At 37.5% G+C, this 72,089-nt stretch overlaps 1 protein-coding gene across 1 annotated transcript; it reads right to left on the bottom strand.

Annotated features, from left to right (window-relative positions):
* Positions 1 to 59,002: 59,002 nt before the first annotated feature.
* LOC128295407 (uncharacterized) lies at positions 59,003 to 62,031 on the bottom strand (the record flags this gene model as incomplete). The annotated part of the gene is made up of 4 exons (XM_053030968.1): positions 60,886 to 62,031; positions 60,043 to 60,640; positions 59,800 to 59,880; positions 59,003 to 59,370 (listed from the first exon to the last, which is right to left on the bottom strand). Coding segments are annotated over exons 1-4 (2,193 nt in total), but the record flags the coding sequence as incomplete, so codon positions are not given.
* Between the last annotated feature and the right edge of the window lie 10,058 nt (positions 62,032 to 72,089).

The following is a 72,089-nucleotide window of genomic DNA, read 5'->3' as shown; positions in this document are numbered from 1 at the left end:
TGGCATCCATGTTAAAAGATCTTCACATGATATGTGCAATTGTGTTCTTCATGAACAATCTTTGAGTTTTTGTGCGAAATTTCCATGTAGTGATTTGCATTCCCGATTAATACTCTTGAAGTATAAACCTTTGCATTTTGGTATGCTCGGTTCTGTCAAATCAACATGTGTGTTTAAACTAGTGAAATATAATTTGTGTGGTGAGTTGATTATATCTTTTTCTAATATGTTGCTTGTTGGAATTCCTAAACAAGTTCGTGTGTTCAAGCCTGGTATTTGCTACATGAATTCATTTTATGGAAACATTAAGCACGTTGCATCATTTGTAATCAAAATATGTTTGCTTGATGTTCAGACTTTTGATAAGAAGGTGAAATTCAATGATTTGGGTTTCAATTTTGATTCATTTATTAATCACCTTGTTTGTTGGCCACATCTGAAATTTTCATTTTATTTCGAGAAGGTAAGGCCAACCTATGTTTTTGGAATTGAATCAAATTTCCATGGTAACTTTCCTTTTCCATTTAAGTCCATAGTTTTCGATAATACTAACCAGTCTTATTTTTGTGAATTCCACCCCTCAAGGAGCAAGACATGTCATGGTGTGTCACCACCTATTCAAATTTATCGGAGTAATAGGTTTGTCTTACGTTATCTATCCAAAGAGAGAAGATTCATTTTGACAGAGAAAGGTAAACCCAATCCTCAATTGTCTTCTCTTTATATTCGTCAAGGTAAGTCATCTGAAAATTTTCAAATATCTTTGCTCAATTCGATTGAAGTTGAAAATTCCATTGATTGGTTGTTTGGAAATTATTTATACTTTGATGTGATGGAATTTTCCTTTTGGCATTGTGATGATGTGATTATTACTTTGGAATTTGGAGACTCCCCACATGTTGTTCAAAAACGAAAGAAAGAGTTAGCATACCTTTGGCCATGGCATACCTTGCATGAGCAAGACAAAGGACCAAATGAGTTACTATATTCGATTAAAGAAATTAAAATGTTTTGGATGAGGAATAATGTGTTTAAGTGCCTACCATCATTTTCAACCAATTATCCCTTGATCCAACTTAGTTTTCATGTTTGTAACGATGGTCTAACGAAACTCTTTAATAAATTTACGTATGCTTGCTTTGTCCAATTGAGATTTTTGGCATATGTTCGATTGAATGAATATTTTATGAACTATCGAACACATTTGAATTTGACTCCTTTGAGTTTCTTTTTACCGGCTATGGTAAGAATTTTTCAGGTTTGTGTGACATCTTCCATCCCATTTGACCGAGGAAAACCATGCATGAGTCAAAGTTCTCCCATAGACAAACGGCTCGACTTGAGGACAAGTCACCTAAAAGAGGGGGGGAATGATACGAGCACGCCCATGAACTTCATCGAACAAGTCTGTCAAGCCGAGCATTGACATGTTGGCAAGCTGATCCCACTCGTTTCAGCTCCACGAGCTCCGTCCAGCTCAAATCCAGCTTATTCAAGCTCGATCCAACTTGCTCGAGCTAAACCGAGCTCACTCCTAGCTCATATTCAGCTCATGAGCTAAACCTTAGCTCAACTTCACTTAGGAGTTTAGCCTCACTCAACTTTAGCTCACGAGCTAAAGCTTAGCTCATTTTAGTTTAAACTCGATTTTGTCTTTAATACATTAAATAAAAATTTGCACATATTCATTTAAGCATTAAACTTGTCTTATATTAATATTTGTTATTAATATGTCATTGTCATTATATAAATTGATTATGTTCACATAGCCGAATTAATGCATGACATTAATGTGTTCACATCATGCCAATTTATGAGTGTTCATGAGATGTCTTAATGACTTGTTTATTTCATGTAGGTACATTCCTTTGGGCGGTACAATGTATGGATGAAGAAACATCTCTTTGGGCATTCCACACTCATGAATGAAGAAGTATTAAATGCTGGTGCATGTACGGCTAGATGCAATGTTTCTACAAATTCATGCATGTGTCGAATGCATGTATGGACATTAAAGGCTAGTCCATGAATGGATCAAATGCATGGGATGATAGAATGCATGAATGGCTTAAGTGCATGTATGGTGGCTGTCTCTTAACTTTCCAAGGCACTTATTCGGCCAAGAAGTAGCTGCTAACTAATTCTATGTTGACCATAGAGCTCCTTGAACATGTTCACACTTTGAATTGACCTATAGGCTACTACACATGCATGGATGGGTTCAAGAACGTCCAAGGTAAGGAATTAACTCAATAATTCAACACATTGATTGAATTAAGTGCATGCACAAAGGGGAGAACGAATTTACTAGGTTCATGCTGCCATTTTTGAACTTACATGCCATTAAAGTGTTTAATTATGAAGATACACGTTCCATACAAGTGCATGAACGTCCCAAGGAGATGAATGCAACCTTTTGGTGCACATACAAGTCACTTGAAGCCTTTCTTTATGACTAAGCATTCATGCACAAACCAAGGGGGAAGAAAGTGTCCATTCAGCTAGTGCATGAATCTGCCGAATTTATGAACTATTTTAATACATTAGTGTGAACGTTTTTATTATTGTGTGAACACCTAGATGCCGAATTTGAATGGTCATCTATGTGCCTATAAATATTTGTTTTCTTTCATTTGTAAAGGACTTTTTGCCAAAATTTTTATTGAATTTAATCTTATGAGAATTTTCTTCTCTAAACTTTGTTTGAGACTTTGTTGACTTATCTACCTAGTAGTGGCGTCAACCATGTTTCGTTCACCCATATACTGAGGTTCCTACTTTGTTAAGTGGTGGGTCGAGGTTCTATCATTTTCATTTTCGCCTTGAAAGCCTATAAGCATTTGGGTCGATATTTTCTAATATTGGTTCATGCTTGCTTTTGAGTTCCTTCTTTCCATTCTTTCATTTACTTTAAATCGAACCTTAATATTCATATTTTAACCCCTTGAATAGCTTCCGCATAATTTATTTAGAAACATCTTTTTTGAACAAACCGAACGATACTTTCTCGTAGACGATCAGGCAAACTCACATACGACTCGACTCTTCCCGAGTCGGTTCGTATCAGCGATGAATGGAAAACAGCATTCAAGACCAAATACGGGTTATACGAGTGGTTGGTTATGCCTTTTGGTTTTACCAACGCGCCTAGCACGTTTATGAGGTTAATGAATTACGTATTAAGGTCCTTTATCGGTAAGTTTTGTGTTGTATATTTTGACGATATATTGATCTATAGCAAATCCGTTGACGAGCATGTAAGACATCTGAAATCTGTTTTAGAAGTTTTGCAAAAAGAGACATTATATGCTAACTTAAAAAAATGTTCATTTTGTTCTGATAAAGTTGTCTTTCTAGGTTTTGTGGTTAGTGTGAATGGTCTCGAGGTAGATCAAGAGAAGATTAAGGCCATTCAAGATTGGCCAAGACCTACGAGTGTCACTCAAGTTAGGAGTTTTCATGGACTTGTGAGTTTTTACTGACTCTTCGTACCAAACTTTAGCACTATCGCTGCTCCTCTTACGAGCGTCATCAAAAAGAATTTCTCTTTCCGTTGGAGTGATGAACAAGAAACTTTATTTAATAAAATTAAAGTTTGCTTAACTAACGCTCCTTTACTTGTTCTTCCAGATTTTGCGAAGACTTTCGAGATCGAGTGTGATGCCTTAAGTGTTGGAATCGGCGCTGTTTTGACACAAGAGGGCCGACCTGTGGCTTACTTTAGCGAGAAACTCAGCGGAGCCGTACTCAACTATCCGGTATACAGCAAAGAGATGTACGCACTCATAAGGGCACTTGAGACGTGGCAACATTATTTGTGGCCAAAGGAGTTCATCATACACTCCGATCATGAATCCTTGAAGCATATCAAAGGCCAACATAAATTGAACCATCGCCAAGCGAAGTGGGTTGAATATCTCGAGTCGTTCCCATATGTCATCAAGCACAAGAAAGGTAAAGATAATATAGTGGCTGATGCGCTCTCGAGAAGGTATACCTTGTTATCATATTTAGATTCCAAAATTCTAGGTTTTGCTTTATTGAAAGATTCTTATGCTAATGACTCTGATTTTGGTGAGATCTATGTTACTTGCGAAAACGGTGTTTTTGACACTTTTTATAGGTACGAGGGCTTCCTTTTCAAGGAAGGTAAATTATGCATTCCCTGCGATCTGTTCGAGACTTACTAGTGCACGAGGCACATAGTGGTGGGCTTATGGGCCATTTAGAGTCAATAAGATGCTTGCCACTCTCCACGAACACTTCTATTGGCCACGGATGCGAAAGGACGTGGAGCGGGTTTGTGAGAGGTGTATAGCATGTAAGCAAGCTAAATCGAAGGTTCAACCCCATGGCTTATACACACCACTGCCCATCCCTAAAGCACCGTGGGTCGACATTTCTATGGACTTTGTTCTTGGACTACCGCGCACAAAAACAAGGAAGGACTCTATCTTTGTAGTTGTTGATAGATTCTCTAAAATGTCTTATTTTATTGCCTGTCTGTACATGTTGCAAACTTGTTTTTCAGGGGCATAGTACGACTCCATGGCATCCCTCATACCATTGTGTCGGATCGAGATGCTAAATTTTTAAGTCACTTTTGGAGATCCTTGTGGGGGAAATTAGGAACCAAACTTCTATTTTCGACTACCTGCCATCCCCAAACTGATGGCCAAACGGAGGTCATCAACTGAGTCTTATCCACTTTCTCCGGGTCATCGTGCGTAAAAATTTGAAGTCGTGGGAGGATTGTCTTCCACATATTGAGTTTGCGTATAATCGTTCCGTCTATTCCGCGACAAAACTTTCACCTTTTGAGATTGTATATGGATTTAACCCTTTGACACATTTAGACTTATTGCCTTTGCCTACTGATACGAACTGTCTCGAGAAGAGTCGAGTCGTATGTAGATTGCCCGATCGTCTACGAGAAGTTACGTTAGGATTAGTTGAGTTGAAGGTATAGTCAGAGTAGAAAGAGGGGTACGAATGGAATGGTAGGAACGAAAGGGTCAGAGCAAAATGGTATGAACAAATTGGTCGGTTTAGGTTCGATTAGGTAAGAATAAAGAATGGGTTTGAACTACTAAAGGTACTTTCAAGAACCAAATACCGAAATGGTATCGACCCGTTGATTTAGCCTTTTGAGTTCGGTTATAGGTTTGGTAAGGGAAACCTCGACCCACTATCTAACAAGATAGGAACCTCGGTATGTTGAACGCCACACTACATATAGTGATAAGTTCGGGTTCGACAAAGAACACGGTTGACACAACTAGAACGCTAGGAACGCCAAACGAATCTTTGAACGAAATATAAGAAAAGTTTGCCTCACGATTTTGGCAGCATAACATTAACAAAAGTTTCAAAAGTCCTTTACATGGAAATTGAACATGTATTTATAAGCCTAAGTCTAGGTAGCCGAATGGCCTTTCATACTTACATATTAATCAAAAGAAAATTCTAGAAAAATAACTCTTAATATGCATGACCAGATTCAGTTTTGGGAATGGTGGATGAATGCATCTTCATGCTTAAGAAAACTCAAAGTGAATGCATGATATCCAATGGTCACTTGTAGATTCGCCCAACCTTGTTAAATGAAGCAATGTTTGGCCAAAAAGTATGAATTAATTGTGGACACTCCAAAGGCCATCATGTGTGTGAAACCGAATGTTGAAGAGTCTTCTAGTGTGAACAAGGTGAACCAAATGGTCTTGCCATGTGAACATAGGTGTGAACGAATTAAGGAGAGTCATGGGGAAGCTAATTGGCCAAACTTTCTTCATGCATGTGTGAGTGCCCTTTGGCCGAATGGTCACCTTGGAGAATGAAGAGATAGCACACCTTACATGAATGGAGCCTTAAAGACATTGAATATGGTCATACATGCACTTGGCCGAACATGCACCTAAGAGATTCAAGCCCCCCAACCGTCCATGCACCTTCAAGATTCATGCTTGCTTTTTAATCTCCTTATGTCCTTTGCGTTCTTACAAGAAATGTGAACATAATTAATTCAAACTAATGTGAACACAAATATCAACATTAAATTCGGTTATGAAAAATTTAATTATCATCAATAAACACTTTTAAGACATACTTAATATAACTAATGTGAACTAAATTTAATATGTAGGATATTAATTAACTAATTATTGAACTTATTAATTAAAAAGTCAATAGTAGTCAAATGAATTCAAAGTGAACTCCATGAGCTGATGGTTAATTCATGAGCTAAACCCGAGTTGGGCCTAAACTCATGAGCTGATAATGAGCTGGTTCCGAGCTAATGAGCTGGTGTGGAGCTACATGGGAGCTAACTTGAACTGAAGGTGAGCTTTGTGAGCTGAAATGAACTTGTAGAAAAATTCGGCATGGATTTCCAAAATGGCCACTAACTGGTTCGATAGGTCTAGCATTGACATCATCCCACACATGCTGAACTAAAGCTATAACAGCTTCTTTAAATTATTTTGCACGAGCCCTTGTGATCGGCCCTTGAGGTAGCACCATCGGATCTCGGCTTGGACTTGGCTTATGGGAAGTCGTGATCGTATCACCTACTGATCAGTTTGTTCATGCAGATGCTAAGAAAAAGGCAGATTTTGTCAAAGATTTACACCAAAAGGTGAGAGCAAATATCGAGTCTAGGACTGAGTCCTATGTGCAAAATGTGAACAAAGGCCGAAAACGGATGGTCTCTGAACCCGAAGATTGGGTTTGGGTTTGGGTTCACTTGCGCAAGCAACGCTTTCTAGTCCAACGTAAATCTAAGCTACTACCTTGCGGAGACGGACCTTTTCAAATACTTGAACGAATAAATGAAAATTCTTATAAAGTTGATTTGCCAGGTGACTATAATGTTAGCGCTACTTTCAATGTTTCAGATTTATCCCTTTTTGATACAGATTCTGACTTGAGGACAAGTCGTTATGAAGAGGGGGGAATCATGCGAGCGCGCCCAATGGTTCAGCTAGTTCGAGTAAAGATCATTTGACGCTATCACAAGGCCCTATCACCCGAGCTTGAGCTAAGGCTTTCAAAGATTCTATTTCAGCTCTTGTAGCTCGAATTTGGGATGAAACTCAGCCCAGCCACAGCGAGGAAGCTTATATTAACTCTTCCAGTTCACCTCGCAACTTGCTACTAGTTCAGATTCAGCTCATGCCCAGCTCCCTAGCTCATCTCTAGCTTACGAGTCCGAACCTAGCTTGGATTTAGCTCATGAGCTTACCCCCAGCTCATCACTAGCTCATGCACCTATATCGAGCTCAATAAGTCTATTCGTCCCTAGCTATTAAATAAGATTGATGCATTAAATAAATTTGAACATATTTATTTAAATAATTAATTTGTTTAATTCTAGACATTTTAAATAGGTGTGCTGAATTTAATTAGGTTATTACATGTTATTAATATGTCTTGGTTGAACTAGGATTTAATGTGTCCAAATTACTACAATTATTTATTGTGTTACCCGAATTTATGAGTGTGTTTAATATGTTCATATTTGCTGCCACCTTAATGTGTTCACATTGGTGATTAATGCTTCATTTTAATGTTGCAGGTACATCACTCCTTGGACGGCAAGATGCATGGATGAATTAAGTTGGTTTGATGATTTTTAGATTTTCCAAAGCAACCATTCGGCCAAGAGTCACTTTGTCCTTCAATTCTCTAAAGTGGTCGAATCTCTTCCCCATGGTAACATCAAAGCATTCACTCTAGGAGTTCACACATGCAACCATTAGACTACTTGTGTTCACACCTCTGATACGAGCATGCTCCACAAACTTTATCGAACAAGTCTTCCAAGCCGAGCATTGACATGTTGGCAAGCTGATCCCAGCTCGTTTCCAGCTCCACGAGCTCCGTCCTACTCAAATCCAGCTTATTCGAGCTCAATCCAACTTGTCTGAGCTAAACCAAGCTCACTCCTAGCTTATATTCAGCTCACGAGCTAAACCTTAGCTCAACTTCAGCTTAGGAGTATAATCTCAGCTCAACTTTAGCTTAAGGGCTAAAGCTTAGCTCATTTTAGCTCAAACCCGGTTTTAGACTTTAATGCATTAAATAAAATCTTAACATAATTATTTAAGCATCAAATTTGACTTGTATTAATATTTGTTTTAATATGTCATAGTTATTACATATTTTAATTATGTTCACATTTTAGCCGATTTAATGCATGACATTAATGTGTTCACATGATGTCTCATAATTTGATTTTTTTTTTGTAGATACAATGATCAAGGATGGTACAATGTATGGATGAAGAAACATCTCTTTTGGGCATTCCACACTCATGAATGAAGAAGTATTAAATGCTGGTGCATGTTCGGCAAGATGCAAGGTTTCTACAAATCCATGCATGTGTCGAATGCATGTATGGACATTAAAGGTTAGTCCATGAATGGATCAAATGCATGGGATGATAGAATGCATGAATGGCTTAAGTGCATGTATGGTGGCTGTCTCCTAACTTTCCAAGGCACTTATTCAGCCAAGAAGTAACTGTTAATTAATTCTATGTTGACCATAGAGCTCCTTGAACATGTTCACACGTTGAATTGACCTATAAGCTACTACACATGCATGGATGGGTTCAAGAACGTCCAAAGGAAGGAATTAACTTAATAATTCAACACATTGATTGAATTAAGTGCATGCACAAAGGGGAGAACGAATTTACTAGGTTCATGCTGCCATTTATGAACCTACATGCCATTAAAGTGTTTATTTATGAAGATACATGTTCCATACAAGTGCATGAACGTCCCAAGGAGATGAATGCAACCTTTGGTGCACGTACAAGTCACTTGAAGCCTTTCTTTATGACTAAGCATTCATGCACACACTTAGGGGGAAGAAAGTGTCCATTCAACTAGTGCATGAATCTGCCGAATTTATGAACTATTTTAATACATTAGTGTGAACATTTTTATTATTGTGTGAACACCTAGATGCTGAATTTGAATGGTCATCTATGTGCCTATAAATATTTGTTTTCTTTCATTTCTATAGGGGTTTTTGAACTTTGTTTATTGTTTCTTTGTTAATGAAACTATTTAGAGAGGATCTTTCTCCCATATTTCGTTGAAGACTTGTTGGCCTATCTAGTTCTTAGTTGGTGTCAACCTTGTTCTTCTTTTGAACTTATCACTCAACCGAGTGTGGCGTTCACCCTTATACCGAGGTTCCTACTTTGCTAAGTAGCGGGTCGAGGATTATCACTTTCATCCTCCACCTTGAAAGCCTATAAGCATTTGGGTCAATATTTTCTAATATTGGTTCGTGCTTGCTTTTAAGAACCCTTTCTTCCATTTCCATCATTAAACCATTATACATAGCTTCCGTCCTATTTTCCTATCAACTTCATTCCAAAAGTGAATTGAACGATACTTTCTCGTAGACGATCAGGCAACTCAGCATACGACTCGAGTCTCACTGAGGCGGTTCGTATCATTTGGTATCAGAGCTACCTAAAACGAGAAGCTTAGAAGTTTGAAGCAGAGCATTCCCGAGGTAGATTCAAAAAATATATATATATAAAAAAAACTACTTCATGAGATTCGAGTATTGTGTTGTAATTATCATTTTAAGTAGTTATAAAAAAAGTATATAAAAAAAAGGTGTTTTATGCAATTCGATTGTTGTTCGAATGTCAAAGCCCTTGATTTGATATCGTTCCCGATCCATCTTCTGTTCTAACCTCATACATGCCACACCTTTTTTTACCCAATTCCCTATTCTTTCAGCCAACCCTAAACCTATACGCATCTCCCTTGTTACCCTATTGAAACTGACCTCTAAGCTTATGATAAGGCCTTGGCAAGTCCGACTACGAAGTTGAGAGAGAAAAGATTGAGAGGTAAAAGGCACGAGCGAGTGAGATCATTTGAGTGGAGGTAAAAGCCAAACGAGTGTAAACACGAGCGAGAGTGACACCTTTTCCTTCTTCTTTCCAAGCGAAATTGTGAGGTTTGTGGTGAGGTACTTAATTTTTTTTATTTTGTTTTGTGATCTAACATTTTCTTTTCAGCAACAAAAATCATGTCACGTGAAGAGTTCACCGAATCGGAATACCAATACTTGGTACAAGAAATGCAAAGAATGGTGAAGTCCAAATTTGATAAGTTGCATGAGAGATTAGATCGATTGGAACAAAGAGATCCACGAGAACAAGTTTCATCAAGGCGAAACATAGAGTCGAGAACCCCATGAAGATATACACCCAATTATTACTTGCGAAAAAAGTCCCATTGTGATTCCTATTCGACATCGACTTCAAGACCAAAGATTACTATCGAGATTCTTTTTCGTCAAGGAATTCGAGAAGTCAAGAAGCAGACTATGATTTTTACTCCGTTCGAGAAGACGTCCAAAATGAAATCTGAAGAGATAGATATACCTCTTCTCGAACTTTAAAAAAATCATTCAAGGAGTGTTCTACACGAAGTTTTTCACATGCAAATAGTTCTTGGCCTTTCGAACATGATCTCTATTCTCATGACTCTTTTGTACATTCTTGTAAAGAGAAAACAAAGAAAAGGAAAGAAAAAGAAAAAGAAGAAAAAGAAAATGAAATAAAAAGAAAAGAGAGGCAAGAGGAAAGTAAGAGAGAAAATGATATGAACCGTCTCGGGAAGAGTCGAGTCGTATGCAGATTGCCCGATCGTCTACGAGAAGTTACGTTAGGTTTAGTTGAGTTGAAGGTATGGTCAAAGTAGAAAGAGGGGTACGAATGGAATGGTAGGAACGAAAGGGTAGGAACAAAAGGATATGAACAAATTGATCGGTTTAGGTTCGACTAAGTAAAGAAGAGAACAGGTTTGGAACTACTAAAGGTACTTTCAAGAACCAATATCGAAATGGTATCGACCCGTTGATTAAGCCTTTTGAGTTCGGTTATAGGTTTGGTAAGGGAAACCTCGACCCACTATCTAACAAGATAGGAACCTTAGTATGTTGAACGCCACACTAGAATAGTGATAAGTTCGGGTATGACAAAGAACACGGTTGACACAACTAGAACACTAGGAACGCCAAACAAATCTTTGAACGAAATATAAGAAAAGTTTGCCTCACAATTTCGGCAGCATAACATTAACAAAAGTTTCAAAAGTCCTTTACATGGAAATTGAACAAGAATTTATAGGCCTAAGTCTAGGTAGCCGGTTGGCCTTTCATGCTTACACATTAATTAAAGAAAATTCTAGAAAAATGACCCTTAATGTGCATGTCTAGATTCGGCTATGGTAATAGGAAATGAATGAATCTTCATGCTTAAGAAAACACTAAGTGAATGCATGATGTCCAATGGTCACTTGTGAGGTTCGGCCAACCTTGTTAAATGAATCAATGTTTGGCCAAAAAGTATGAATTAATTGTGGACACTCCAAGGGCCATCATGTGTGTGAAACCGAATGTTGAAGAGTCTTCTAGTGTGAACAAGGTGAACCGAATAGTCTTGCCATGTGAACATAGGTGTGAACGAATTAATGAGAGTCATGGGGAAGCTAATTGGCCAAGCTATCTTCATGCATGTGTGAGTGTCCTTTGGCCGAATGGTCACCTTGGAGAATGAAGAGATAGCACACCATACATGAATGGAAACATTCATGAACCTTAAAGACATTGAATATGGTCATACATGCACTTGGCCGAACATGCACCTAAGAGATTCAAGTCCCCCAACCGTCCATGCACCTTCAAAATTCATACTTGCTTTTAATCTCCATATGTCCATTGCGTTTCTACAAGAAATGTGAACAGAATTAATTCAAACTAATGTGAACACAAATATCAACATTAAATTCGGTTATGACAAATTTAATTATCATCAATAAACACTTTTAAGACATACTTAATATAACTAATGTGAACTAAATTTAATATGTAGGATATAAATTAACTAATTATTGAACTTATTAATTAAAAAGTCAACAGTAGTCAAATGAATTCAAAGTGAACTCCACGAGCTGATGGTTAATTCATGAGCTAAACCCGAGCTGGGCTTAAACTCGTGAGCTAATAATGAGCTGGTCCCGAGCTAATGAGCTGGTGTGGAGCTACATGGGAGCTAACTTGAACTAAAGGTGAGCTCGATGAGCTGAACTGAACTTGTAGAAAAGTTCGGCATGGATTTCCAAAATGGCCACTAACTGGTTTGATAGGTCTAGCATTGACATCATCCCACACTTGCTGAACTAAAGCTATAACAGCTTCTTTAAATTGTTTTGCACGAGCCCTTGTGATCGGCCCTTGAGGTAGCACCATCGGATCTCGGCTTGGACTTGACTTATGGGAAGCCGTGATCGTATCAGAAAATGAGTGAATCTTGAAAGAACTTGAAAATCCTTTGAAAAGTAAAAAGAAAATGAAAAAGAAAATGAGATTGAAAAAGAGAACGAAAAGAAATTTGAGAGTGAAAAAGAAGTTGAAAAAGAAATTGAAAAAGAGATTAAAGAGAAAGAAATTGAAACAAAAGAATCGAGTGAGAAAACAAGTGAGCAAGTGAGGATTATTTCTACTAACCCACCTGTTCGATCTTCTTGTGAGGTAACTTTTTAGGTTCCTAGAAGTTTGTGCGACCAATTCCATCTACATTACCTTCCAAACGAGAGGTGTTTTAGGGTGTTCGAAAAAGGTAAGTTCACGAATGACAGCCACCCACTTGCAATTGAAGGTAAGAAAGGTAAGGATTCCTTATTTATTGATTCGAGGCCGTTTGAATACAAAGTTGCTCATATAGATTTTTATGGCCATATTTTTGAAAATCTTCCATCTTTTGATTTGGTTAATTACTGTTCACATATTAATGTTAATGATGTTGTTTCAAAAGATGTCATGAAGATTCCTTCTTATGACATGTTTTATAACGACAATTCTGTTGATTCTGTTGGATTGGTTCATCCTGTGCAAATTGTGAATGTGTGTGATAGTAGTTTTTCACGTTTTGATTTGTTTGATTATAAAAATTCTTTGAATTCATCTTTCTGTTTAAACGTGCCTATTCAAATGATTTGTGATGGATTTGAATTTTTGAAAGGTTGCATGATCACAACTTCTTTGCTTGATATATGAGTTAAAAGATTTTTGCATGAAATAATTGATCTATTTGACTTTGTTTGATATGAGCACGCCCCGCGAACTTTATCGAACAAGTCTGTCAAGCCGAGCATTGACATGTTGGCAAGCTGATCCTAGCTCGTTTCTAGCTCCACGAGCTCCGTCCAGCTCAAATCCAGCTTATTCGAGCTCAATCCAACTTGCCTGAGCTAAACTGAGCTCACTCCTAGCTCATATTCAGCTCACGAGCTAAACCTTAGCTCAACTTCAGCTTAGGAGTTTAATCTCAGCTCAACTTTAGCTCACGAGCTAAAGCTTAGCTCATTTTAGTTTAACTCGGTTTTGTCTTTAATGCATTAAATAAAATTTGCACATATTTATTTAAGCATTAAACTTGTCTTATATTAATATTTGTTATTAATATGTCATAGATATCACATAACTTAAATGTGTTCACATTGTGCTGAATTTATGTGTGTTCACATGATGTCTTATGAATTGTTTTATTTCTTGTAGGTACAATGCTCATCGATCACAAGAATGAATGCTTGAAGAAACATCTTTTTTGGACATCCCACATGCATGAATGAACAACATTTAATTAGGTGCATGTATGGCCAGATTCAAGGTGTTTACAAGTTCATGTATTTGTCAAATACATGAATGCACAAAATACATGAATGTTTGGGTTCAAATGCACATTCAGTTACATGAATGATGAAGATTCATGCATGAATGTATTAAGAAGATCCAATCCCTTTGGACGGCACACATGCATGCATGGAAGGAAATTAATGCAAGTTCATGTAGGGCTTGGTGCAATGTATGAAGAGGTGCATGTAGAATTGAGGTTCAATGGACGACATTTAAGGGAGTACATGTATTGGAGACGTTCATGCAAGTAGGGGCTATTTAATGTTCATGTTTTTGAAGGTTCATGGACCGAATTTATGGAGAAACATACATTGGGACGTTTGATGCATGATCCATGCATTTTCAAGCTAACCATTCAAGTATTCAAGGTGCATTAAAGCTTCATTCGGCCAAGGGGGATGATGGAACATTAAAGGGATGTACATTCATGGATATTCATGATTTTTCTTCTAGAATTATCTAGGTGTTTATGGCCGAATTTCTTAGCTTCTAAGCTTGTCCATTCAGCTACTTTTATTTAGGCTATAAATATATGTTATTTCATTTGTAAGAGGTTAGACTTTTCACTTAATGAAACTTTGTTAAACTTTTATGGAATTTGTGAGATTTCTTTCTCTCATATTTCGTTGAGGACTTCGTTGGCTTATCTAGGAAGCCTAGTGGCGTCAACCCTGTTCTTCACATCCCGAACTTATCACTATCAAATTGTGACACCCCTAATTTGACCCCAGTCAAAAAGTGGTTTCGGGACCACAAAATCGAGTCATAAAAATAATTAGCATCATATTTTATGACTACTATATGTGAATACGAATGTGTGAAAGTTTTAAGCTTTGATTTAGTAAATTGCATGTGAATTTAGTCAATAGGACTTATGTGTGACACTTTTGAAATGTGATAGGTCAAAACATAAGGATCTATTAGTGCATGAAATAAAAAGGGTGGACTTGCATGTCAATTTCCCCCCTAATTAGTAGTGGCCGGCCATGAGCATGAGAGTGGACAAAATGTTATGGGGTGAAACATGTTGGAAACATGTTGTGTTAGTGTGTTATGGGAGAAAGAATAAAATAAAGGGTTAGTAATAAAGAAATGAAAAGGGAGGGGTGATGAGAATAAAGTTGTCTCATCCATGTTCCCCCCCCCAATTGCCGTGACTTGAGAAGGAAAGAAAAGAAGAAATCGGTTCTTCTTGGCCGAAATGAAAAGAGGAAGAAAGGAATGAAGCTAGAAAGGAGAGGGCAGCTGCATGTAGTGGAAAACTATGAAATTTGTTTGCTTAGAAGTTAAAATTTTCAAGTAGAAGGGTTAAAGTTTTTGTATCTGATGCTTCAATCCAAGCTGAGTGATGGTGTTCGAAAGTGCTCTGCGGCTTTAGCTTAAGAGCAAAGAGGATCAAAGTCGGATAGGGGAAAAAGAGAATGTAAACGAATAGCCGTGGATACCTAATCGTCGACCACTTCCGAGGTAAGTTTTAAGTGATCAAACATTGAGTAAATTCAATCAAAATAGGACATAATGAGTTGAGTTAATAAGATATGATGTGGCCATGATATGTCTTAAACTCAAAAGGTAAGTTCATAAGTGTTTGGACTTGGAAATTTAAGAGCAATTTGTAATAATTTGCTTTGGACAGCAGCAGTAACGTGATTTTAAAAAATCACTATAAATTGTTGGCATGGAATTATAGGCTGAATAAAATATGTAATCAAAGCTTAGTTAGTCTAGTTTCTTATAAAAGAGACCGTGGAAGCAAAGAAATTTCCTATAAAGAGATATTTAAAGTTGTGTGGGACTGTGTCGAATGACTCAAAATCCCTGTTCTATTTTTAGAAAATCATTATAATTTGTAAAAAATGGTTATAAGATAAAATTTATATTCTTAGACTCCTTAATGAGTCTAGTTTCAAATGAAATCAAATAGAACACATTTTGAATTCCGTACAATGAGAAATTTGATTCGTAGTGAAGAGTGGTCAGATTAGTCAAACAGTGAAACAGGGGAAACTTTAAGAAAAATCTGGTATTGATTGGCCAAACCAAAAATTCTGAAAATTCGTTGGATAAGATATGTATGAGTCTATTTTCAGGTAGAATTAACGGCACTTCATTTAGAGTTTCGTAGCTCTATTTACGAATAATTTAATGACTGTTGCTCAGGAAAAATAGCTTGTGCTGAATTTGGGATTTTGTTGTAAACCTTAATAAAACCATTTGAGTTGCTTATAAGCTATCGATTAAACATTGGTAATCAAAGTACCAAATCCGTATTAAAGTGAAGCTATAAGCCACAAATGACTAGTATACCTAGTCAATTTTGTTATGATGAAATTGATGTACAAGATATGTATATGTGATAAGGCCGAATGGCCAATGTGATGAATGTGAAAGTGTATATATGTGATAAGGCCGAATGGCCAATGTGATGAATGTGAAAGTATATATATGTGATAAGGCTGAGTGGCCAATGTGATGAATGTGAAAGTATATATATGTGATAGGTGAGTACAACGTGATGAATGTGAAAGTGTATATATGTGATAGGGTCGAGTGACCAACGTGATGAATGTGAAAGTGTATATATATGTGATAAGGCCGAATGGCCAATGTGATGAATGTGAAAGTGTATATATGAGATAAGACCTAATGGCCAATGTGATGAATGTGAAAGTGTATATATGTGATAAGGCCGAATGGCCAATGTGATGGATGTGAAAGTGTATAAATGTGATAAGTCCCGAAGGGCATTTGTGTCAGTACTATATCCGGGTTAAAACCCCGCAGGCTTTATGCGAGAATATTATCCTGATTAATGTCCGTAGGCTTCATGCTCGTACTATATCCGAGCTTTAAAGACCCGACGGCTAAATGCTAGGATTCAAGTAAGACTTTGATATTGAGTATCTGCATTAAGTTACCATCAAATAAGTATTATGTATTTAAGATGTTCAGGTACGTATTACTTACTCATCGGTGGAGTGATTTCGAGGTGAATTATCAGTATCAAAGAGGTAGGTAAATGTGATTAATATTATAACTCCAAATATGAGAATGATCTAATTGGTAATGGTATGTTTGTATAATAAAGTATGCGATGAAATATTCTTATGTATTAGTGCGTATTCTGCCCAAAAGCCTTATGATTTGAGTATGGGTTGGGTTGAGCTAGATGTGCCAGTACAAGGTAAGGAATATGATTTGTAAGCTTACGTATATGTGATAAGGAATATGTTTGGTTCTTTATGTGCCTATGGTAATTTAGTACTTGTCATGTTGAAATACTTAAAAGTATGGATGTGATTATGAACAAGTGGAAAGGATTATTGAAAGTTGAAAATCGATGAAGAATGTGCTTTGGAAATATATGACCATCTAGGTCATTATTATTCGAAAGTATATATGTGGCAGCCAAGTGTTGCGTTTAATGATATTATAGATCGAGATGAAGCTCTAGATTAACTTCATCGAACAGTTGAAATGAATGACCAATGATAGTGATTGAGAACACTTTGTTTTGCTTAAAACTTACTAAGCATTAAATGCTTACTCCGTTCTTTGAATCTCTGTTTTATAGATTTTGGTTCGTCACCATCGGACTCGGGATTATTGAAGTCGAAGTCGCCCACACTATCAAAGCCCTTTTGGTACACTTTTGGTTGAACTCGAAAATGGCATGTATAGGACTACCCTTTTGTTGTTGGTCATGTACCCTTCGGTTTTGTGTAAATTTGGATAGCCATGCGAAAATGGCTTAAATATACTTTGATCATAGCATTAAAATCGTTTTGTATGTTGTTTGTCGAGAGGTATGGAAATGTTGGTAACGGTTAGCCATGGAATGGTCATTCATGATCACTTTTGGTATATGTATGACAAACTCTAGTTGATCCATGGAGGATCATGAAATAGGTAAAGTTTACCTTAAAAATAGATGCTAATAGCAGCAGTGACGTGAATGTGAAAAATCACTAAAAATAGTAGGAATGGAATTAAATAGTGAATAAATTATGTAATCGAACCTTGATGAATCTATTTTCATAAGAAAGTAACGAAACAATCATATGAACAGTATGTTAAGAGATATTTAAGTTTTTGTGAGACAGGGCCAAAACGGTTTCTGGATTCCCTGTTCCGACTTTGGAAATTCATTATAAATTAACCAGAGATAATTAGAAGTCATTCCATATATGTATAGATTCCTTTTCGAGTCTAGTTTCTATAAAAACAAACGGCATCAGTATTGAAGCCCAGTACAGGGAGATATCCAAGTCGTAATGCGCAAAGGTCAGTGTAGTTGAACCCTGAAATAGGGGAGACTTTAACTAATAAACTGTACTAATTGGCTCAACCAAAAATTCTAGAAAAAAATCTGTAGATGTACATGTGAGTCTAGTTTCAGGAAAAAAATAACGGAACTGATTTTTGAGCTTTGGAACTCAAGATATGATTTTTAAGGTGACAGTGACGCAGTTAGCCAACTGCCTGGAAATTTTTAAAAGTGCACTATGTAAGTAAATTAATTAAGTCAGTTAGCACCTTGTGTTCGACTCCGACAATGGTATCAGGTATAGGGTGTTACAATTTTATTGGTATCAGAGCTACGGTTTAGTCGATTCTAGGACTACCGTAATACGTTTGGGTCTAGCTATACATGCCATTATGTGATTATTTGATAGTGTGGTGATTTCTGACAATTGAAAATGTGTTTATTTATTGTAATGAATCCCGATCCCGATCGAGCTGTAGCAGATGGTATTGAGAGGACTGAGACATGCTTATGATGTGTCAATATTGAGAAGGGTATAACATAAGTAAGTTTTGAGTAATTGAATTTGGTATTTAATTTAAAATGCCATGATATACATGTATGATAGATGAATGATGTCCCATTGTCCTTATCATAATAAGGTTATTAGAGAAATGAACAAAGGAAGAGATTGGGGATATATGCTTTTGTGTGATTGCTTATTGAGCTGAAAGTTTAGTAAAAGAAGCATACATGTATTAGATTTGAATGATATTTACGACTTAAAGTCAAGAATCATGTTATATGTTTACATGTGAATGAATTGATTAAATTATAAATGTGATTTGTGCCATGTGAATATATGTTATTTCATTTGTAAGTATCTCTTTGGGGTCCTACTTTGCTAAGTAGCGGGTCGAGGTTTATCACTTTCATCCTCCACCTTGAAAGCCTTATGCATTTGGGTCAATATTTTCTAATATTGGTTCGTGCTTGCTTTTAAGAACCCTTTTCTTCCATATGCATCATCTATTTACTTCTTTCACTTTCCCTTCCAATTTAGTCGAACCTATACATATTATTCTTATCCATAAACCATCATAGAACCATTATACATAGCTTCCGTCCTATTTTTCCATCAGCTTCATTTCAAAAGTGAATTGAACGATACTTTCTCGTAGACGATCGGGCAACTCAGCATACGACTCGACTCTCCCCGAGGTGGTTCGTATCATTGTTCTTCAAGATAAATCTCTGAAATTTTGTGTGAGATTTCCATGCTTTGATCTATCTGTTCGAGTAGAAATTACGATGCAAGATTGTTCGAGTATTTGCATGTTTAAGTTTCCTTTGATTTACTGGCATGATAACATGTTGCATCGATTCTTTGGTGATAAAATGAATATGCTTGGTTGTGCCAATTTTTCAAGTCTAATTGAATGAGTGAAATTTGAATCATGCGATGAGTTGATTATATTTTCCTTATTTAACATGTTGCCTGCTAAATCAAATGACCAAGTTCGTGTGTTCAAGCCTGGTATTTGCTACATGAATTCATTTTATGGAAAAATTAAGCACTTTGCATCATTTGCATTCAAATTATGTTTTCTTGATGTTCGAACTTTTGATAAGAAGGTGAAATTCAATGATTTGGGTTTCAATCTTGATTCATTTACTAATCACCTTGTTTGGCCACATCTGAAATTTTCGTTCCATTTTGAGAAGGTAAGATCGACTTATGCTTTGGGACTTGAATCAAATTTCAACGATGATTTATTTTTTCTTTTCAGTCCATACCTCCTATTGAAACTAACCTTTTACATTTTTGTGAATGTAACCCTTTAAAAAGCACGAGCTGTCATGGTGCTTCGTCACCCACCCAAGTTGATCGAGATAAAAGGTTTGTTTTACATTATCTGTCTGAAGAGAGAAGATTCATCTTGTTTGAAAAAGGTAAAAGCGATCACAAATTTTCTTCTCTTCAAGATCGACAACGTAAAGTTTACGAAAATTTTCAAATACCTTTACTCTATTCAAATGTTGTTGAAAATCCTTTTGATAGTTTGATGTTTGGAAATTGTTTGTACCTTGTTGTGATTGATTGTTGTCTTTGGCCTAGTAGTGATCCGTTTGTGTTGGAAAGTGATTACACAAATCATGTTGTTAATAGGCGAAAGAGTGAGTTAGTTTCCAATTGGCCATGGTACACTTTGTGTGTACATTCCCATGAATTGTTATTTTTGAATAAACATATTGAAAAGTTTTGGTTGTGGATTAACGTATTTGAATCTTTACAAATGTTCATGACTAATTACCCCTTGATTTAGCTAAGTTCACATGTTTGTAAAGATGGCTTAACAAGACTTTTTGATAAATTTACATATGCTTGTTTTGCACAATTAAGATTCTGGGCATATGATCAGTTGAATGCATTTTCCTTGAATTTTGATTATCATGTGTCTCTAACTTCTTTGAGTTCCTCTTGTCCAAAAGTGGTGAGACTTTTTCAGGTTTGTGTGACATATTCCATCCCATTTGATCAAGGAAAACCATGCACGAGTCAAAGTTCTCCCATGGACAAACAACTTGACTTGAGGACAAGTCGCCTAAAAGAGGAGGATGATACGAGCACGCTCCGCGAACTTTATCAAACAAGTCTGTCAAGCCGAGCATTGACATGTTGGCAAGCTGATCCCAGCTCGTTTCTAGCTCCACGAGCTTCTTCCAGCTCAAATCCAGCTTATTTGAGCTCAATCCAACTTGTCTGAGCTAAACCGAGCTCACTCCTAGCTTATATTCAGCTCACAAGCTAAACCTTAGCTCAACTTCAGCTTAGGAGTATAATCTTAGCTCAACTTTAGCTTAAGGGCTAAAGCTTAGCTCATTTTAGCTCAAACCTAGTTTTAGACTTTAATGCATTAAATAAAATCTTAACATAATTATTTAAGCATCAAATTTGACTTGTATTAATATTTGTTTTAATATGTCATAGTTATTACATATTTTAATTATGTTTACATTTTAGCTGATTTAATGCATGACATTAATGTGTTCACATGATGTCTTATAATTTGATTTTTTTTTTGCAAATACAATGATCAAGGACGGCACAATGTATGGATGAAGAAACATCTCTTTTGGGCATTCCACACTCATGAATGAAGAAGTATTAAATGCTGGTGCATGTTCGGCTAGATGCAAGGTTTCTACAAATTCATGCATGTGTCGAATGCATGTATGGACATTAAAGGCTAGTCCATGAATGGATCAAATGCATGGGATGATAGAATGCATGAATGGCTTAAGTGCATGTATGGTGGCTGTCTCCTAACTTTCCAAGGCACTTATTCGGCCAAGAAGTAACTGTTAATTAATTCTATGTTGACCATAGAGCTCCTTGAACATGTTCACACGTTGAATTGGCCTATAAGCTACTACACATGCATGGATGGGTTCAAGAACGTCCAAAGGAAGGAATTAACTCAATAATTCAACACATTGATTGAATTAAGTGCATGCACAAAGGGGAGAACGAATTTACTAGGTTTATGCTGCCATTTATGAACCTACATGCCATTAAAGTGTTTACTTATGAAGATACATGTTCCATACAAGTGCATGAACGTCCCAAGGAGATGAATGCAACCTTTGGTGCACGTACAAGTCACTTGAAGCCTTTCTTTATGACTAAGCATTCATGCACACACTTAGGGGGAAGAAAGTGTCCATTCAACTAGTGCATGAATCTGCCGAATTTATGAACTATTTTAATACATTAGTGTGAACGTTGTTATTATTGTGTGAACACCTAGATGCCGAATTTGAATGGTCATCTATGTGCCTATAAATATTTGTTTTCTTTTATTTCTATAGGGGTTTTTGAACTTTGTTTATTGTTTCTTTGTTAATGAAACTATTTGGAGAGGATCTTTCTCCCATATTTCGTTGAAGACTTGTTGGCCTATCTAGTTCTTAGTTGGTGTCAACCTTGTTCTTCTTTTGAACTTATCGCTCAACCGAGTGTGGCATTCACCTTATACCGAGGTTCCTACTTTGCTAAGTAGCGGGTCAAGGTTTATCACTTTCATCCTCCACCTTGAAAGCCTATAAGCATTTGGGTCTATATTTTTTAATATTGGTTCGTGCTTGCTGTTAAGAACCCTTTCTTCCATATCCATTATTAAACCATTATACATGGCTTCCGTCCTAATTTCCTATCAACTTCATTCCAAAAGTGAATTGAATGATACTTTCTCGTAGACGATCGGGCAACTCAGCATACGACTCGACTCTCCCTGAGGCGGTTCGTATCAACCTAAAAAGGCTATTCATGCTCCTATGTTCACATCTATTTTTGTCTCTTCATGAAGCCCATTTAAGACATCACCTTTGGATGAAACCACATGAACTTAATGCTTCAATTAAAGTGTTGGCTGAACCTACCCAAGCATGCATGAAGACCATTTATACAAGTGCATCAATGCTTAGCCATGAAGTCTTCCATCCACCTCCCATCCGGCCGAACATGGACATGCACATTGAAAGATCATTTCTAGAATTTTCATAGCCATTATTAGTTACATTGCTTAGTTGTTAAGCCTATGAACTTGACTATTCGGCTATCATAGGCTACTAGTATAAATAGTTGTTCACTTTCATTGTAAAAGGACTTTTTTTCGATTGTCACTGTTATGCTGCTAAAATTATAAGGCAACTTTTCTCTATTTCATACAAAGATTCGATTGGCTTTCCTAGAGTCCTAGTTGCGACAACCGCTTTCTTTACCGAAACTGAACTTATCACTACTCGTAGTGTGGTGTTCACCATACCGAGGTTCCTATCTTGATAGATAGCAGGTCGAGGTCAACTTCACCAAACCTAAACCAAACTCAAAGGGCCTATAAACAACGGGTCGATACCATATCGATATTGGTTCTTGTTTGCACTTTTTGTTTAATCCATATTTCTTTCGAAACCAGTTCGTACCAAATCGACAAAATTGTCCATTTCTTACCATACCGACCTTTTTTTACTCAATCCATCTTACCTATTTGAACCTTTCTTAACCTTTCTTTCTTAGCCTTTCTTCAACTATCCAACTCCTTCAACTAAACTTTACGTAACTTCTTGTCGATGATCGGGCAACTACGAATACGACTCGACTCTCCCGAGATGGATCGTATCAAAAAGAGAGGGCTGTTACAAAGAGGCTTTAAATATCATTAAGAAGTTGTTTTATAAATTAAAGGAGAGCATAGTTCTTCTTTAAATTGGGCAGCAACTTTGTTTCATCTTCCATAATCGTTTGCTTCATGAGTAATCACTACATGCATTCAATTCTCCATCAAAGAAGCTGGTGTCTTTTCGGTTGCTCATGGAGACTTCAAAAGACTTTGAAAGCAACTTAATTGAAGAAGTAAATCACATTGAAGGCTGGAGTTACTTGGAATGGAATTTCTATAGTTGCGACTTTTCATTAGGCCTCATTATTAGCTTCATTAAAAGTGACCATTCAGCTAGGTTTCCTTTTGACACTATAAATTCATGTAACCAGCCTTTTGAGAAGAACATTTAGAACTTTTTGGACATTTTGTTAATGTTATGCTGCCAAATTTGTGAGGCAAACCTTTCTCTATTTTCGTTCAAGGATTCGTTGGCTACCTAGTGTTCTAGTTTTCTCATCTGTTTTCTTTGTCGAAAACTGAACTTATCACTACTCGTAGTGTGGCGTTCACCCTTATACCAAGGTTCCTACTTTGCTAAGTAGTGGGTCGAGGTTCTCCTATTCTCCATCCGACCACCTTGAAAACTTATAAACATTTGGGTCAATATTTTCTAATATTAGTTTGTGTTTGTTCTTGAGATCATTTTCATTCCATTCCATTCCATCTTTTCGTTTCATCATAACTGAACCATCAATTCATTTCACATCCATTGTTGGTTATCCAATTACTATATTTATTTCCATCTTTTATTAATTTTCTATAACTGAATCTACATAAACTTCATAACCATAAACCCATCCTTGAACCCTTTTTACATAGCTTCTGCCATTATTCATTTAAAACATCCTTTGAACAAACCGAATGATACTTCTTCGTAGACGATCGGGCAAACTCACATACAACTCGACTCACCCCGAGGCAGATCGTATCATTTAGTATCAGAGCTGTTTAACGAGGAGTACGAGCATTCAAAATTACTCTCGGGATAGTCCGTGACTCATCAAGTAAGTGAAAAAAAAGTTTCAAAAAAAATTCAAAAAAATCGAAAAAAAGTTCAAAAAAATTCAAAAAAACTTCGAAAAAAATCAAAAAAATTCAAAAAAATTGAAAAAAATTCGAAAAAAATTAAAAAAAATTGAAATTAGAATATTGTTTTTATTTCTCCATTTTCGATCCTGAAACTCTTACTCTCTCATCTACTTCCATCTTTGACCTTTTCGCCACACTATACCCAAATTATTTTTTTTCTTGTAAGCCTACCCTGTATTAAATCACATCATCCCTTGTTATCCATTTGAAACCGACCACCTAGACTAAGGTTAAGCCTTGGCAAATCTGCTTACGAAATCACGAGAAAGGTAAAGAGAGTAAAAGGCACGAGTGTTGTGAGAGCATTAGAGTGTTGAAAAAGCTGATTTTGAGTGCAAACACGAGTGTGAGTGCCATTCAAATTTTCTTGTGAGTGACTAGTGAGGTTTGTAGTGAGGTATTCATTTTCTGTTTTGTTTTATTCACTTTTCTTTTCATCTATTAATCATGTCTCGAGAAGAGTTTTCAGCCTTTGAATTTCAATATTTGCTGAAAGAGATGGAGTGCATGCTCGATCGAAAAATCAAGCCTATCCAAGAAAAGCTAAACCATCAAGCAAGAGCTCAACGGAAGCAAAATTCATCAAGTCAGAAAATGGAGTCAAGAACATCACGGAGACACACATCTGATGACTACTCGAGAAGAGATTTCTATCGTGATACCTATTCGACAAGAAATTCGAGTAGAAAGAAAGAAAGCTTCGAGTCTAACGTCTTTCGAGATAATGAATTAGGGAGCCCAAGTAACTCTTCATATGCATCCATGAAGACTTATTCATGAAGAATTGATCGTGAACTCTATCTAAATAATTTCACATCTTTCAAACAAAATACTTATCATGCTGATTCACTTGTATTATCTTCAAGTTGTAAAGAAAAAATGAGAGAAAAAGAAATAAATGAGAGGCAAGAGGCGAGTAAGAGAGAAAATGAGAGATTCTTGAAAGAGATCTAGAAAGTCATTGAAAAAGCCGTTGAAAAAGAAAAAGAACAAAAAGAGAGTGAAAGAAAAGAGAGGCAAAAGATGATCATGAGAGAAAACGAGTGGATTCTAAAAGAAATCGAGAGAAGCAAAAAAGAATTCGAAAAAGAAAAAGAGTGTGTGTAAGAAAGTAAAGTTGAAAAAGAGAGTGAGCAAAAAGAAAGTGTGGAAGAAACGATTGTTCTTGAAGAAAAAGAAATGAAAGAAAAAGTTGATAGAGAGCAAGAAAAAGAGAGTGTTGTTTCCACTAACCAATCTGTGAATTCTTCTTGTCTTACCTCTTCTTTTCAGGTTTCTAACAATCCGTGTGACGAACTTCAACTTCAATACTTTCTCGATGAGAGATGCTTTCGTATGATCAGAAAAGGAAAGGTTGAAGATAAAATCCAACCGCAAGTATTCAAAGATAAGGAATTTTTATAAATCAAGCCACGACAAACATGTTTGAAAGTTGTCAGTAAAATTTTTGATGGCTTAATTTATAAAAGATTCCCTCATATTGATTTAATTAGCCCTTATTCTTTGTTTGTGGTTGATAAGTCCATTTTAAGTGGAAGTATGAGGCGATGTTCTCCTGATTTGTTTTGTGGTGTAAAACTTGTTGATAACTTTTGATTAAATTGGCAAGCACAAAATATCATCTTACATGGTAACAGTTCTTCACGAAAGATATTTAAGTTTGATTGTGGTGATTATGTGAATCAACTACTACCTTGTGCAAAATCTTTAAATTTTGCCCATTTGTCCTGATGAATGTAAGGAATTTTGATTGTTTGTTTTCGTATATGCATAAATTCTTTTGGATCAGCATGTTTGAAATCATGACACGCATGAAACCTTTGTTGCATTTTTTAGCAAGTGAACAAACTTATGTGTTTAAACTTGGAATTTGCTATTTTGGTTCGATATGTGAAAAATGCAAGCATTCCAAATTTTGTGCGACCAATTTTTGTTTGATTGATGCTTGGCTTTTGACTAAGGGAGTGAAATTTAAAAATTCTGAATACAATAAAAAATCGTTCCTTGATCATTTTATTGGCTATCCATAAATTTCTTGTGTCATTTTAAAAAGGTAAGGCCAACTCATATTTTTGATCCTGGCATCGATTCAGCATGTCCCTTAAAGTTGGACGTCTACAGTGTCACTAACCCTTTTACTTTTCGTGATGGTGATACTTTGAGAAACGCGAGTTGTCCTTGTATTTCTCCTACATTTCAAGTTAGTTCGAGTAAAGAGCTACGACTTTACTATCTTTTCAAAGAGAGGAGGTTTACATTGATTGAAAAAGGTACTACTCAAACTGATCCACATTCATCCATTCATATGGGAAAACAAGGTGAGTTTTCTGAATCTTTTGAGATTCAACCACCCCCTTTGAACATTGATGGAAACATTGTTGATGTTTTGATTTCTGAAACGCATTCGTACCTTGTTGAGGTTTATTGTTCTTTTTTGATTAGTAATGGATGGTTTGAAAATGATGAGAACATTACTAACAAAGGTTGTGTCGTTGATGTGCATTCTTTGATCTATGGAAAAACCACATGTTTAAACAAGGCTGTGCACATAAAACTTGTGATGTATGAGTGTTTTATTTATATACATGCCCTATTACCGAATTTGGATATCCAACTTGCACAGGTAAAACTTGTCAATTATTTTGAATTCGGCAATCGATCAAGTGCTCAAGTATGCACCAAGACTTCGAAAAGGAATTGTTCATTCTTGACTCATCATTTTATTACTCGTCTTTATGATGATAACAATATTTTCTTGTGTCAAGCTGTGAATAAAATCTCGAAATGTTCCTCCTGGTTTAACCTTCATTGTATCACTAACTTGTTTTATTCTTTTGTAGGTGACAATGTGAGGTGGTACCCTCTTAAAGAGGGAGGGCTGATTTGTGATCCTGAGAAATTTTTTTCGAGCAAATGGCCCAATTTGAGGACAAATCATCTTCAAGAGGGGGTATGATGTGATCCTGGTCGCCTCATGTTTCGGTACATCTCGACGACATTGAGATTGGCCTAAACTTGAAGGGCCCAAATGCAAAATGAGACCTTTAAATTCATTTATGCTGTTGGAATAAGGACTTGATTTATTTTAGTACTTTAGTCTTTAATTATGTCTTATTTATTAAATACATATTTTAATTGTGACATGCATTATGTGTTCTGGATTTAATAAAGTCATGCATTATGTGACTCCCACGTTAGTTTAAGTCAACTTCATTAAATTAAGTCTTGCATTAAGTAACTCATTTGTTCATTTAGTTTGCATTTTAAACCATGCATTTAAGCATCTTAGTTTAATAATGAGTTGATGGTCATTAATTCAATTCATCTTAGTTTAATTAATTGAGTTTTTTATGAACTTGATTTAATAATGCTTCTATTAATTAAACTAGTTGCTGGATTAAATGATGCATAAGTGTTAGTTCATTTATTTAAGTTAGTTGTTAATTTGTTTTACGCTTAATAAATGAATAAATGTGACAGTTACATGTGTTAATTGCAGGTGACTTTTCTGCTCCCATCTATTTTTATTAAAGGCTGTTATGCATTCAATAAGGTGACTTTTCAAGAGATTTCGGTTACAAAAGAGAGGGCTGTTACAAAGAGGCTTTAAATATCATTAAGAAGTTGTTTTATAAATTAAAGGAGAGCATAGTTCTTCTTTAAATTGGGCAGCAACTTTGTTTCATCTTCAATAATCGTTTGCTTCATGAGTAATCACTACATGCATTCAATTCTCCATCAAAGAAGCTGGTGTCTTTTCGGTTGCTCATGGAGACTTCAAAAGACTTTGAAAGCAACTTAATTGAAGAAGTAAATCACATTGAAGGCTGGAGTTACTTGGAATGGAATTTCTATAGTTGCGACTTTTCATTAGGCCTCATTATTAGCTTCCTTAAAAGTGACCATTCAGCTAGCTTTCCTTTTGACACTATAAATTCATGTAACCAGCCTTTTGAGAAGAACACTTTAGAACTTTTTGGACATTTTGTTAATGTTATGCTGCCAAATTTGTGAGGCAAACCTTTCTCTATTTTCGTTCAAGGATTCGTTGGCTACCTAGTGTTCTAGTTGTATCATATGTTTTCTTTGTCGAAAACTGAACTTATCACTACTCGTAGTGTGGCGTTCACCCTTATACCAAGGTTCCTACTTTGCTAAGTAGCGGGTCGAGGTTCTCCTATTCTCCATCCGACCACCTTGAAAACTTATAAACATTTGGGTCAATATTTTCTAATATTGGTTTGTGTTTGTTTTTGAGATCATTTTCATTCCATTCTATTCCATCTTTTCATTTCATCATAACCGAACCATCAATTCATTTCACATCCATTGTTGGTTATCCAATTACTATATTTATTTCCATCATTTATTAATTTTCTATAATCGAACCTACATAAACTTCATAACCATAAACCCATCTTTGAACCCTTTTTACATAGCTTCTGCCATTATTCATTTAAAACATCCTTGGAACAAACTGAACGATACTTCTTCGTAGACGATTGGGTAAACTCACATACGACTCGACTCACCACGAGGCAGATCGTATCAACTTAGAATGCCACACTTTGGGAATCAAAGTGATAAGTTTGAAAACAAAGATAGAATGACGCCACAAGGGTTCTTGATGAGTCAAACTAGTCTTTGGAGAATATTGAGAGTTGAAAACAAACTCACAAAGTAGAAAAAATTCATAAAATGTTCATTAGCCTTCAACAAGTGAAATACAAGCCATATTTATAGCCTAAACTATAGCTAGCCGAATAGTCATATGGGCATTCAAGGGGACGGCTATCTTAAGCCTTAAGGCTTTAGGAAATTTCCTAGCAATTTCTTGAACATATTTTAAAGTCTTCTTGGCTTAGGAAACCGAATGAGAAGCTACTAGAAGGGGTTGATTCAGCTAGCCATTAATGAGAAGCTTTATGGACTAGTCCACATTGGGCCAAGGTGCTTGAAAGTAGCTTGAATGCTTCTTAAATGTGGTGCCTAGATAAGCTTGAAAGCCTTGGATTAATTGATCATTATGGAGGACTCCAATGGCCATTCAAGTGTGAAAGGCCGAATATGTATAGTCCTAGTGTGTGAAAACATGGAACCGAACAGCCTTTAGTGTGAAAAGAACATTCAGCAAGATGTGAACACAAAGATGTTGCTTGGGAGAGTTGACCGGTCATTCTTGGAAAATAAATCGCCACCACCTTTGGCCCTTGATGTCCACAAAGGGGTGCATTTGATGGTTGCACATTCCCATGCCGTCCCATGCATGCTCTTAGACAAATTAATTGGCAGCAAATTAAATGAGTTAGGACACCATAAATTCGGCTAAGGCAAATTTAATTAGCAACACCAATTAAATTTGCCTCTAAGCTAGACACATTAAATTGATGTCCTAAACTAGACACATTTAAGCTTTGTATTAATATAAGACATATTTAATAATGTAAATTAAAAATGTCCAGATTTAAGACACATTAAATTAATTAATTATTTAAGCATAAATTTAACTAATTAACTAACACAACTAATTAATTTATTCTAGCCACATAAATGCATCAAATAAATAAATAGACATTTAGCTCAATGAGCTAGCTAAGTGCCGAATTGAGCTCCCTTGAGCTAGCACAAGCTAAGTCAGCTTGTAACACATTGCACAACGAGCTACTCGACTAGACTCTTGATGTTCGGCCATGCCTTCCATCCAAACTCGAGCAATGTAACTTGCTACGGCTTCTTGGAACCTCTTGGCACGGGCTCAAGTGATTGGCCCCGATGGCAATTCCATGGTCTTCATGGGCGAGCTCGCATCACAAGGTACCAAAAGCGTCGAAGACTACTACAAGGAAATGGAAATTGCGATGATTCGGGCGAATGTCCAAGAGGATCATGAAGCAACAATGGCACGATTTCTAGCTAGATTAAACTGAGGCATAGCGAATGTCATCGAGCTTTAACAATACCTTGAAGTGGTGGACATGGTTCATATAGCAATCAAGGTAGAAAAGCAACTTAAGCGTAAAGGCCCAAGCCGAGGTTTTACCACTTCTAATACATCCAAGTGGGGCCAAAGTTCGAGTAAAGGTTGATACGAGCACGCCCCGTGAACTTTATCGAGCAAGTCTGTCAAGCCGAGCAATGACATGTTGGCAAGCTGATCCAAGCTCGTTTCCAGCTCCACGAGCTCCGTCCAGCTCAAATCCAGCTTATTCGAGCTAATCCATCTTGCTTGAGCTAAACCGAGCTCACTCCTAGCTCACTTTCAACTTACGAGCTAAACCTAAGCTCAACTTCAGCTTTGGAGTTTAGCCTCAGCTCAACTTTAGCTCACGAGCTAAAGCTTAGCTCATTTTAGTTTAAACTCGGTTTTGTCTTTAATGCATTAAATAAAAATTTGCACATATTTGTTTAAGCATTTAAACTTGTCTTATATTAATATTTGTTATTAATATGCCATAGTCATTACATAAATTGATTATGTTCACATAGTTGAATTCGCCTCAGAAGAGTCGAGTCGTATTAGTGTGCCCGATCGTCAACAAGAAGTTAGGTTGGGTTTAATTGAAAAGGTCGGATGAAGGAAGGAAGGATATTGGTTTTGGGTTCGGATTAGAATAGGTAAGAAGAATTTGAAAGTTCGGGTTTGGAGTCCGAATAGGTATGGATGAAGGAATTGATTCAATTAGGTAAGGGGGAATTGAAGAAATGGAATAGTCGGTTTAGGTACAATTGGTAAATGGAGAAATGGGGTTGAACAAAAAGTGCAAACAAGAACCAATACCGATTTGTTATCGACCCGTTGTTTATAAGCTCTTTTAGTTCGGTTTGGAATTGGTAAATAAAAACCTCGACCCACTATCTAACAAGATAGGAACCTCGGTATGTTTGAACGCCATACTATGAGTAGTGATAAGTTCGGTTTCGACAAAGAACAACGGTTGACACACTAGACACTAGGAAGCCAATCGAATCTTTGAATGAAATTTGAGAAAAAGTTTTGCCTAACAAATTCGGCAGCATAACATTAACAAAAGTCTCAAAAGTTCTTTACATGAAAAAAATAACAAGTATTTATAGGCCTAAAGTCTAGGTAGCCGAATGGCTTTTCATGCTTACAAATTAAGTAAAAGAAAATTCTAGAAAATTAATCCTTAATGTGCATGACTAGATTCTGCTATGGAACATGAATTGTGAATGCTTCATGTTTAAGAAATGACAAGTGAATGAATGAAGCTCCAAGGGACACTTGCTAGGTTTGGCCTCCCTTGTTTAATGAAGCAATTAAGTGGCAACCTTTAGCCAAAAATCATGAATTAAATCGTGTAACTCCAAGGGCCAAAATAGGTGTGAATGCCGTAACCTGAAGAGTCCATAGGTGTGAATATGGTGAACCAAAAGGACTTGTTGTGTGAACACAATGTGAACGGAATGTAGAGGTTCATGGAGGAAGTCATTCGGCCAACCATCTCATGCATGTATCTCCCTTTGACCGAATAGTCACTTGTGTAGATGAAGAGGTAGCACAACATTCATGGCTCTTGGTCATTCATGAACCTTTGGAATTAATGTACCTTGCCATTCATGCATTCCACCGATTCATGCATCTTGAGTGTCCATGCACCTTAGCCGTCCATGCACCCTCCAAAAGACATGTTGCTTCAAGCTCCATACATCCATTGAGTTTCTACAAGAAAATGTGAACAGAATTAATTCAAGCTAATGTGAACACAAATGTAAACATTAAATTCGGTTATGACAATTTAATTAATATCAATAAACACTTTTAAGACATATTTAATAAAACTAATGTGAACTAAATTTAATATGTGGTTTATTAATTAACTAATTAATGAACTTATTAAATAAAAATTTAATAGCAGTCAAATGAAGTCAAAGTAGTCTTCATGAGCTAGAATTCAACTCATGAGCTAAAACCGAGCTGGACTTGGACCCATGAGCTGGTAGTGAGCTGGACCCGAGCTGGGGAACTGGAAGTGAACTTGCAGGTAGTTGCATGATGAGTTCAAGGAACTGGAATCAGCTTTCTCGGAGCGTCCTAATGGCGTTTCAATCCAAAGTTGAGCTACAAAAGCTATGATGGACTCCTTAAACTTCTTGGCTCGAGCGAGTAACAGGACCTTGTGGTAGCACCATAGAATCCTCGCTCGAACTAGCTGAACCATGGGGCGAGATCACATCATTCCCCCCTCTTCAAAACGACTTGTCCTCAAGTCGAAATCTACATTAAAAAGGGTTAAATCTGACACATTAAAAGTAGCACTGACATTATAATCTCCTGGTAAGTCAATTTTATAAGAATTTTCATTTATTCGCTCTAAAACTTGAAAAAGACCGTCTCTGCGAGGCAGTAGCTTAGATTTCCGTTGGGTCGGAAAATGCTCCTTGCGCATATGAATCCAAACCCATTCTCCGGGTTCAAAAACTACTCGTTTTCGGCCTTTGTTCGCATTATGCACATAGGACTCAGTCCTAGCCTCGATATTGGCCCGCACCTTGCTATGTAAATCCTTGACAAAATCTACCTTTTTCTTCGCATCTACATGGACAACTGATCAGTAGGTAAAGGCAATAGATCTAAAGGAGTCAAGGGATTAAAATCGTAAACAATTTCAAATGGGGAGAATTTAGTCGCAGAATGGACAGAACGATTATACACAAACTCAATATGGGGTAGACAATCCTCCCACGTCTTCAAATTCTTTCGTACGATGGCCCGAAGCAAAGTAGATAGAACTCTATTGACAACTTCCATTTGGCCATCGGTTTGGGGGTGGCAGGTGGTCGAAAACAGAAGTTTGGTCCCTAATTTACCCCATAAAGACCTCCAAAAGTGACTTAAAAATTTTGCATCTCGGTCCGACACGATCGTACGAGGAATGCCATGTAGTCTAACGATATCCCTGAAAAATAAGTTTGCAACATGAACGGCATCGTCAATCTTAGTACAGGCAATAAAATGAGACATTTTTGAAAATCTATCAACAACAACAAAAATAGAATCATTCCTCGTTTTTGTGTGCGGAAGTCCGAGAACAAAATCCATGGAGAAGTCAATCCACGGTGCTTCAGGAATGGGCAATGGTGTGTACAAGCCATGTGGTTGAACCTTTGATTTAGCCTTTTTGCAGGCTATACACCTTTCGCAAACTCGCTCCATGTCTTTCCGCATCCGCGGCCAATAAAAATGTTTGTGGAGAGTGGCTAGCATCTTATTGACCCCGAAGTGTCCCATAAGCCCGCCACTATGCACCTCATGAACTAATAGGTCTCGGGCAGATCCACAAGGAATGCATAATTTACCTTCTCGGAAAAGATAGCCCTCGTACCTATAAAAATTTTCAAAAGGACCTTTCTCACAAGAAACAAATATCTCTTCAAAATCGGAATCGTTTACATAGGAATCTTTTAATAATGTAAAACCAAGAATCTTAGAATCCAAATATGATAACAGAGTATACCTTCTTGAAAGCGCATCAGCCATGATATTATCTTTACCTTTCTTATATTTGATGACATACGGAAAAGACTCAAGGTATTCAACCCACTTCGTGTGGCGTCGGTTCAACTTATGTTGGCCTTTGACGTGCTTCAAGGCTTCGTGATCGGAGTGAATAACGAATTCCTTAGGCCACAAGTAATGTTGCCATGTCTCAAGGGCTCGTATGAGCGCGTACATCTCTTTATCATACACCGGATAGTTGAGTACGGCTCCATTGAGTTTTTCACTAAAGTAAGCCACAGGACGTCTTGTGTCAACACGGCCCCGATTCCAAGGCCCGAAGCATCGCACTCGATCTCAAAAGTCTTCGAGAAATCTGGAAGGGCAAGCAAAGGAGCGTTAGTGAGACAATCTTTGATTTTTATAAATGATTTCTCTTGTTCATCGTTCCAAATAAAAGAAGAATTTTTCTTAATAACACTCGTAAGTGGAGCAGCAATAGTGCTAAAATTCGAAACGAATCGTCGGTAAAAACTTGCTAGGCCATGGAAACTTCAAACTTGCGTAACACTTGTAGGCCTTGGCCAATCTCGTATGGCCTTAATCTTCTCTTGGTCTACCTCGAGACCATCCGCACTAACCACAAATCCTAGAAAAACAGTTTTGTTAGAACAAAAAGAGCATTTCTTTAAATTAGCATATAAGGTCTCTTTTCGCCTCGGAAGAGTCGAGTTTCACATAGTTGAATGATACGAGCACGCCCCGCGAACTTTATCGAGCAAGTCTGTCAAGCAGAGCAATGACATGTTGGCAAACTGATCCTAGCTCGTTTCCAGCTCCACGAGCTCCGTCCAGCTCAAATCCAGCTTATTCGAGCTCAATCCATCTTGCCTGAGCTAAACCGAGCTCACTCCTAGCATGCTATTAAAGAGTTTAATTATGAGGATACATGTTCCATACAAGTGCATGAACGTCCTACGGAGATGAATGCAACCTTTGGTGCACATACAAGTCACTTGAAGCCTTTCTTTATGATTAAGCATTCATGCACACACTTAGGGGGAAGAAAGTGTCCATTCAACTAGTTCATGAATCTGCCGAATTTATGAACTATTTTAATACATTAGTGTGAACGTTTTTATTATTGTGTGAACACCTAGATGCCAAATTTGAATGGTCATCTATGTGCCTATAAGTATTTGTTTTCTTTCAATTGTAAGGGACTTTTTGCCAAAATTGTTAATGAACATTTGTTCTTGTGAGGTTGCTTCCTCTCATATCTCGTACAAGTTTCGAAAGACTTATCTGGCTTGTGCTAGTGGTGTCAATCGTCTTGTTTGAACTTATCACCAATCTTGGTGTGGCGTTCACCTATCCATCTATCCATCTTTTCACCTTAACAATATAGGAACCGGGGTGACACTTCTTAGTGTTGAATCATTCCTGACGTTGAGTTCGATTTCCATTCCCCATCTTTCATCCACCTATTACTAAACTTACCCTTCTTGAAACCTTCTGCTTATTCTAATCCATTATTTTACTTTTATTACTAAAATCCAAGGCACGAATGACTCTCTCGAACTACGATCAGGCAACTACGTGAATTCGACTCATCTACCCGAGCCGGATCACATAAAAGGTTTTCCAACATTTCGAGGAAAGGATACTATAGCACCTCTGAAAACCAACAAGCCTAACACCGAAGTAAATAAAGGCAAGGCACCTGAAGTTTCTTTCAATCATAATCGAGACATTAAATGTTTCAAATGTCTCGGGAGAGGTCACATAGCCAGTCAGTGCCCAAATCGAAGGACCATGGTGATTCGTGCTGATGGCGAAATCGAGATGGAGGATGAAGAAGAAAAGGAGTCTGAATTGGCTTCTGAAGCCGAGGAGGACTTAGAACAACCCATGGAAGGTAAACTACTCATTGTCAAAAGGAGTCTTAGTCTCCAAGGCTTGGATAATGAGCACAATGGGAGAACATATTTCATACCCGATGTCAAGTAGGAGGAAAAGTTTGTTGTGTCATCATTGACGGAGACAGTTGTACAAATGTAGCAAGTATGATGATGGTTGAAAGCTTGGTTTGTCAACTACCAAGCATCCGAGCCCTTATAAACTTCAGTGGCTCAACGATGGCAGAGAACTTAAAGTGACCAAGCAAGTATTCATTTCTTTTACCATTGGAAAGTACTCGGATGAAGTATTATGTGACGTTGTTTCGATGCACGTAGGCCATCTACTCCTTGGTCGTCTGTGGCAATTTGATCAGTGAGTGCTACACGACGGGTATACCAATCGGTACACTTTCAAGTTTATGGAAATGTTACGTTGGTGTCGTTAACTCCCAAACAAGTTTACGATGACCAATTGAAGTTGAAGGCATCCGTTAAAAAAATGAGAGAGAAAGAAACAGAAGATTGTAAAAAAATAAAAGAAGAAAAAAATAAGAAAAAGAAAACAAAAGAGAGCGAAAAGAAAATCAGCAAAGAAAAAGAAAAAAAGAGAGAAGGAAATTGAAAAAATAAGTATCTTTGCAAAAGTTAGTGATATTCGAAAAGCGTTAATAATGAATTGCCCTGTTCTTGTACTCATGTACAAGGAAACCTTGTTTTCTACTAATGAATTACCCGACACCCTACCTTCTTTTGTTTTATCTTTGTTGCATATGACTTATTTAACCTAAAAACATCTTCTTTAAAAGAGTCGAACGACACTTTCTCGTAGATGATCGGGCAAACTCGCATACGACTTGACTCACCCTGAGGCGGGTTGTATCACCTTCCATCCAAACTCGAGCAATGTAACTTGCTACGGCTTCTTGGAACCTCTTGGCATGGGCTCGACTAATTGGCCCCGATGGCAATTCCATAGTCTTCATGGGCGCGCTCTCATCATCCTCCCCCACTTCAAGGCTATTCATCCTCGAATCATCACCTACATCAAAGGGAGAAAGATCAGCAACATTAAAGCTAGCACTCACACCATACTCACCAGGTAAATCGAGTTTGTAGGCATTATCGTTGATTTGCTCCACTACTTGGAATGGCCCGTCACCCCTTTGTGGAAGTTTTGATTTCTTTTGCTCGGGAAATCTTTCTTTGCACATGTGGATCCAAACCCAGTCACCAAGTTCGAATACAACTCGTTTACGTCCCTTGTTCGCTCCTTGAACATATTGTTCGATTCTTCTTTCGATATTGTCTTTGACATTCTTATGAAGCTGTTTAACAAAATCGGCCTTCTTTTTGCCATCTACATGCACTAGCTCATTAGCAAGCATAAGAACCAAATCAAAGGGAGTAATAGGTTAAAACCATATACTACCTCGAAAGGAGAATGTTTGGTTGCTGAATGAACCGTTCGGTTGTAAGCAAACTCCACATGAGGTAGGCATTATTCCCATAACTTTAAATTCTTTCGAAGGATGGCTCAAAGCAAAGTCGACAGTACTCGGTTAACCACTTCAGTTTGGCCATTTGTTTGAGGGTGGCATGTCGTCAAAAACAGCAACCTTGTTCCTAACTTACCCCACAATGTTCTCCAAAAATGGCTTAGAAACTGTGTCACGATCAGAAACGAACCGACAACTTCCTTGAAAAATAAATTAACAACATTAGTAGCATCATCAGTTTTATTACAATGAATGAAATGTGCCATTTTTGTAAAAAAAGTTCCACAATAACGAATACTGCGTCCTTCCCTCTTTTGGTTCTAGAAAGGCCTAGAACAAAGTCCATCAAAATATTGACCCACAGTGCATCCGGTATAGGCAACGGGGTGTACAAACCATGGGGTTGATGCGTGATTTTGCTTTCTTATAGATGATGCATCGTTCGCATTTCCTTATGACATCACGCTTCATTTTAGGCCAATATAAGTGTTCATGCAATATTGCTAAAGTCTTTGCAACTCCAAAATGACCCATAAGACCACCATTATGGGCTTCATTGACAAGCACCTCCCGGACAGAACCTTGAGGTGTACACATCTTACCTTCACGAAAAAGGTAGCCTTCATGCTGAAAATACTTGTTAATCGCACCATGCAAACAACTCTTGTAGATTTCACCAAAATCAGCATCAGTTTGATACAAATCTTTCATAAATTCAAAACTAAGCAACTTAGAATCCATTAAGTTGACAAGTGCATACCTTCTTGATAGGGCGTCGGCAACAACATTTTCCTTACCTTTCTTATACTTTATCATGTACGGAAATGACTCCAAGTATTCTACCCACTTCGCATGACATTTATTGAGCTTTGTTTGACCTTTGATGATACGAGCATGCCCCGCGAACTTTATCGAGCAAGCCTGTCAAGCCGAGTATTGACATGTTGGCAAGCTAATCCAAGCTCGTTTCCAGCTCCACGAGCTCTGTCCAGCTCAAATCCAGCTTATTCGAGCTCAATCCAACTTGCCTGAGCTAAACCGAGCTCACTCCTAGCTCATATTCAGCTCACGAGCTAAACCTTAGCTCAGCTTCAGCTTAGGAGTTTAATCTCAGCTCAACTTTAGCTCAAGAGCTAAAGCTTAGCTCATTTTAGTTTAGCTCGATTTTTTCTTTAATGCATTAAATAAAATTTGCACTTATTTATTTAAGCATTAAACTTGTCTTATATTAATATTTGTTATTAATATGCCATAGTCATTACATAAATTGATTATGTTCACATAGCTGAATTAATGCATGACATTAATGTGTTCACATCATGCCGAATTTATGAGTGTCCATGAGATATCTTAATGACTTGTTTATTTCATGTAGGTACATCCCTTTGGACGGTACAATGTATGGATGAAGAAACATCTCTTTTGGACATTCCACACTCATGAATGAAGAAGTATTAAATGCTGGTGCATGTACGGCTAGATGCAAGGTTTCTACAAATTCATGCATGTGTCGAATGCATGTATTGACATTAAAGGCTGGTCCATGAATGGATCAAATGCATGGGATGATAGAATGCATGAATGGCTTAAGTGCATGTATGGTGGCTGTCTCCTAACTTTCCAAGGCACTTATTCGGCCAAGAAGTAGCTGTTCACACTTTGAATTGACCTATAAGCTACTACACATGCATGGATGGGTTCAAGAACGTCGTCCAAAGGAAGGAATTAACTCAATAATTCAACACATTGATTGAATTAAGTGTATGCACAAAGGGGAGAACGAATTTACTAGGTTCATGCTGCCATTTATGAACCTACATGCTATTAAAGAGTTTAATTATGAGGATACATGTTCCATACAAGTGCATGAACGTCCCAAGGAGATGAATGCAACCTTTGGTGCACATACAAGTCACTTGAAGCCTTTCTTTATGATTAAGCATTCATGCACACACTTAGGGGGAAGAAAGTGTCCATTCAACTAGTTCATGAATTTGCTGAATTTATGAACTATTTTAATACATTAGTGTGAACGTTTTTATTATTGTGTGAACACCTAGATGCCGAATTTGAATGGTCATCTATGTGCCTATAAGTATTTGTTTTCTTTCAATTGTAAGGGACTTTTGCCAAAATTGTTAATGAACATTTGTTCTTGTGAGGTTGCTTCCTCTCATATCTCGTACAAGTTTCAAAGACTTATCTGGCTTGTGCTAGTGGCGTCAATCGTCTTGTTTGAACTTATCACCAATCTTGGTATGGCGTTCACCTATCCATCTATCCATCTTTTCACCTTAACAATATAGGAACCGGGGTGACACTTCTTAGTGTTGAATCATTCCTGACGTTGAGTTTGTTTTTCCATCCCCCATCTTTCAACTTTCCTTCTTGTAACCAAACCGACCCATTTATCCATCACCCATCTTTGCAACACATAATCGAACCTATTACTAAACTTACCCTTCTTAAAACCTTCCGCTTATTCTAATCCATTATTTTACTTTTATTACTAAAATTCGAGGCACGAACGACTCTCTCAAACTACGATCGGGCAACTACGTGAATTCGACTCATCTACCCGGGCCGGATCACATCAATTCGTGAAAGCTTAAGTCCGTATGCAGTGCTTGTGATGCTAGTGCCTAAAAGGACAGTTCATGGAAAATATGTGTAGACTATCGCGCCATCAACAAAATAATCGTTAAATATCGACACCCTATTCCCCGCCTTGATGACATGCTTGATGAACTTAACAAAGCCCAAATCTTTTCAAAGATTGATCTAAAGAGCGGCTACCATCAAATCTGAATGCGGGAGGGTGACTAGTGGAAAACTGCATTCAAGACGAAATATGGTTTGTACCAATGGTTGGTAATGCCATTCGGCATTACAAATGCCCCTAGTACTTTCATGTGTTTGATGAATCATGTTTTGCGTGCGTTTATTGGAAAATTTTGTGTTGTGTATTTTGATGATATTTTGATTTATAGTAAATCATTGGAAGAACATGTTCAGCATCTACGAGTGGTGTTGGAAGTACTACGAAAAGAGGTACTTTATGCCAACTTAAAGAAATGTTCATTTTGTACTAATGAGGTTGTATTCTTAGGTTTCATGGTAAGTGCTCATGGCTTGCAAGTTGATCAAGAAAAAGTCAAAGCAATCAATGAGTGGCTGCGACCAACAAACATCAGCCAAGTATGGAGTTTTCACAAGTTTCCAAGCTTTTATCAAAGGTTTGTGCCTAATTTTAGCTCTTTAGCCGCCCCCTTGACAGGTATAATTAAGAAAAATTCACCTTTTGTTTGGACTAATGATCAAGAAAATGCCTTTGTTAAAATTAAGGAATGTCTTACTAATGCACCATTGTTATCATTACTTGATTTTAACAAGACATTCGAGATTGAATGTGATGCTTTAGGAATCGGCATTGGTGCTGTTTTAATGCAAGATGGACGGCCCGTAGCGTACTTTTGTGAAAAGTTGAACGGGGCCATGTTGAACTATCCAACGTATGACAGGGAGTTGTATTCGCTGATCCGAGTCTTAGAGACGTGGAAACACTATCTATGGCCAAAGGAATTTGTAGTCCACTCAGACCATGAGGCTTTAAAACACCTCAAATGATACGAATCACCTCGGGGAGAGTCGAGTCGTATGCGAGTTTGCCCGATTGTCTACGAGAAAGTATCGTTCGGTTTGTTCAAAAAGGATGTTTCTAAATAAATTATGCAGAAGCTATTCAAGGGGTTCAAAGAAAGGGTTTAAAATATGAATATTAAGGTTCGGTTTAAAGTAAATGAAAGAATGGAAAGAAGGAACTCAAAAGCAAGCACGAACCAATATTAGAAAGTATTGACCCAATTGCTTATAGGCTTTCAAGGTGGAGAATGAAAGTGATAAAACCTCGACCCGCTACTTAGTAAAGTAGGAACCTCGGTATATGGGTGAACGCCACACTATTTGATAGTGATAAGTTCGAGATAGTGAAGAATAGGGTTGACGCCACTAGGCTTCCTAGATAAGCCAACGAAGTCCTCAACGAATTATGAGAGAAAGAAATCTCACAAATTCCATAAAAGTTTAACAAAGTTTCATTAAGTGAAAAGTCTCCAAATTCCAACGTAATAATCACATCATTACAATGGCAAAAGGAAAAATCCATCACATCAAAGTATAAATAATTTCCAAACAACAAATCAAGGGAATTTTCAACTTCAATCGAATTGAGCAAAGTTATTTGAAAATTTTCAGATGACTTACCTTGATGAATATGAAGAGAAGACAATTGAGGATTGGGTTTACCTTTCTCAGTCAAAATGAATCTTCTCTCTTTGGATAGATAACGTAAGACAAACCTATTACTCCGATAAATTTGAATAGGTGGTGATGCACCATGACATGTCTTGCTCCTCGAGGGGTGGAATTCACAAAAATGAGAATGGTTAGTATTATCAAAAACTATGGACTTAAATGGAAAAGGAAAGTTACCATGGAAATTTGATTCAATTCCAAAAACATAGGTTGGCCTTACCTTCTCGAAATGAAACGAAAATTTCAGATGTGGCCAAACAAGGTGATTAATAAATAAATCAAAATTGAAACCCAAATCATTGAATTTCACCTTCTTATCAAAAGTTTGAACATCAAGCAAACATAATTTGAATGTAAATGATGCAAAGTGCTTAATGTTTCCATAAAATGAATTCATGTAGCAAATACCAGGCTTGAACACACGAACTTAATCATTTGATTTAGCAGGCAACATGTTAAATAAGGAAAATATAATCAACTCATCGCATGATTCAAATTTCACTCGTTCAATTAGACTTGAAAAATTGGCACAACCAAGCATATTCATTTTATCACCAAAGAAACGATGTAACATGTTATCATGCAAGTAAATCAAAGGAAACTTAAACATGAAAATACTCGAACAATCTTGCATCGTAATTTCTACTCGAACAGATAGATTAAAGCATGGAAATCTTGCACAAAATTTCAGAGATTTATCTTGAAGAACAAAGTCAAACAGATCAATTACTTCATGCAAAAATCTTTTAACGCATATATCGAGCAAAGAAGTTGTGATCATGCGACCTTTCAGACATTCAAATCCATCACAAATCATTTGAATAGGCACCTTTAAACAGAAAGATGAATTCAAAGAATTTTTATAATCAAACAAATCAAAACGTGAAAAACTGCTATCACACACATTCACAATTTGCACAGGATAAACCAATCCAACAGAATCAACAGAATTATCGTTATAAAACATGTCATAAGACGGAATCTTCATGACATCTATTGAAACAACATCGTTAACATTAATATGTGAACAGTAATTAACCAAATCAAAAGATGGAAGATTTTCAAAAATAAGGCCATAAAAATCTATATGAGCAACTTTGTATTCAAACGGCCTCGAATCAATAAATAAGGAATCCTTACCTTTCTTATCTTCAATTGTAAGTGGGTGGTAGTCATTCACGAACTTACATTTTTCGAACAACCTATAACACCTCTTGTTTGGAAGGTAATGTAGATGGAATTGGTCGCACAAACTTCTAGGAACCTGAAAAGTTAACTCACAAGAAGATCGAACAGGTGGGTTAGTAGAAATAATCCTCACTTGCTCACTTGTTTTCTCACTCAATTCTTTTGTTTCAATTTCTTTTTCATCTTCTTTTTCACTCTCAAATTTCTTTTCGTTCTCTTTTTCAATCTCATTTTCTTTTTCATTTTCTTTTTTCTTTTCAAAGTCTTTTTCAAAGGCTTTTTCAAGTTTTCTCAAGATTCGCTCATTTTCTCTCTTACTTGCCTCTTGCCTCTCTTTTCTTTTTATTTCGTTTTCTTTTTCTTCTTTTGCTTTTTCTTTTCTTTTCTTTGTTTTCTCTTTACAAGAATGTACAAAAGAACGATGAGAATACATTGTTCGAAAGATGAAGAACTATTTGCATATGATTCACAATCAAAACTTCATGAAGAATACTCCGAGTAAGATTTCTTTGAAGATCTAGTAGGAGTATGTCTTTCTCTTCGAACGCCATCTTGGAACGAATCAAAATCGTAATCGGCTTCTCGTCTTCTTGAATTTCTTGATGAAAAGGACTTTCGATCGAAGTCACTTCTCGAATTCATTGATGAATATGAGTCATAGTATGAATCTCTTTGTCTCAACGTAGATGGTGAAAAGGAGTCACAATTGGAACTTTTTTTCAGTTAGTAGTTGGGGGTATATCTCCATGGGGTTCTTGGTTCCGTTTTATGATTTGAAGAAACTCGATCACTTTGGTCTTGTTTAGTCGCCATTCTTCGCATTTCTTGCACCAAGTATTGGTATTCCGATTCGGTGAACTCTTTGCGTGACATGATTTTTGTTGCTAAAAAGAAAATGTTAGATCACAAAACAAAATAAGAAAAAATTAAGTACCTCACCACAAACCTCCCCTCATGTTGTTCAAAAACGAAAGGAAGAGTTAGCATACCTTTGGCCATGGCATACCTTGCATGAGCAAGACAAGGGACCAAATGAGTTACTATATTCGATTAAAGAAATTAAAATGTTTTGGATGAGGAATAATGTGTTTAAGTACCTACCATCATTTTCAACCAATTATCCCTTGATCCAACTTAGTTTTCATGTTTGTAACGATGGTCTAACGAAACTCTTTAATAAATTTATGTATGCTTGCTTTGTCCAATTGAGATTTTTGGCATATGTTCGATTGAATGAATATTTTATGAACTATCGAACACATTTGAATTTGACTACTTTGAGTTTCTTTTGACCGGCTGCGGTAAGAATTTTTCAGGTTTGTGTGACATCTTCCATCCCATTTGATCGAGGAAAACCATGCACGAGTCAAAGTTCTCCCATGGATAAACAGCTCGACTTGAGGAAAAGTCGCCTAAAAGAGGGGGGGAATGATATGAGCATGCCCCACGAACTTTATCGAGCAAGCCTGTCAAGCCGAGCATTGACATTTTGGCAAGCTAGTCCAAGCTCGTTTCCAACTCCACGAGCTCCGTCCAGCTCAAATCTAGCTTATTCGAGCTCAATCCAACTTGCCTGAGCTAAACCGAGCTCACTCCTAGCTCATATTCAGCTCACGAGCTAAACCTTAGCTCAGCTTCAGCTTAGGAGTTTAATCTCAGCTCAACTTTAGCTCACAAGCTAAAGCTTAGCTCATTTTAGTTTAACTATATTTTTTCTTTAATGCATTAAATAAAATTTGCACATATTTATTTAAGCATTAAACTTGTCTTATATTAATATTTGTTATTAATATGCCATAGTCATTACATAAATTGATTATGTTCACATAGCTGAATGTCGGTTCAACTTATGTTGGCCTTTGATGTGCTTCAAGGCTTCATGATCGGAATGAATAACGAATTCCTTAGGCCACAAGTAATGTTGCCATGTCTCAAGGGCTCGTATGAGCGCGTACATCTCTTTATCATACACCGGATAGTTGAGTACAGCTCCATTGAGTTTTTCACTAAAGTAAGCCATAGGACGTCCGTCTTGTGTCAACACGGCCTCGATTCCAATGCCCGAAGCATCGCACTCGATCTCAAAAGTCTTCGAGAAATCTAGAAGGGTAAGCAAAGGAGCGTTATTGAGGCAATCTTTGATTTTTATAAATAATTTCTCTTGTTCATCGTTCCAAATAAAAGAAGAATTTTTCTTAATAACACTCGTAACTGGAGCAGCAATTGTGCTAAAATTCGAAACGAATCGTCGGTAGAAACTTGCTAGGCCATGGAAACTTCAAACTTGCGTAACGCTCGTAGGCCTTGGCCAATCTCGTATGGCCTTAATCTTCTCTTGATCTACTTCGAGACCATCCGCACTAACTACAAATCCTAGAAAAACAGTTTTGTTAGAACAAAAAGAACATTTCTTTAAATTAGCATATAAGGTCTCTTTTCGCAAAACTTTTAAAACAGATTTGAGATGACTTACATGTTCTTCCATAGATTTGCTGTAAATCAATATATCGTCGAAATATACCACACAAAAATTACCGATGAAAGGCCTTAAGACATGGTTCATTAGTCTCATGAACGTACTTGGAGCGTTGGTAAGGCCAAAAGGCATAACCAGCCATTCGTATAGTCCGTGCTTGGTCTTGAATGCTATTTTCCATTCGTCTCCTTCTCGCATCCAAATTTGGTGGTAGCCACTCTTCAAATCGATTTTTGAGAACACTTTGGCCCCACTAAGCTCATCTAACATGTCATCTAAGCGAGGAATGGGATGACGGTATTTGATTGTTATCTTGTTAACGGCTCAGCAATCCACGCACATGAGCCATGTTCCATCCTTTTTCGGTACCAATAATACGGGAACAGCACAGGGACTTAGGCTCTCGTGAATGTAGCCTTTTTCCATTAGCTCATTGACTTGTCTTTGCAACTCCTTGGTCTCCTTCGGATTGGCTCGGTAAGCAGGTCGATTTAATCGCTCCTGGCATGAAATCAATTTGATGCTCGATTCCACGAAGTGGTGGAAGACCACTTGGGGTTTCTTCCAAAAAAACGTCTTGGAAATCCTGCAACAAAGACAAAATAGGAGGGGGTAGGGTATCGGGTAAATCGTTAGTAGAAATTAATGCTTCCTTATACAAAAGTACAAGAACAGTTCGATTCATCACCAAAGTCTTCCTCACATCACTAACTCTTGCAAAAACACTCATTTTCTCGATTTTCTTTTCTTTTTCTTCCTTTTCTTGGATATTTTTCTTGTCACTCTCTTTTGTTTTCTTTTTCTTATTTTTCTCTTCTTTTATTTTTTTACAACTTTCTTTTTCTTTTTCTCTCATTTGCTCAATAGAAGCTTTTAGCTTGATTTGGTCTTCATACACTTGTTTGGGAGTCAATGGCGCCAACGTCACATTCTTTCCCATGAATTTGAATGTATACCGGTTGGTATACCCGTCGTGTTGAACTCGTCTATCAAACTGCCACGGTCGGCCAAGTAGCAAATACCCCGCATGCATCGGTATGACGTCACAAAGAACTTCATCCGAATACTTGCCGATGTTGAAAGAGACAAGTACTTGCTTCGTTACCTTAAGCTCTCCTCTGTCATTGAGCCATTAAAGTTTGTAGGGGTTCGGATGCTTGGTAGTAGGCAAACCAAGTCTTTCAACCATCATGGTACTTGCTACATTGGTACAGCTGCCTCCGTCGATAATGACGCTACAGACTTTGCCTCCGACTTGGCACCGAGTGTGGAAGATATTCTCTCGTTGTAGATTATTCTCCGTGCCTTGGAGACTTAGACTTCGTTTTACAACAAGTAGTTCTCCTTCCATGGGTTGTTCCACGTCCTCCTCAACTTCGGAAGCCGATTCAGATTCTTTCTCCTCCTCATCCTCCGTTTCAATCTCGCCATCGGCTCGCAATACCATGGTCCTTCGATTTGGGCAATGGTTTGCTATGTGGCCTCTTTTGAGACACTTAAAACACTTAATATCCCGATTTCGATTGTATGTCGATTCGGGTGCCTTGCCTTTGTTCATTTCGGTGATGGGCTTGTTGGTTTTTGGAGGTATCGTGGTCTCCTTCCCTCGAGGATTGGCAGGTCCTTGACTTGATCCTTGGCTCCACTTTCAAGGGTTGGAAGTGGGAAACCCTCGACTTAGGCCTTTTCTCTTGAGTTGTCTTTCCACCTTGATAGCCATATAGACCATATCAACCACTTCAATGTAGTGTTGTAATTCCACTACGTTTGCTATATCTCGATTTAGACCAGCCAGGAATCGCGCCATCGTTGCTTCAGGATCTTCTTGGACATCCGCTCGAATCATCGCGATTTCCATCTCTTTGTAGTAATCCTCGACACTTTTGGACCCCTTGCGTGAGATTTTGGAGTTTTTGGTGCAACTCCCGATGGTAGTATGCAGGGATAAATCGTCGCCTCATCACCGCCTTCATTTCGGTCCATGTAGAGATAGGACGTTCATCATTACACCTCCGACTAGTGGTCAGTTGTTCCCACCAAATCATGGCGTAGTTCGAAAACTCTATTGCTGCTAGTTTTACCTTTTTATTCTCGAAGTAATTGTGACAATCGAACACCAACTCTATCTTTTTTTCCCACTCAAGATAGGCCTCCGGATCCGATCTACCTTGAAACGGTGGAATAGACAGTTTAATGTTCTTGAGATCATCATCTTCGCGTCTTCGATCTCGTTGTCGGTGTTGCCTACGTCGATCACTAGCATTAGACTCTTGTTCACTTTCAAGATCACTAAGGTCATTTGCTTCATCGTCTTGGACCCTTCGTCTTCCCGGTTCGATTTGGCCTCTCCGTCTTGGTCTAACCCCTCGGTGCTCTTTCACATTGGCCATTCACTTCAACTTGGAACAAACGGTCTTGATAGGATTGAGCCTTGATTTAGGAGTCGCTCCATTTCTCGTAATAAGGCTTGCATGTTTAAGTCGGGGCGTTACGAATGGGTTGTCTTGCTTGGATGATCTTCCACGCCAGTGATCGACTCTTGTGACATTAAAACGTTGTTAAAGTAAACCTCACCACAAAACCTCACAATCTCTCGAAAAGGAAAAGAAGTTGTTTCTCTCACACTCGTGTTTACACTCGAAATTAGGCTTTTACCTCCACTCTATTGCACTTACAACTCTCGTGCCTTTTACCTCTCTTAACCTTTTCTCGTGATTTCGTAAGCAGATTCGTTAAGGCTTAGTCCTTGGTCTAGGTGGTCGGTTCAAAAGGAGTAACAAGTGATTGATGTATTCGGTTTTCGGGTAGGCTGAAAGAATAGGGAATTGGGTTAAAAGTGTGGCCTATTAGGAAGGGTAGGATAGAAGATGGATCGGAAACTATATCAAATCAAAGCTTGACGATCAACTAACAATTGAATTGCATAAATCACTTTTTTTTCGATTTTTTTTCGAAATTTTTTTTTCAAACTTGTATAACTTTTTTTTTGTACTATATCAGCAAACTAAATACAATAGAAGCACTTTTGTACACGATTTTTTCTTCTGCGTGTAGATTTTTGCTTTTATAATAACAGCAACAAACCAATCAAAATGAGAAAACTTCGATATCTGAAATTTTTTTCTATACTCTTTTTTCTCGACCTACCTCGGGAATGCTCCGCTTCGAACGTCTAAGCTTCTCATTTTAAGTAGCTCTGATACCAGATGATACGAACCGTCTCGGGAAGAGTCGAGTCGTATGAAGATTGCCCGATCATCTACGAGAAGTTACGTTAGGATTAGTTGAGTTGTAGGTATAGTCGAGTAGAAAGAGGGGTACGAATGGAATGGTAAGAACGAAAGGGAAGGATAAAAAATGGTATGAACAAATTGGTCGGTTTAGGTTCGATTAGGTAAAGAAGGAAGAACGGGTTTGAACTACTAAAGGGACTTTCAAGAACCAATTACCGAAATGGTATCGACCCGTTGAGTTAGCCTTTTGAGTTCGGTTATAGGTTTGGTAAGGAAACCTCGACCCACTATCTAACAAGATAGGAACCTCGGTATGTTGAATGCCACACTACGAATAGTGATAAGTTCGATGCGACAAAGAACACGGTTGACACAACTAGAACGCTAGGAACGCCAAACGAATCTTTGAACGAAATATAAGAAAAGTTTGCCTCACGATTTTGGCAGCATAACATTAACAAAAGTTTCAAAAGTTCTTTACAAAGTAACACAAGCCACAATTTATAGTGAATGCAAGGGATAGCCGAATAGGCTCTTGAGGTAGCTAAATGGTTTTTGAAAATTCCAGAATTTTTGATGAAGCTTCCTTGAAGTTTCTTGTGCATGGAGAACGGCAAGGGGCAGCTTCTAGATGCCTTGATTCAATAGAAAAATTGAATGAATTGTTTGGGAGCTGAAATGCCATCAATAGGTTCGGCCAAATGCTTGAATTTGGAATTAATGCTGCTACTTGATTCAGCCGAATGTTCATGTGATTAAGGAGCTATCTAGAGTACTTCAATAGTCTTAGAATGTGAACAAACCGATTTGAACTGCCACACATGTGTGAACAAACAAAACCGAACAACCCTTGGTGTGAAAGGAATAATCGGGTGGGTGTGAACAGCCTTAATTTGTCTTGGGCAGCCAATCGGTCTTCTTGAAGAGTTGTAAGGTTTGGCTGAATGGTCACTTAGGGAACACCAAAGAGCAGCACACCAATTGTAAGTCATCCATACACCTATGCCGTCCAAGGGGTAATGTACCTACAACATTTAATTCAGCAAATTAAATCCCTTTTAGACACATTAAATTCGGCAACATAGACAAATAAATCTTGCACCATAAATTAGGCTGGACATAATTAATCTTTGTAATAGTTAAGACATATTTAATTGGTCTTAATTAATTAAGTACTTAATTTAGAACATAATTAAAACATGTCCAGATTATGACAAATTAATTATTAAAACAAATAACTAATAAAACTAACAGCAACTTAAATGATTTATTCCAGCATAATAAATGCAATAATGAAATGAGCTGAAACGAGCTCGTTGAGCTAAGTTGAGTTGAAGTTGAGCTGATTTGAGCTTGAAGGAGTATGCATGGTTTGCTTGGCTTGCTGGTCCAAGAGCTTTCAAGAAGCAACGGTTTCACCCCAAACTCTCTCAACTAAAGCTGTTGTTGCGTCTTTGAATCTCTTTGCTCGAGCTCGGGTGATCGGTCCTACGGGCAATTCGAGAGGATCTTCATTGGCAGCCGACAACTCAGGAGGGGTGGTTGTATCAGCTCCTGCCATTATTTACGTTAAAACATCCTTTTGAACAAATCAAACGCTACTTCATAGACGATCGGGCAAATTCACATACGACTCGACTCACCCCGAGGAGGATCGTATCATTTGGTATCAGAGCTACAAAAACGAGGAGTACGAGCATTCAAAATTACTCCAAGAATAGTTTGTGACTCATCAAGTAAGTTTCAAAAAAAATGAAAAAAAAATGAAAAAATTTCAAACAAAAATTCTGAAAAAAAAACAAAATCTGAAAATTTGAACATAATTTTACTTCTTCTCCATTTTTCAATCCTGAAACCTTTACCCTCTCATCCACTTCCATCCTTGACCTTTTCACCACACTATACCCGAATTATTCTCTTTCTTGTAAGCCTACCCAATTGTAAATCACATCATCCCTTGTTACCTGATGCGATCCCAGTCGCATCATGCTTTGGTACATCTCGACGACATCGAGATTGGCCTAAACTCGAGGGGCCCAAATGCAAAATGAGACCTTTAAATTCATTTATGCTGTTGGAATAAAGACTTGATTTATCATAGTCACTTTAGTCTTTAATTATGTCTTATTTATTAAATACATATTTTAATTATGACATGCATTATGTGTTCTGCATTTAATAAAGTCATACATTATGTGACTCCGATGTTAGTTTAAGTCGGCTTCATTAAATTAAGTCTTGCATTAAGTAACTCATTTGTTCATTTAGTTTGCATTTTAAACCATGCATTTAAGCATCTTAGTTTAATAAATGAGTTGCTGGACATTTATTCAACTCATCTTAGTTTAATTAATAAGTGTTTTTGTTGAACTTTATTTAATAGTTGCTTCTTTAAATAATCTAGTTCCTAGGATAATTTATTGATGCATGAATTTAAGTTCATTTAATAATGCTTCTCTTAATTAAACTTGTTGCTGGAATAAATGATGCATAAGTGTTAGTTCATTTATTTAAGTTAGTTGTTAATTTGTTTTAAGCTTAATAAATGAATAAATGTGACGGTTACATGTGTTAATTGCAGGTGACTTTTTAGCTCCCATCTATTATTATTAAAGGCTGTTATGCATTCAATAAGGTGACTTTTCAAGAGATTTCAGTTACAAAAGAGAGGGTTGTTACAAAGAGGCTTTAAATATCATTAAGAAGTTGTTTCTATCAATTAAAGGAGAGCATTACTCTTCTTTAAATTAGGCAGCAACTTTGTTTCATCTTCCATAACTGTTTGCTTCATGAGTAATCACTACATGCATTCAATTCTCCATCAAAGAAGCTGGTGTCTTTTCGGTTGCTCATGGAGACTTCAAAAGACTTTGAAAGCAACTTAATTGAAGAAGTAAATCGCATTGAAGGCTGGAGTTACTTGGAATAGAATTTCTATAGTTGTGACTTTTCATTAGGCCTCATTATTAGCTTTATTAAAAGTGACCTTTCAGCTAGCTTTCCTTTTGACACTATAAATTCATGTAACCAGCCTTTTGAAGGGACACTACTTTTTGGAATATTTTTGTTAATGATATTCTGCCAAATTTGTGAGGCAAACTTTTCTCTGTTTTCGTTCAAAGATTTATTGGCTACCTAGTGTTCTAGTTGTGTCATCCATTTTCTTTGTTGAAAATCGAACTTATCACTACTCGTAGTGTGGCGTTCAAACATGCCAAGGTTCCTACTTTGCTAAGTAGTGGGTCGAGGTTCTCATATTCTCCATCCGACCACCTTGAAAACTTATAAACATTTGGGTCAATATTTTCTAATATTGGTTCGTGTTTGTTTTTGAGATCATTTTCATTTCCATTCCATTCCATTTTTTTCATTTCATTATAACCAAACCTACAAAAACTTTATATCCATAAATCCATCTACATAAACTTCATATTTATAAACCCATCTTTGAATCCTTTTACATAGCTTTCGCCATTATTTACGTTAAAACATCCTTTTGAACAAATCGAATGCTACTCCTTCGTAGACGATCAGGCAAACTCACATACGACTCGACTCACCCCGAGGCGGATCGTATCATTACTCATTTGAAACCGACCACCTAGACTAAGGTTAAGCCTTGGCGAATCTGCTTACGAAATCACGAGAAAGGTAAAGAGAGGTAAAAGGCACGAGTGTTGTGAGAGCATTAGAGTGTTGAAAAAGTCGATCTTTAGTGCAAACACGAGTGTGAGTGCCATTCAAATTTTATTGTGAGTGACTAGTGAGGTTTGTGGTAAGGTATTCATTTTCTGTTTTGTTTTATTCATTTTTCTTTTCATCTATTAATCATGTCTCGAGAAGAGTTTTCAGCCTTTGAATTTCAATATTTGTTGAAAGAGATGGAGTGCATGCTCGATCGAAAAATCAAGCTTGTCCAAGAAAAGCTAGACCATTGAGCAAGAGTTCAACGAAAGCAAATTGTTCCAAGTCAGAAAAAGGAGTCAAGAACATCACGGAGACACACATCTGATGACTACTCGAGAAGAGATTTCTATCGTGATACCTATTTGACAAGAAGTTCGAGTAGAAAGAAAGAAAGCTTCGAGTTTAAGGTCTTTCGAGATAACGAATGAGGGAGCCCAAGTAACTCTTTGTATGCATCCACGAAGACTCATTCTCGAAGAATTGATCGTGAACTCTATCTAAATGATTTCACATCTTTCAACAAAATACTTATCATGCTGATTCACTTGTATTATCTTCAAGTTGTAAAGAAAATGAGAGAAAAGAAATGAAAGAGAGGCAAGAGGCGAGTAAGAGAGAAAATGAGAGATTCTTGAAAGAGATTGAGAAAGTCATTGAAAAAGCTATTGAAAAAGAAAAAGAACAAAAAGAGAGTGAAAGAAAAGAGAGGCAAAAGATGATCATGAGAGAAAACGAGTGGATTCTAAAAGAAATCGAGAGAAGCGAAAAAGAAAAAGAGTGTGCAAGAAAGTAAAGTTGAAAAGAGAGTGAGCAAAAGAAAGCGTGGAAGAAACAATTGTTCTTGAAGAAAAGAAATGAAAGAAAAAGTTGATAGAGGGCAAGAAAAGAGAGTGTTGTTTCCACTAACCAATCATGAATTCTTCTCGTCTTACCTCTTCTTTTCGTGTTCCTAACAATCAGTGACGAACTTCAACTTCAATACTTTCCGATGAGAGATGCTTTTGTATGATCGAGAAAAGGAAAGGTTGAAGATAAAATCAACCGCAAGTATTCAAAGATAAGGAATCTTTAGAAATCGAGCCACGGCAAACAGGTTTGAAAGTTGTCGGTAAAATTTTCGATGGCTTAATTTATAAAAGATCCCCTTATTTTGATTTAATTAACCTTTATTCTTTGTTTGTGGTTGATAAGTCCATTCTAAGAGGAAGTATGAGGCAGTGTTCTCTTGAGTTGTTTTGTGGTGTAAAACTTGTTGATGATGTCCGATTAAATCGGCAAGCACATAATATCATCTTACATGGTAACTATTCTTCACGAAAGACATTTAAGTTGTTTGATTGTGGTGATTATGTGAATCAACTACTGCCTTGTGCAAAATCTTTAAATTTATGCCCATCATCTCGATGAATGTAAGGAGTTTGGATTATTTGTTTTTGTATATGCACAAATTCTTTTGGATCAGCATGTTTGAAATCATGACACGCATGAAACCTTTGTTGCATTTTCTAGCAAGTGAACAAACTTATGTGTTTAAACCTAGAATTTGCTATTTTGGTTCGATATGTGAAAAATTCAAGCATTCCAAATTTTGTGCGACCAATTTTTGTTTGATTGATGCTTGGCTTTTGACTAAGGGAGCAAAATTTAAAAATTATGAATACAATATAAAATCGTTCCTTGATCATTTTATTTGGCTATCCATAAATTTCTTGTATCATTTTAAAAAGGTAAGGCCAACTCATATTTTTGATCCTGGCATTGATTCAGCATGTCCCTTAAAGTTGAACATCTACAGTGTCACTAACCCCTTTACTTTTCGTGAAGGTGATACTTTGAGAAACGCGAGTTGTTCTTGTATTTCTCCTACATTTCAGGTTACTTCAAGTAAAGAGCTACGACTTTACTATCTTTCCGAAGAGAGGAGGTTTACGTTGATTGAAAAAGGTACTGCTCAAACCGATCCACATTCATTCATTCATATGGGAAAACAAGGTGAGTTTTCTGAATCTTTTAAGATTCAACCACCCCCTTTGAATGTTGATGGAAACATTGTTGATGTTTTGGTTTCTGAAACGCATTCGTACCTTGATGAGATTTATTGTTTTTTTTATTATTAGTAATGGATGGTTTGAAAATGATGAGAACATTACTAACAATGGTTGTGTCGTTGATGTGCATTCTTTGATCTGTAGAAAAACCACATGTTTAAACAAGGCTGTGCACATAAAACTTGTGATGTATGAGTGTTTTATTTATATGCATGCTCTATTACCAAATTTGGATATCCAACTTGCAAAGGTAAAACTTGTCAAGTATTTTGAATTCGGCAATCTATCAAGTGCTCAAGTATGCACCAAGACTTCGAAAAGGAATTGTTCATTCTTGACTCATCATTTTATTACTCCTTGTCTTTATGATGATGATAATATTTTCTTGTGTCAAGCTATGAATAAAATTTCAGAAAGTTCCTCCTGGTTTAACCTTCATTGTATCACTAACTTGTTTTATTCTTTTGTAAGTGACAATGTGAGGTGGTACCCTTTTAAAGAGGGAGGGCTGATTTTTGATCCTGAGAAATTTTTTTTGAGAAAATGGCCCGATTTGAGGACAAATCATCTTCAAGAATGCGATCCCGGTCGCATCATGTTTCGGTACATCTCGACGACATCGAGATTGGCCTAAACTCGAGGGGCCCAAATGCAAAATGAGACCTTTAAATTCATTTATGTTGTTGGAATAAAGACTTGATTTATCTTAGTTACTTTAGTCTTTAATTATGTCTTATTTATTAAATACATATTTTAATTATGACATGCATTATGTGTTCTGCATTTAATAAAGTCATACATTATGTGACTCCGATGTTAGTTTAAGTCACTTCATTAAATTAAGTCTTGCATTAAGTAACTCATTTGTTCATTTAGTTTGCATTTTAAACCATGCATTTAAGCATCTTAGTTTAATAAATGAGTTGCTGGACATTTATTCAACTCATCTTAGTTTAATTAATAAGTGTTTTTGTTGAACTTTATTTAATAGTTGCTTCTTTAAATAATCTAGTTCCTAGGATAATTTATTGATGCACAATTTAAGTTCATTTAATAATGCTTCTCTTAATTAAACTAGTTGTTGGAATAAATGATGCATAAGTGTTAGTTCATTTATTTAAGTTAGTTGTTAATTTGTTTTAAGCTTAATAAATGAATAAATGTGACGGTTACATGTGTTAATTGCAGGTGACTTTTTAGCTCCCATCTATTATTATTAAAGGCTGTTATGTATTCAATAAGGTGACTTTTCAAGAGATTTCAGTTACAAAAGAGAGGGTTGTTACAAAGAGGCTTTAAATATCATTAAGAAGTTGTTTTTATCAATTAAAGGAGAGCATTATTCTTCTTTAAATTAGGCAGCAACTTTGTTTCATCTTCCATAACCGTTTGCTTCATGAGTAATCACTACATGCATTTAATTCTCCATCAAAGAAGCTGGTGTCTTTTCGGTTGCTCATGGAGACTTCAAAAGACTTTGAAAGCAACTTAATTGAAGAAGTAAATCATATTGAAGGCTGGAGTTACTTGGAATAGAATTTCTATAGTTGTGACTTTTCATTAGGCCTCATTATTAGCTTCATTAAAAGTGACCTTTCAGCTAGCTTTCCTTTTGACACTATAAATTCATGTAACCAGCCTTTTGAAGGAGACTACTTTTTGGAATATTTTTGTTAATGATATTCTGCCAAATTTGTGAGGCAAACTTTTCTTTGTTTTCGTTCAAAGATTTGTTGGCTACCTAGTGTTCTAGTTGTGTCATCCATTTTCTTTGTTGAAAATCAAACTTATCACTGCTCGTAGTGTGGCGTTCAAACATGCCAAGGTTCCTACTTTGCTAAGTAGTGGGTCAAGATTCTCATATTCTCCATCCGACCACCTTGAAAACTTATAAACATTTGGGTCAATATTTTCTAATATTGGTTCGTGTTTGTTTTTGAGATCATTTTCATTTCCATTCCATTCCATCTTTTCGTTTCATTATAACCAAACCTACAAAAACTTTATATCCATAAACCCAACTACATAAACTTCATATCCATAAACCCATCTTTGAATCCTTTTACATAGCTCCTGCCATTATTTACGTTAAAACATCCTTTTGAACAAATCGAATGCTACTTCTTCATAGATGATCGGGCAAATTCACATACGACTCGACTCACCCCGAGGCGGATCGTATCAACAAATGTCGCGAGTACCCTTCCTAGTTGAAAGACTTGATTTGCCGACAAGTGTTCATCCGAGTCCATACAAGCTACAATGGCTTAATGATGGAATTGAGCTAAAGGTAACTGATACGATCCACCTCGGAAGAGTCGAGTCGTATTAGTGTGCCCGATCGTCAACAAGAAGTTACGTTAGGTTTAATTGAAAAGGTCAGATGAAGGAAAGAAGGGTATTGGTTTTGGGTTCAGATTAGAATAGGTAAGAAGAGTTTGAAAATTCGGGTTTGGGGTCCGAATAGGTATGGATGAAGGAATTGGTTCAATTAGGTAAATGGAGAAATGGGGTTGAACAAAAAGTGCAAACAAGAACCAATACCGATTTGGTATCGACCCATTGTTTATAAGCTCTTTTATTTCGGTTTGGAATTGGTAAAGGAAAAACCTCGACCCACTATCTAACAAGATAGGAACCTCGGTATGTTTGAACGCCACACTACGAGTAGTGATAAGTTCGGTTTCGACAAAGAGCAACGGCTGACACACTAGAACGCTAGGAAGCCAATCGAATCTTTGAACGAAATTTGAGAAAAGTTTTTTTTTGCCTAACAAATTTGGCAGCATAACATTAACAAAAGTCCAAAAAGTTCTTTTTAAAGTAACACTAGCCACAATTTATAGTGAATGCAAGGGATAGCCGAATAGGCTCTTGAGGCGACTAAATGGTTTCGAAAATTCCAGAATTTTGATGAAGCTTCCTTGAAGTTTCTTGTGCATGGAGAATGGTAAGGGCAGCTTCTAGATTCCTTGATTCAATAGAAAATTGAATGAATTGTTTGGGAGCTGAAATGCCATCAATAGGTTCGCCAAATGCTTGAATTTGGAATTAATCTTTGCTTGATTCAGCCGAATGTTCATGTGATTAAGGAGCTGTCTAGAGCACTTCAATAGTCTTAGAATGTGAACAAACCGGTTTGAACAGCCGGACATGTGTGAACAAACAAAACTGAACAGCCCTTGGTGTGAAAGGAATAATCGGGTAGGTGTGAACAGCCTTAATTTGTCTTGGGCAGCCAATCCGTCTTCTTGAAGAGTTGTAAGGTTTGGCTGAATGGTCACTTAGGGAACACCAAAGATCAGCACACCAATTTTAAATCATCCATGCACCTATGCTGCGTCAAGGGTAATGTACCTACAACATTTAATTCAGCAAATTAAATCCCTTTTAGACACATTAAATTCGCAACATAGACAAATAAATCTTACACCATAAATTAGGCTGGACATAATTAATCTTTGTAATAGTTAAGACATATTTAATTGGTCCTAATTAATTAAGTACTTAATTTAGAACATAATTAAAACATGTCCAGATTATGACAAATTAATTATTAAAACAAATAACTAATAAAACTAACAGCAACTTAAATGATTTATTCCAGCATAATAAACGCAATAATGAAATGAGCTGAAATGAGCTCGTTGAGCTAAGTTAAGTTGAAGTTGAGCTGATTTGAGCTTGAAGGAGTATGCATGGTTTGCTTGGCTTGCTGGTCCAAGAGCTTTCAAGAAGTCCAGCAACGGTTTCACCCCAAACTCTATCAACTAAGGTTGTTGTTAAGTCTTTGAATCTCTTTGCTCGAGCTCGGGTGATCGATCCTACAGGCAATTCAAAAGGATCTTCATTGGCAGCCGACAACTCGGGAGGTGTGGTTGTATCATTCCCCCTCTCTTCGAAGTGATTTGCCCCCAAATCGTCACCTATATCATAGAAAGAGAGATCAGCTACATTAAAGGTAGCACTAACATTGTACTCACCTGGGAGATCAAGTTTATAAGAATTATTGTTTATTCGTTCCAAAACTTGAAACGGCCCATCTCCTCCCGGCAATAACTTCGACTTTTGCTGAGCCGGAAACCTTTCTTTTCGTATATGAACCCACACCCAATCTCCGGGTTCAAAACTACTCGTTTTGGCCTTTGTTCGCATTACGCATTATAGGACTCGATCTTAGCCTCGATATTGGCCCTCACCTTGCTATGTAAATCCTTGACAAAATCTGCCTTTTTCTTTGCATCTACATGGACAAACCGATCAAGAGGTAAAGGCAATAGATCTAAAGGAGTCAAGGGATTAAAACCGTAAACAATTTCAAATGGGGAGAATTTAGTCGCAGAATGGACGAACGATTATATAAACTCAATATGGGGTAGACAGTCCTCCCACGTCTTCAAATTCTTCCAACAATGGCCCAAGCAAAGTAGATAGAACTCTATTAACAACTTCCGTTTGGCCATCGGTTTGGGGGTGGCAGGTGGTCGAAAACAGAAGTTTGGTCCCTAATTTACCCCACAAAGACCTCCAAAAGTGACTTAAAAATTTTGCATCTCGGTCCGACACGATCGTATGAGGAATGCCATGTAGTCTAACGATATCCCTAAAAAACAAGTTCGCAACATGAACGGCATCGTTAGTCTTAGTACAGGCAATAAAATGAGACATTTTTGAAAATCTATCAACAACAACAAAAATAGAATCCTTCCCCGTTTTTGTGCGCAGAAGTCCGAGAAAAAAATCCATGGAGATGTCAATCCACGGTGCTTCAGGAATGGGCAATGGTGTGTACAAGCCATGGGGTTGAACCTTTGATTTAGCCTTTTTGCAGGCTATACACCTTTCGCAAACTTGCTCCACATCTTTTCGCATCCGCGGCCAATAAAAATGTTCATGGAGAGTGGCTAGTGTCTTATTGACTCCGAAGTGTCCCATAAGCCCGCCACTATGCGCCTCATGCACTAATAGGTCTCGAACAGATCCACAAGGAATCCATAGTTTACCTTCTCGAAAAAGATAGCCCTCGTACCTATAAAAATTTTCAAAAGGACCTTTCTCGCAAGAAACAAATATCTCTCCAAAATCGGAATCGTTTACATAGGAATCTTTTAATAATGTAAAACCAAGAATCTTAGAACCCAAATATGATAACAGAGTATACCTTCTTGAAAGCGCATCAGCCACAATATTATCTTTACCTTTCTTATATTTGATGACATACGGAAACGACTCAAGGTATTCAACCCACTTCGCGTGGCATCGGTTCAACTTATGTTGGCCTTTGATGTGCTTCAAGGCTTCATGACCGGAATGAATAACGAATTCCTTAGGCCACAAGTAATGTTGCCATGTCTCAAGGGCTCGTATGAGCGCGTACATCTCTTTATCATACACCGGATAGTTGAGTACGGCTCCATTGAGTTTTTCACTAAAGTAAGCCACGGGACGTCCGTCTTGTGTCAACACGACCCGATTCCAATGCCCAAGCATCGCACTCGATCTCAAAAGTCTTGAGAAATCTGGAAGGGCAAGCAAAGGAGCGTTAGTGAGACAATCTTTGATTTTTATAAATGATTTCTCTTGTTCATCGCTCCAAATAAAAGAAGAATTTTTCTTAATAACACTCGTAAGTGGAGCAATAATTGTGCTAAAATTCAAACGAATCGTTCGGTAGGCTAGGCCATGGAAACTTCGAACTTGCATGTAACGCTCGTGAGGCCTTGGCCAATCTCGTATGGCCTTAATCTTCTCTTGGTCTACCTCAAGACCATCCGCACTAACTACAAATCCTAGAAAAATAGTTTTGTTAGAACAAAAAGAACATTTCTTTAAATTAGCATATAAGGTCTCTTTCCGCAAAACTTCTAAAACAGATTTGAGATGACTTACATGTTCTTCTATAGATTTGCTGTAAATCAATATATCGTCGAAATATACCACACAAAACTTACCGATGAAAGGCCTTAAGACATGGTTCATTAGTCTCATGAACGTACTTGGAGCGTTGGTAAGGCCAAAAGGCATAACCAGCCATTCGTATAGTCCGTGCTTGGTCTTGAATGCTGTTTTCCATTTGTCTCCTTCTCGTATCCGAATTTGGTGGTAGCCACTCTTCAAATCGATTTTTGAGAACACTTTGGCCCCACTAAGCTCATCTAACATGTCATCTAAGCGAGGAATGGGATGACGGTATTTGATTGTTATCTTGTTAACGGCTCGGCAATCCACGCATATGCGCCATGTTCCGTCCTTTTTCGGTACCAATAATACGGGAACAGCACAGGGACTTAGGCTCTCGCGAATGTAGCCTTTTTCCATCAGCTCATTGACTTGTCTTTGCAACTCCTTGGTCTCCTCCGGATTGGCTCGGTAAGCAGGTCGATTTGGAATAATCGCTCCTGGCATGAAATCAATTTGATGCTCAATTCCACGAAGTGGTGGAAGACCACTCGGGGTTTCTTCCGAAAAAACGTCTTGGAAATCCTGCAACAAAGACAAAATAGGAGGGGGTAGGGTATCGGGTAAATCGTTAGTAGAAATTAATGCTTCCTTGTACAAGAGTACAAGAACAATTCGATTCATCACCAAAGCCTTCCTCACATCACTAACTCTTGCAAAAACACTCATTTTCTCGATTTTCTTTTCTTTTTCTTCTTTTGCTTGGATATTTTTTTGTCACTCTCTTTTGTTTTCTTTTTCTTATTTTTCTCTTCTTTTATTTTTTTACAACTTTCTTTTTCTTTTTCTCTCATTTGGTCAATAGAAGCTTTTAGCTTGATTTGGTCTTCATACACTTGTTTGGGAGTTAATGGCGCCAACGTCACATTCTTTCCCATGAATTTGAATGTATACCGGTTGGTATACCCGTCGTGTTGAACTCGTCGATCAAACTGCCACGGTCGGCCAAGTAGCAAATGCCCCGCATGCATCGGTACGACGTCACAAAGAACTTCATCCGAATACTTGCCGATGTTGAATGAGACAAGTACTTGCTTCGTTACCTTAAGCTCTCCTCCGTCGTTGAGCCATTGTAGTTTGTAGGGGCTCGGATGCTTGGTAGTAGGTAAACCAAGTCTTTCAACCATCATGGTACTTGCTACATTGGTACAGCTGCCTCCATCGATAATGACGCTACAGACTTTGCCTCCGACTTGGCACCGAGTGTGGAAGATATTCTCTCGTTGAAGATCATTCTCCGCGCCTTGGAGACTTAGACTTCGTTTTACAACAAGTAGTTCTCCTTCCATGGGTTGTTCCACGTCCTCCTTGACTTCAGAAGCTGATTCAGATTCTTTCTCCTCCTCATCCTCAGTTTCGATCTCGCCATCGGCTCGCAAGACCATGGTCCTTCGATTTGGGCATTGGCTTGCTATGTGGCCTCTTCCGAGACACTTAAAACACTTAATATCCCGATTTCGATTGTATGACGATTCGGGTGCCTTGCCTTTGTTCATTTCGGCGATGGGCTTGTTGGTTTTGGAGGTACTGTGGTCTCCTTCCCTCGCTGGATTAGCGTGTCCTTTACTTGATCCTTGGCTCCACCTTGAAGGGTTGGAAGTGGGAAACCCTCGACTTGGGCCTTTTCTCTTGAGTTGTCTTTCCACCTTGATGGCCATATGGACCATATCAACCACTTCAATGTAGTGTTGTAATTCCACTACGTTTGCTATATCTCGATTTAGACCAGCCAGGAATCGCGCCATCGTTGCTTCAGGATCTTCTTGGACATCCGCTCGAATCATCTCGATTTCCATCTCTTTGTAGTAATCCTCGACACTTTTGGACCCTTGTGTGAGATTTTGGAGTTTTTGGTGCAACTCCCGGTGGTAGTACGCAGGGATAAATCGTCGCCTCATCACCGCCTTCATTTCGGTCCATGTAGAGATAGGACGTTCACCGTTACACCTCCGACTAGTGGTTAGTTGTTCCCACCAAATCATGGCGTAGTCCGAAAACTCTATTGCTGCTAGTTTCACCTTTTTATTCTCGGAGTAATTGTGACAATCGAACACCAACTCTATCTTTTTTTCCCACTCAAGATAGGCCTCCGGATCCGATCTACCTTGAAACGGTGGAATAGTCAGTTTAATGTTCTTGAGATCATCATCTTCGCGTCTTCGATCTCGTTGTCGGTGTTGCCTCGTCGATCACTAGCATTAGACTCTTGTTCACTTTCAAGATCACTAAGGTCATTTGCTTCATCGTCTTGGGCCCTTCGTCTTCCCGGTTCGATTTGGTCTCTCCGTCTTGGTCTAACCCCTTCAGTGCTCTTTCACGTTGGCCATTCACTTCAACTTGGAACAAACGGTCTTGATGGGATTGAGCCTTGATCTAGGAGTCGCTCCATTTCTCGTAATAAGGCTTGCATGTTTAAGTCGGGGCGTTATAATGGGTTGTCTTGCGGACGATCTTCCACGTTATGATCGACTCTTGTGACATTAAAACATTGTTAAAGTAAACCTCACCACAAAAGCTCACAATCTCGAAAAGGAAAAGAAGTTGTTTCTCTCACACTCGTGTTTACACTCGAAATTAGGCTTTTACCTCCACTCTATTGCACTTACAACTCTCGTGCCTTTTACCTCTCTTAACCTTTTCTCGTGATTTCGTAAGCAGATTCGTTAAGGCTTAGTCCTTGGTCTAGGTGGTCGGTTCAAAAGGGTAACAAGTGATTGATGTATTCGGTTTGGGTAGGTGAAAGAATAGGGAATTGGGTTAAAAGTGAGGCGTATTAGGAAGAGTAGGATAGAAGATGGATCGAAACTATATCAAATCAAAGCTTGACGATCAACTAACAATTGAATTGCATAAATCACTTTTTTTTTCGATATTTTTTTCGAATTTTTTTCAAACTTGTATAACTTTTTTTGTACTATATCAGCAAACTAAATACAATAGAAGCACTTTTGTACACGATTTTTTTCTCCTATTGCGTGAATTTTTGTTATTATAATAACAGACAACAAACCAATCAAAATGAGAAAACTTGATATCGATTTTTTTTACCCTACCTCGGGAATGCTCCGCTTCGAATGTCTAAGCTTCTCGTTTTAAGTAGCTCTGATACCAGATGATACGATCCGCGTCGAAAGATTCGAGTCGTATTAGTGTGCCCGATCGTCAACAAGAAGTTACGTTAGGTTTAATTGAAAAGGTCAGATGAAGGAAAGAAGGGTATTGGTTTTGGGTTCGGATTAGAATAGGTAAGAAGAGTTTGAAAATTCGGGTTTGGAGTCCGAATAGGTATGGATGAAGGAATTGGTTCAATTAGGTAAATGGAGAAATGGGGTTGAACAAAAAGTGCAAACAAGAACCAATACCGATTTGGTATCGACCCGTTGTTTATGAGCTCTTTTAGTTCGGTTTGGAATTGGTAAAGGAAAAACCTCGACCCACTATCTAACAAGATAGGAACCTCGGTATGTTTGAACACCACACTACGAGTAGTGATAAGTTCGGTTTCGACAAAGAGCAACAGCTGACACACTAGATCGCTAGGAAGCCAATCGAATCTTTGAACGAAATTTGAGAAAAGTTTTTGCCTAACAAATTTGGCAGCATAACATTAACAAAAGTCCAAAAAGTTCTTTTTAAAGTAACACAAGCCACAATTTATAGTGAATGCAAGGGATAGCCGAATAGGCTCTTGAGGTAGCTAAATGGTTTTTGAAAATTCCAGAATTTTTGATGAAGCTTCCTTGAAGTTTCTTGTGCATGGAGAACGGTAAGGGGCAGCTTCTAGATGCCTTGATTCAATAGAAAAATTGAATGAATTGTTTGGGAGCTGAAATGCCATCAATAGGTTCGGCCAAATGCTTGAATTTGGAATTAATGTTGCTGCTTATTCAGCCGAATGTTCATGTGATTAAGGAGCTGTCTAGAGCACTTCAATAGTCTTAGAATGTGAACAAACCGATTTGAACAGCCACACATGTGTGAACAAACAAAACCGAACATCCCTTGGTGTGAAAGGAATAATCGGGTGGGTGTAAACAGCCTTAATTTGTCTTGGGCAGCCAATCGGTCTTCTTGAAGAGTTGTAAGGTTTGGTTGAATGGTCACTTAGGGAACACCAAAGATCAGCACACCAATTTTAAATCATCCATGCACCTATGCCGTCCAAGGGGTAATGTACCTACAACATTTAATACAGCAAATTAAATCCCTTTTAGACACATTAAATTCGGCAACATAGACAAATAAATCTTGCACCATAAATTAGGCTGGACATAATTAATCTTTGTAATAGTTAAGACATATTTAATTGGTCCTAATTAATTAAGTACTTAATTTAGAACATAATTAAAACATGTCCAGATTATGACAAATTAATTATTAAAACAAATAACTAATAAAACTAACAGCAACTTAAATGATTTATTCCAGCATAATAAACGCAATAATGAAATGAGCTGAAACGAGCTCGTTGAGCTAAGTTAAGTTGAAGTTGAGCTAATTTGAGCTTGAAGGAGTATGCATGGTTTGCTTGGCTTGCTGGTCCAAGAGCTTTCAAGAAGTCCAGCAACGGTTTCACCCCAAACTCTATCAACTAAGGTTGTTGTTGCGTCTTTGAATCTCTTTGCTCGAGCTCGGGTGATCGGTCCTACGGGCAATTCGAGAGGATCTTCATTGGCAGCAGACAACTCGGGAGGTGTGGTTGTATCAATGCTGCTGCTTGATTCAACCGAATGTTCATGTTATTAAGGAGCTGTCTAGAGCACTTCAATTGTCTTAGAATGTGAACAAACCGATTTGAACTGCCACACATGTGTGAACAAACAAAACCGAACAGCCCTTGGTGTGAAAGGAATAATCGGGTGGGTGTGAACAGCCTTAATTTGTCTTGGGCAGCCAATCGGTCTTCTTGAAGAGTTGTAAGGTTTGGCTAAATGGTCACTTAGGGAACACCAAAGATCAGCACACCAATTTTAAATCATCCATGCACCTATGCCATCCAAGGGGTAATGTACCTACAACATTTAATACAGCAAATTAAATCCCTTTTAGACACATTAAATTCGGCAACATAGACAAATAAATCTTGCACCATAAATTAGGCTGGACATAATTAATCTTTGTAATAGTTAAGACATATTTAATTGGTCCTAATTAATTAAGTACTTAATTTAGAACATAATTAAAACATGTCCAGATTATGACAAATTAATTATTAAAACAAATAACTAATAAAACTAACAGCAACTTAAATGATTTATTCCAGCATAATAAACGCAATAATGAAATGAGCTGAAACGAGCTCGTTGAGCTAAGTTAAGTTGAAGTTGAGCTAATTTGAGCTTGAAGGAGTATGCATGGTTTGCTTGGCTTGCTGGTCCAAGAGCTTTCAAGAAGTCCAGCAACGGTTTCACCCCAAACTCTATCAACTAAGGTTGTTGTTGCGTCTTTGAATCTCTTTGCTCGAGCTCGGGTGATCGGTCCTACGGGCAATTTGAGAGGATCTTCATTGGCAGCCGACAACTCGGGAGGTGTGGTTGTATCAGTAACCAAGCAAGTTCTTGTTCCATTTTCAATTGGAAAGTATGAAGATGAAGTTCTTTGTGATGTGGTGCCCATGCATGCGGGACATATACTGCTTGGGAGGCCCTGGCAATTCGACCGAAGAGTAAAGCATGATGGGTTTGCAAATCAATATACTTTCAAGTATCAAGGCTGAAATTTTACTTTGGCACCTTTGACACCGAAACAAGTTGTGGAGGATCAACAATGGTTAAAGCAATCTTTGGAACGAATGCGAGAGGAAAAAGAAATTGAAAGAGAAAAGAAAATGAGTTATGATAAAAAAATGAGGGAAAAAGAAATTCAAAGAAACATGAGTGAAGAAATGAAAAGAGTTTTGATTAACCAAAGTTTTCTTCGTTCTAATTCTTTTCAGGTTGACTCAAGCCCTATGATGCGGTTATGATACATTCCTGAAGAGAGAAGGTTTGTAATGATTGGAAAAGGTAAAGTTAATTCTTGTTTTTGTGAACAAGGTAAGGTTTCTGGAATTTCTATTACATTTTTGCCCAACTTGACTGATGAAGAAAACATTAACGATGAAGATATAACTATTTTGGTTGATGGATACAAGATTTTTGATAAGCATAAAGTTGATAAGTTTGATGAATTCTTGCTGCCCAAATTGCGTAGTTTAAGAGCACAAAAACATGAGATAAAATTTTCTTTTCCATTGTTTGCCTATGATGGACGTATGCGGGTTTTGAAATGTCAAATGAATTCCTGTCGAAGTTCTAATACTTCATAGTACAATTTGAAATGAACAAGCGAAGTACGGACATTATATTCTCAAAATCCTTGTTCATTAAGTTTTTGAATGAGATATGTTTATTTGATAGTGAACATGGGATATTGATATTATTCTGTTGTGATGGTCTTAAGTGTTAGAAGACTTGCTTCCATGACCGTTTGAATAAGTTTCTGCTTTGTAATGATTCTCAATTGGTTGCAAGTTATGAAATGTTTTTGCAGCAAGGCATGATACGTCCACTAAACACATCCATCCAAGAACGATCAAGTAGGTATCCCTGTTTCAAAATTAACTGTCGACTCGACTTGAGGACAAGTCACTTTGAAGACGGGGGGAATGATGTGAGCACACCTGGGGCATCCTCGAATGCACACCAAGGATCTGTTGAGCTGCCAAAAGGTCCCATGACCCGAGTTCGAACCAAGCAACTTCAAGATGCTATATCAGCCTTTGTGATGCGCATTTGGAATGATAACCAGCTCTATAACGTTGGAGGAGTTAAGAATAACTCCTTGAAGACTCCATGCACCATTTTGCAATCCGACCTCAGCTCCTCTTCAGCTCCCCCATGTGCCATTCAGTTCCCATCAGCTCACTTGAGCTCGTTTTAGCTCGTTTGAGCTCGAATTTAGCTCGTTTTAGCTCATTCCTTTTTCATTTCAATAAATTAAGTATTAATCTAGCTTATAACTAAGTTTGTTACAGCTCATGCCGAATTCCCTAGCTCAATTTAGCTCACTAAGTGTTTTTGACTATTTGAGCTAGCTAAATTTATTATAAGTTGACTTATAATTATTGTGTTCAAATTTAGTTAGTGATATTAAGTTATTTAGTTATTATTTTAAATTATAATTATATGAATAGTTGTGTGTTATTTAATTATGTAGGTTAGTCAAATTTGGAAGATACATTCATGGCATTTAATGCAAGGTGCATGAACGGGAAAGTTCATTGAACGGGAGGATACATGCATGGACTGGTTCAATGTTTGGAGGACATACATTCATGTACATGGAAGGTTAATGCATATTGAAAGGTGCATCTCCCTTGGACGGCACACATGCATGAATGGGGGATAATAATGCAAGTGCATGTACGGCTAGGTTCAAGGCCCCTTCCAAGTTCCATGTACAACTGATACATGTGGGAGGACCCTTGGAGTTTCCTAAGCACCTATTCGGCCAAGAGACACCCTTTGGGAGTTTCATGCATCCCATGGCCGGACCTAGACAATCCCATTGGCTTCCAAAGCTTGCTCATACATGAAGCTGCCCATTCACCTCCCATTTGGCCCAACATAGACAAGGACACCATTGGTCATTTTTTTAGAAGGTTCATGTCTTAATTAGGTTCATTACTTAATCGTTAAGTTCATGAATGGACTATTCGGTTAGCATAAGAAACTAGTATAAATAGTTTGTTGATTTCATTTGTAAAGGACTTTTGCCAAATTTGTTAATGAACATTGTTCTTGTGAGGTTGCTTCCTCTCATATCTCGTACAAGTTTCGAAAGACTTATCTAGCTTGTGCTAGTGGCGTCAATCATCTTGTTTTGAACTTATCACCAATCTTGGTGTGGGGTTCACCTATCCATCTATCCATATTTCACCTTAACAATATAGGAATCGGGGTGACACTTTTTAGTGTTGAATCATTCCTGACGTTGAGTTCGTTTTCCATTCCCATTTCAAATTTCCTTCTTGTTAATCAAACCGAGCCTTCTATTATTCATCCATCTTTGCTACCTTAACCGAACCTATTACTAAACTTACCCTTCTTGAAACCTTCCGCGTATCCTATCCTAATTCCTTATTACTATTACTAGAATCCGAGGCACGAATGACTCTCTCGAACTACGATCGGGCAACTAAGTGAATTCGACTCATTTACCTGGGCCGGATCACATCACTAGTAATATGGCCTCGACCTTGACACTTAAAACACTTTATATCACGAGCTCGATTAGGAACGAGCTTATTTATACTCTTACCAGTGTCACCGCTTGGTTGATTGGGCTTAGCAGCAACGGATGGTTCCTTAGGTCGAATAGGAGCTTTGCTCGTTCTTTGAGTCTATTTGTTGGTAGAAGACATTGGATAGGTCTGATTGACACTTTTTCGCTTCAATTTCTTTTCAACCTTTATCACCATGTGAACCATATCCATTACTTCAACATAGTTTTGAAGTTCCACCACACGAGCTATATCTCGATTCAAACCTGATAAAAACCTTGCCATCGTCGCTTCTCGATCTTCCTCAACGTCGACTCTTATCATAGCGATCTCCATCTCCTTATAATAATCTTTGATGCTTCGGTTGCCTTGAGTGAGATTTTGCAACCGTTGATACAACTCTCGATGATAGTAGGAAGGAACAAAGCGCTTCCGCATGACAGCCTTCATTTCGGCCCAAGTAGAGATAGGCCTTTCACCATTTCTCCATCGGCTAGTCACTAGCTGATCCCACCATGCAAGGGCGTAATCTGAAAACTTGATAGCTACAAGTTTAACCTTTTTTATCTCTGAGTAGTTGTGACACTCGAAGACGAGTTCGACTTTCTTTTCCCACTCCAGGTACGCCTCTGGGTTATTTTTGCCTTGAAACGACGGAATTGGCATCTTAATGTTTTTGAGATTATCATCAAGATGATCTCGACCTTGTTGTCCACAGTTTCGATGTTCTTGTTGCCTAATACTTTGAACGGATGAATGATCACTTTCGGGCTCACTAGGCTTGTATAGATTGTCTTGTTCTTACCTAGGACGTCCCCGTCCTCGCCATTAGTTTTGTGGCTCCCTTACACATTTACCTCCTCATTTAAGTGATCCAATTGCTCTTTCATTGGCTCTATCATTTCTCAGAGCAAATGCTGAAATTCTCGGATCATGGCTTGCTGGCCCAAATCAGGGACTCCGCCACCTTGAGCAACATTCCTAACTGACCGTGGACCAATTCCATCCATTTGACATCTCTCAAGACTTCTAGACATGAAAGTTTAATCACACCACAAAAGAACTCACACGTCACTCAAAAAGAAAGAAATCACTCAATTTTTGGCTTTTATCCCTCTCAGATGGTCTCACCACTCTCTTGCATTTTACCACTCCGTTTTTGTCTCTCAAAATTCTTTGCAAACTATGTAGACAAATCAAAGAAAACCTTTGGGTTGGTTTACAAAATTGATGTGATTAGATGAGGAGCAATGTAGGTTAAAGACAGGCTGAAGAAAAGAAGGATACTAGTTTAGTGTGGCATTGGTGTGTATGAAAGTAGCAAAAAACTTTGAGGATCAAAAATACCAGAGAGAATTTAAAAACAACTTCCAATCACCTTTTTTTTTGTTTTTTTCGAATTTTTTGTTCAACTTCAATTTTTTTTTGTTTTTAACTACAAAATGATACTTTCAATGTAATACTTGAATTTCACGAAATAACTTTTTTTTACTCTTTTTTATATACAATCTCGAGGTTACAAATATCGATACCTACCTCAATTTTAACTAGCTATGATACCAACTTGATATGCACTCACCTCTAATGAGATTCGTGACGTAAGAATTTGTCCGATCGTAAATTGAGTAAGTTAGGGTGTTTCAAAGAAGGGGGGATGATGATACGACCCACCTCGAAAGAGTCGAGTCGTATTAGTGTGCCCGATCGTTAACAAGAAGTTACATTGGGTTTAATTGAAAAGGTCGGATGAAGGAAGGAAGGATATTGGTTTTGGGTTCGGATTAGAATAGGTAAGAAGAATTTGAAAGTTCGGGTTTGGAGTCCGAATAGGTATGGATGAAGGAATTGGTTCAATTAGGTAAGGGGGAATTGAAGAAATGGAATAGTCGGTTTAGGTACAATTGGTAAATGGAGAAATGGGGTTGAACAAAAAGTGCAAACAAGAACCAATATCGATTTGGTATCGACCCATTGTTTATAAGCTCTTTTAGTTCGGTTTGAAATTGGTAAATGAAAACCTCGACCCACTATCTAACAAGATAGGAACCTCGGTATGTTTGAACGCCACACTACGAGTAGTGATAAGTTCGGTTTCGACAAAGAACAACGGTTGACAAACTAGACGCTAGGAAGCCAATCCAATCTTTGAACGAAATTTGAGAAAAAGTTTTGCCTAACAAATTCGGTAGCATAACATTAACAAAAGTCTCAAAAGTTTTTTTTCATGAAAAAAATAACAAGTATTTATAGGCCTAAAGTCTAGGTAGCCGAATGGCTTTTCATGCTTACAAATTAAGTAAAAGAAAATTCTAGAAAATTAATCCTTAATGTGCATGACTAGATTCTGCTATGGAACATGAATTGTGAATGCTTCATGTTTAAGAAATGACAAGTGAATGAATGAAGCTCCAAGGGACACTTGCTAGGTTCGGCCTCCCTTGTTTAATGAAGCAATTAAGTGGCAACCTTTAGCCAAAAATCATGAATTAAATGGTGTAACTCCAAGGGCCAAAATAGGTGTGAATACCGTAACCTGAAGAGTCCATAGGTGTGAACATGGTGAACCAAAAGGACTTGTTGTGTGAACACAATGTGAACGAAATGTAGAGGTTCATGGAGGAAAGTCATTCGGCCAACCATCTCATGCATGTATTATGTCCCTTTGACCGAATAGTCACTTGTGTAGATGAAGAGGTAGCACAATATTCATGGCTCTTGGTCATTCATGAACCTTTGGAATTAATGTACCTTGCCATTCATGCATTTCACCGATTCATGCATCTTGAGTGTCCATGCACCTTAGCCATCCATGCACCCTCCAAAAGACATGTTGCTTCAAGCTCCATACATCCATTGAGTTTCTACAAGAAAATGTGAACAGAATTAATTCAAGCTAATGTGAACACAAATGTAAACATTAAATTCGGTTATGACAATTTAATTAATATCAATAAACATTTTTAAGACATATTTAATAAAACTAATGTGAACTAAATTTAATATGTGGTTTATTAATTAACTAATTAATGAACTTATTAAATAAAAATTTAATAGCAGTCAAAGTAGTCTTCATGAGCTAGAATTCAACTCATGAGCTAAAACCGAGCTGGACTTGGACCCATGAGCTGGTAGTGAGCTGGACCCGAACTGGGGAACTGGAAGTGAGCTAGTGGTGAGCTCGATGAGTTGAGCTGGACTTGTAGGTAGTTGCATGGTGAGTTCAAGGAACTAGAATCAGCTTTCTCGGAGCGTCCTAATGGCGTTTCAATCCAAAGTTGAGCTACAAAAGCTATGATGGACTCCTTAAACTTCTTGGCTCGAGCTCGAGTAACAGGACCTTGTGGTAGCACCATAGAATCCTCGCTCGAACTAGCTGAACCATGGGGCGCGATCACATCAGATGATGTGAGCACATCCATGCCAATCAAGGAAACTAATCTAGAGGTCTTACCATTGGGACCTATTACCCGTTCTAAGGCCAAGAAATTCAAGGAAGTTCTTTTCCTGACTTGTGCTACAATTCTAGATTCATTCGATCATGTTTATGCCTTAGAACATAGGCTTTATAATGTGTTGCATGCTGATATGTGACATATTTAGGTTATACTATTCATTATGTGTGTTTAAGTATGTATATATTATGCTACGTATGCTTTGGGATTGGTTTGATAGTGTTTGTATTGTTTCTAAGTTGTTTGGATGTTAATAAATAAGTGTGCACTTATTTACAACTTATTAGACTATGTTACATTAAGTCTACTTTGATAAGTGTTTATG

This window comes from Gossypium arboreum, chromosome 7, assembly GCF_025698485.1.
Source record: "Gossypium arboreum isolate Shixiya-1 chromosome 7, ASM2569848v2, whole genome shotgun sequence".
NCBI classification, from domain to species: domain Eukaryota; kingdom Viridiplantae; phylum Streptophyta; class Magnoliopsida; order Malvales; family Malvaceae; genus Gossypium; species Gossypium arboreum.
Note: the sequence above shows the minus strand (reverse complement) of the source record. Positions and strands in the feature narration are given on the sequence as shown.